This window comes from Salmo trutta, chromosome 18, assembly GCF_901001165.1.
Source record: "Salmo trutta chromosome 18, fSalTru1.1, whole genome shotgun sequence".
In the NCBI taxonomy this organism is placed as follows: Eukaryota; Metazoa; Chordata; class Actinopteri; order Salmoniformes; family Salmonidae; genus Salmo; species Salmo trutta.
In genome coordinates, this window is record NC_042974.1 from 17241938 (window position 1) to 17294022 (window position 52085).

Here is a 52085-nt window from a genome sequence, read left to right on the forward strand (position 1 = left end):
GGACCTGCAGATGGAAGATCTGGAGGAGGAGCCATGGTATGCGGAGTTGCGCGCTGTGTCGCCAGTGCGCCCGCACAGCCCGGTGCGTTCGGTGGACATGCCCAGCACATGCCGTGCTAGGATGGGCATCCAGCCAGGACGAGTGGCTAAACCGGCTCCACGCTTCAGGTCACCAGTGCGTGTTCACAGTCCTGTCTGGCCCGTTCCTGTTCCCTGCACCAAGCCCACGGTGCGTGTCCACAGTCCTGCCCAGCCCGTTCCTGCTCCCCGCACCAAGCCATGGGAAGCGGAGTTGCGTGCTGTGTCGCCAGTGCGCCCGCACAGCCGGTGCGTCCGGTGGACATGCCCAGCACATGCCGTGCTAGGATGGGCATCCAGCCAGGACAAGTGGCTAAACCGGCTCCACGCTTCAGGTCACCAGTACATGTTCACAGTCCTGTCTGGCCCGTCCCTGCTCCCCGCACCAGGTTATTGGTAAGTGTCCCCAGTCCTGTCCGGCCCGTCCCTGCTCCCCGCACCAGGTTAGTGGTGCGTGTCCCCAGTCCTGTCCGGCCCGTCCCTGCTCCCTGCACCAGGTTAGTGGTGCGTGTCCCCAGTCCTGTCCGGCCCGTCCCTGCTCCCCGCACCAGGTTAGTGGTGCGTGTCCCCAGTCCTGTCCGGCCCGTCCCTGCTCCCCGCACCAGGTTAGTGGTGCGTGTCCCCAGTCCTGTCCGGCCCGTCCCTGCTCCCCGCACCAGGTTAGTGGTGTGTGTCCACAGTCCTGTCCGGCCCGTCCCTGCTCCCCGCACCAGGTTAGTGGTGCGTGTCCACAGTCCTGTCCGGCCCGTCCCTGCTCCCCGCACCAGGTTAGTGGTGCGTGTCCCCAGTCCTGTCCGGCCCGTCCCTGCTCCCCGCACCAGGTTAGTGGTGCGTGTCCACAGTCCTGTCCGGCCCGTTCCTGTTCCCCGCACCAAGCACACGGTGCGTGTCCACAGTCCGGCACGGCCCGGTTCCGGTCCACCGGTGCCCAATCCTGTTCCGGTCGACGGCTCCGCTCCGGAGCCTGAGCATGCCGCTCCACAGTGGTCCAGTCCGGGCCAGAGGGGTAGGGTTAAGGTGAAGGCGGGGGAAAGAACACGCCCGGGGCCAGAGCCTCCACCGAGGGTGAGGCGCCCACCCGGGTCCCCCCCCTAATAGACTTAAGTTTGGTGCGCCGGGAGTACGCACCGTTGGGGGGGGGGGGGTTCTGTCACGCCCTGACCAGGTGAACTCGGGTAGATTGGGTCAGGGTGTGTCATGTTAGGTATTTTTCCTTGGTTTGTGTTTTGTTTACGTTTTAGCCTTGTGTAGGCTCTAGGTGGGAAATTCTATGTTGGGTTCTGTCGATTCCCAATCAGAGACAGCTGTCGCTAATTGTCTCTGATTGGGATCACATTTAAGTGCTGTTTTCCCCACGCTGTTGGTGGGTTGTTGTCTCTTTGTTTTGAGCACGTAACGTATCGACATTTTTTCTTGATTTTGTGTACATGTTTATTCCAGTGTGTTCAATAAACATGTGTTCGCTCCCAGCTGCGTTTTGGTCCGCTTCCTCGTCACCAGGCGACGATCGTTACATGTAATATGTATTTTATACACATTTATATACACATTTTTAAATACATTACCTGATATATGTTGGAATGTATTTTAAATGTATACAAAAAATGTTTTAAATACATTATATGGGCCAAATTTAAAATACATGTATAAAATGTATTTTTTTTCTCGTATGGGCCCCCTCCTAAAAAGACCTACTGGTAGTATGGGCTCCAGTGTTCAAACATCAAGCTTTGAACGAGATATAGAGAACACAATATATAATGTACAATCGACACACACATACTGTACATACCACCCCACACACCAAACCATGTTGCATGGTCTCAGTGGGGTAGTTAATGGCAAAGTGACCTGGGACCTGGGTTCTCTGCCATGGCTTTAGCTTAATGGCTCAGTAATCTGTTACTGAGACATTAGTGGTTTATCATTAGCCAGAGCCTGTCCCTTTGTTTGACTTACACTCTCAGACAGAAACCTGTACACACCTCCACTCTTTGAGTAACATTTAGGACCTTATGCACCTCCTGATCTTGGATCTCTTTAGCCTGGTTGAGATTTCTAAGACTTCCACATGTAAAGCTTTATGGATCGGTAGGCTACCGACTGAGAGGCTTCTTTCCCTCTTCCTTCAAATCATTTACTTCTGGAGGATTACTTGTCTTGACACCCTGGTGCCCATGCAGATTGTGGATAGTCTCGTCTCCTTGGTCCTCCACTGAGGATGTGTTGACTTTCTCTCCGGGGGCTAACTCCTGTGATGGATGATGTATTGATCTGTGGAGCTGAGCATTCCACCCTGTCTGAAAAGAAGCAGCTTTGTTTGACCTGAAATTGGGTTTGTCTCGAAAGACAAAGGGAGAGAGAGAGACAAAGACTCTTATTTAAACCTAGAGGAGGGGAGAGAGTTATCAGATTGGGCTTAGGCTGTTGTGAGGTCAGTTTGTGTTTCAGCATCCTTCACTCTCTGACACATAAACAGAGGAACTTGGGCCCGAAGGTTTTGAGGGGCCCATCTGAGGCAAAGTCCAGAGGGAAGATCTAAAGCTATGAGTGAGGTTGTTTTTAAAGCTTGGTTCAGAGTGAAAATTCACTCTGTTTAGCAACACACAATAGACTTAGCGCTAGAGTAGTTTGATAGACAGACAAAAAGGTTAGGTGTGTAGGAATGGGTACCCTAAGAGGTATCAGTGATCCATGGGAGGTCTACGAGAGAGAAACCTCCAGCAGCAGCTCTTGGTGAGTTTGTATTTTAAGAACAATATAAAGGATATAACTCAAGATTTTAAATAAAGTCTATATTCATATTTTATGTTTAGAGTAAGTAGAAATTGACACATGTCAGCTTTTGTATTCTGGCTTAAATTTGGCTGAATCCTGTTATTTCAATTCTACAGATAATAATGTTATCAAACTATCATTATCATCAACAGAACCATTTTTTTTTACAATTTCTATATGAAAATATCTCTCTGAGTAGAGCTAATTAAAGTCTTATTTCCAAACACTTTTGGAGTAAAAAATTTCTCATTGACTGCATATCAATGATTACCTGGCTGTGCGGTGAGTTGATCATGAGAACTACCCTGATCTAAAAGGAGCACTCATGCGTGCCTTGATGAACCAGGAAGAGAGAGGAGAATGTGGAGACATGACTGATTGTCCTGTGGTTTCCCATGGCAACAGGGCCACACAAGGCTTGTCCTCATCAAGGTTGGCGACATACAATATGGGGGTTTTGGTCCTAGCAGTCTCCCTCACCCCCTCAAATCTCTCTTCAAGAACCTCTTAAATCCATACAATACAAAGAAAGCAAGCCTACCACAGCAAATCAAGCGCTTGGTTAGTTCACTATAAAACCCAAGGCATTTTTAAATCAAATACTTTTAGTAAGTTGAACTCAGTGTCAATGAAAAGTCATTATTACTTAATATTTATGTGGCAATGACTCAACTCTAAATGAGAAGTTGCATCAACTCTATTATTTTAAGTTATAATAACAAATTAATAACATCAAAATGTTGGCTGGCTAAATTCCCAAGCTGTCCTCATACCATCATGGTCACCTAATCATCCCCAGCTTACAATTGGCTCATTCATCCGCCTCCTCTCCCCTGTAACTATTCCTCAGGTCGTTACTGTAAATGAGAAAGTGTTCTCAGTCAACTTACCTGGTAAAATAACGGTAAAATAAATCAATAAAAAGTATTGTAGTCTGAAATTGGTCACAAAGCATGCAGTCTCACTGCTGCCACAGGGGTGTGCTATATGTTCATATTCTGTAAGACTTTTATATTACGCAGTAATACTCTCAATAATGACCAGTATATGAATCTACACCACAGTTCAAAAGTTTGGGGTCACTTGGAAATGTCCTTGTTTTTGAAAGAAAATCAAATTTTTTTGTCCATTAAAATAACATCAAATTGTTCGGAAATACAGTGTAGACATTGTTAATGTTGTAAATGACTATTGTAGCTGGAAACGGCAGATTTTTTAATGGAATATCTACATACTACTCCACTCCACAGTGATGCAGGCCAGAATGCCTGTGCTCAGGAGGAACTCAAACTTAAACACCTGCTGTTGCTGAGGGATGCATTTACCCGTCGCACAACCTCGGATAGGGGGTCCCGGCAGAATTGGAGAGGTGCACGGAAAAAGAGAGGAGGAGAAAGAGGGATGAGTCTGGAGGAGTTCCAGAATGCTCTGAGTGCTGTGATTGGTCCAGACAGCCAGAGCGGATGGCTGGAGAGGGTCTTCAATGAGGTGACTTTGACCCTTTGTTACATACAGTTGAACTGTTTTTTGTAAGTTTACCCTTAGGAAATAAGAACATGTTCTCATTTCCAATAGATTGACGTGTCATGTGATGGCTATGTGGAGTGGGAGGACCTGTGTAGCTACCTGCTGCAGCAGTGCAGAGAGAGAGACCACACCTCCAGGCCCAGAGGCGCTCTACTAGACACTGAACCACTCATCAAACACTGCTCACACAACAAGGTGAGGGACGCCTGTCTAGTCATTGCTTATAGAGTGTGTTAATAACTATGTAATGACTATGTAATAACTATGTAATAAGTAGTTTATTGCTCGTACAGTATGTTAATTCATAAGTATGCAGCAGTCTCCATTGACCTCTATTTCTCTTTCTCTCATCAGCCACTCTTTCACTTCGCCTCTAAACTTTTCTCTTCTCCCCCTTACAGCAGCAGCCCACTATCTGTGTAGTGGCTGTTCCCCATCCTCCCCCCCTCCGCTACATCAGTGTCAGTAAGGGGGGGCTGCTCACTGTGTGGAACAACCGACTACAAGTCCTCCAGACTCTGGAGGTGCGTGAGCTGATAAGCCACACACACACACTCACACACACACACACACACACACACACACACACACACACACACACACACACACACACACACACACACACACACACACACACACACTCGCTCACAAAGACAGACACACACACACTTTCTCTCTCTCTTTCTTCGATGTATCTCCTCAGCTGGCTGGAGACCCTGCAGAGCAAGGGGTTATCAGAAGGAGGTTCAGGGGCTGGACCACTGATGCTGTCTACCTGCCCAAAGTCCACAAGGTTGCCATAGCAACCAGCAGCAGGGACCTCCACTTTGTTGACGTGTCCACGGCCAGCTGCTTTGAGGACATCCACTTGTTTGGTATCTAACCAACTGTTAGAAAGACTCAAAGTAGAACTTTTGCTTTTGATTTGATCAATCAGTTCAATTTCTGACTGTATGTCCCTGTCGTTCTCTCGTTCTTTCACCTCTGAACAGTGTTCTGACTTTATGTCTCTGTTATTCTCTCATCTCTGAACAGTGTTCTGACTTTATGTCTCTGTTGTTCTCTCATCTCTGAACAGGGTTCTGACTTTATGTCTCTGTTATTCTCTCATCTATGAACAGTGTTCTGACTTTATGTCTCTGTTATTCTCTCATCTCTGAACAGTGTTCTGACTTTATGTCTCTGTTGTTCTCTCATCTCTGAACAGGGTTCTGACTTTATGTCTCTGTTATTCTCTCATCTCTGAACAGGGTTCTGACTTTATGTCTCTGTTATTCTCTCATCTATGAACAGGGTTCTGACTTTATGTCTCTGTTGTTCTCTCATCTCTGAACAGGGTTCTGACTTTATGTCTCTGTTGTTCTCTCATCTCTGAACAGGGTTCTGACTTTATGTCTCTGTTGTTCTCTCATCTCTGAACAGGGTTCTGACTTTATGTCTCTGTTATTCTCTCATCTCTGAACAGGGTTCTGACTTTATGTCTCTGTTGTTCTCTCATCTCTGAACAGGGTTCTGACTTTATGTCTCTGTTATTCTCTCATCTCTGAACAGGGTTCTGACTTTATGTCTCTGTTATTCTCTCATCACTGAACAGGGTTCTGACTTTATGTCTCTGTTGTTCTCTCATCTCTGAACAGTGTTCTGACTTTATGTCTCTGTTATTCTCTCATCTATGAACAGTGTTCTGACTTTATGTCTCTGTTATTCTCTCATCTCTGAACAGGGTTCTGACTTTATGTCTCTGTTATTCTCTCATCTATGAACAGTGTTCTGACTTTATGTCTCTGTTATTCTCTCATCTCTGAACAGGGTTCTGACTTTATGTCTATGTTGTTCTCTCATCACTGAACAGGGTTCTGACTTTATGTCCCTGTTATTCTCTCATCTATGAACAGGGTTCTGACTTTATGTCTCTGTTGTTCTCTCATCTCTGAACAGGGTTCTGACTTTATGTCTCTGTTATTCTCTCATCTCTGAACAGGGTTCTGACTTTATGTCTCTGTTGTTCTCTCATCACTGAACAGGGTTCTGACTTTATGTCTCTGTTATTCTCTCATCTCTGAACAGGGTTCTGACTTTATGTCTCTGTTGTTCTCTCATCTATGAACAGTGTTCTGACTTTATGTCTCTGTTGTTCTCTCATCACTGAACAGGGTTCTGACTTTATGTCTCTGTTATTCTCTCATCTCTGAACAGGGTTCTGACTTTATGTCTCTGTTATTCTCTCATCTCTGAACAGGGTTCTGACTTTATGTCTCTGTTATTCTCTCATCTATGAACAGGGTTCTGACTTTATGTCTCTGTTATTCTCTCATCTCTGAACAGGGTTCTGACTTTATGTCTCTGTTATTCTCTCATCACTGAACAGTGTTCTGACTTTATGTCTCTGTTATTCTCTCATCTATGAACAGGGTTCTGACTTTATGTCTCTGTTGTTCTCTCATCTCTGAACAGGGTTCTGACTTTATGTCTCTGTTATTCTCTCATCTCTGAACAGGGTTCTGACTTTATGTCTCTGTTATTCTCTCATCTCTGAACAGTGTTCTGACTTTATGTCTCTGTTATTCTCTCATCTCTGAACAGGGTTCTGACTTTATGTCTCTGTTATTCTCTCATCTCTGAACAGGGTTCTGACTTTATGTCTCTGTTATTCTCTCATCTCTGAACAGGGTTCTGACTTTATGTCTCTGTTATTCTCTCATCTCTGAACAGTGTTCTGACTTTATGTCTCTGTTATTCTCTCATCTCTGAACAGGGTTCTGACTTTATGTCTCTGTTATTCTCTCATCTCTGAACAGGGTTCTGACTTTATGTCTCTGTTATTCTCTCATCTCTGAACAGTGTTCTGACTTTATGTCTCTGTTATTCTCTCATCACTGAACAGGGTTCTGACTTTATGTCTCTGTTATTCTCTCATCTATGAACAGGGTTCTGACTGTATGTCCCTGTCGTTCTCTCGTTCTTTCACCTCTGAACAGTGTTCTGACTTTATGTCTCTGTTATTCTCTCATCTCTGAACAGGGTTCTGACTTTATGTCTCTGTTGTTCTCTCATCTCTGAACAGGGTTCTGACTTTATGTCCCTGTTGTTCTCTCATCTCTGAACAGGGTTCTGACTTTATGTCTCTGTTGTTCTCTCATCTCTGAACAGGGTTCTGACTTTATGTCTCTGTTATTCTCTCATCTCTGAACAGGGTTCTGACTTTATGTCTCTGTTGTTCTCTCATCTCTGAACAGGGTTCTGACTTTATGTCTCTGTTGTTCTCTCATCACTGAACAGTGTTCTGACTTTATGTCTCTGTTGTTCTCTCATCACTGAACAGGGTTCTGACTTTATGTCCCTGTTGTTCTCTCATCTCTGAACAGGGTTCTGACTTTATGTCTCTGTTGTTCTCTCATCTCTGAACAGGGTTCTGACTTTATGTCTCTGTTATTCTCTCATCTCTGAACAGGGTTCTGACTTTATGTCTCTGTTATTCTCTCATCTATGAACAGGGTTCTGACTTTATGTCCCTGTTATTCTCTCATCTCTGAACAGTGTTCTGACTTTATGTCTCTGTTGTTCTCTCATCTATGAACAGGGTTCTGACTTTATGTCTCTGTTATTCTCTCATCTCTGAACAGGGTTCTGACTTTATGTCTCTGTTGTTCTCTCATCTCTGAACAGGGTTCTGACTTTATGTCTCTGTTGTTCTCTCATCTCTGAACAGTGTTCTGACTTTATGTCTCTGTTATTCTCTCATCTCTGAACAGGGTTCTGACTTTATGTCTCTGTTGTTCTCTCATCTATGAACAGGGTTCTGACTTTATGTCTCTGTTATTCTCTCATCTATGAACAGGGTTCTGACTTTATGTCTCTGTTGTTCTCTCATCTCTGAACAGGGTTCTGACTTTATGTCTCTGTTATTCTCTCATCTCTGAACAGTGTTCTGACTTTATGTCTCTGTTATTCTCTCATCTCTGAACAGGGTTCTGACTTTATGTCTCTGTTGTTCTCTCATCTATGAACAGGGTTCTGACTTTATGTCTCTGTTATTCTCTCATCTATGAACAGTGTTCTGACTTTATGTCTCTGTTATTCTCTCATCTCTGAACAGGGTTCTGACTTTATGTCTCTGTTGTTCTCTCATCTATGAACAGGGTTCTGACTTTATGTCTCTGTTGTTCTCTCATCACTGAACAGGGTTCTGACTTTATGTCTCTGTTATTCTCTCATCTCTGAACAGTGTTCTGACTTTATGTCTCTGTTATTCTCTCATCTCTGAACAGGGTTCTGACTTTATGTCTCTGTTATTCTCTCATCTCTGAACAGGGTTCTGACTTTATGTCTATGTTGTTCTCTCATCACTGAACAGGGTTCTGACTTTATGTCTCTGTTGTTCTCTCATCTCTGAACAGTGTTCTGACTTTATGTCTCTGTTATTCTCTCATCTCTGAACAGGGTTCTGACTTTATGTCTCTGTTATTCTCTCATCTCTGAACAGGGTTCTGACTTTATGTCTCTGTTATTCTCTCATCTCTGAACAGTGTTCTGACTTTATGTCTCTGTTGTTCTCTCATCTCTGAACAGTGTTCTGACTTTATGTCTCTGTTATTCTCTCATCTCTGAACAGTGTTCTGACTTTATGTCTCTGTTATTCTCTCATCTCTGAACAGGGTTCTGACTTTATGTCTCTGTTGTTCTCTCATCTATGAACAGGGTTCTGACTTTATGTCTCTGTTATTCTCTCATCTCTGAACAGGGTTCTGACTTTATGTCTCTGTTGTTCTCTCATCTCTGAACAGGGTTCTGACTTTATGTCTCTGTTATTCTCTCATCTCTGAACAGGGTTCTGACTTTATGTCTCTGTTATTCTCTCATCTCTGAACAGTGTTCTGACTTTATGTCTCTGTTATTCTCTCATCTCTTAACAGGGTTCCCCAATGTTCCAACCTCTCTCTGCTACTGGCATGACATAAAGGTACGACTTCAGTACTCTGTCATAAACTAATGTACATTTGACCCATTCTAAACGTTCAATTACTTGTCTTTTCATGGACCATGATTAATGTTTTTATAGTTATGGTAGTTCTATTCACATTGTCTTCCCCTGAGATCTGTTGAAATCCCTCCCAGTCTCCAGGGGGGCGCTCTTTGCTGCTGTGGGGAGATGAAAAGGGAGGGATCCATCTGTTGTGGTTCCTCCAACTCCACAATGGACTGTTTGAGAGCCCCTTCACTGAGGACAATGTCCCTCAGAGGATTTACATGCAGGTAGGCCTCATTCACTCTCCATTCACTCTGTGCTGGACTGAAACAAAAACTGGCACACAGTTATAATGCCAATAGCCTAGAGGTTAGAGAGACAGACCAGCAGCCTGAAGTTAGGGTGTTCAAGCCCCGGACTGGCTGGCTGAACTGGCAACCCACGTTCCATGTCCTGCTGTTGTGTCCTTGAGCAAGTCACTTCATCAAATATCAAATCAAATTGTATTTGTCATATGCGCCGAATACAACAGGTGTAGACTTCACATTGCAATGCTTACTTACAAGCCCTTAACCAACAATGCCGTTTTAAGAAAAATAGGTGTGAAGTTAAAAATAACAAATAATTAAACAGCAGCAGTAAAATAACAGTAGTGAGGCTCTATGCAGGGGGTACCGGTACAGAGTCAATGTGCGGGGGCACAGGTTAGTCGAGGTAATTTAGGTAATATGTACATGTAGGTAGAGTTAAAGTGACTATGCATAGATAATAAACAGAGAGTAGCAGCATCGTAAAAGAGGGGGGCAATGCAAATAGTCTGGGTAGCCATTTGATAAACTGTTCTGGCGTGGGTGTTCAAGAAGCCTTTTGGACCTGGACTTGGCGCTCCGATACCGCTTGCCGTGCGACAGCAGAGAGAACCGTCTATGAATAGGGTGGCTGGAGTCTTTGACAATTTGTAGGCCATTCCTTTGACAATGCACTTATTGATGAAGCCAGTGACTGATGTGGTGTACTCCTCAATGCCATCGGAAGAATCCCGGAACATATTCCAGTCTGTGCTAGCAAAATAGTCCTGTAGCTTAGCATCTGCGTCATCTGACCACTTCTTTATTGAGCGAGTCACTGGTACTTCCTGCTTTAATTTTTGCTTGTAAGCAGGAATCAGGAGGATATAATTATCCCCCCATTGCTCTCCATCCAGGGGATCTGCACTGACCTGTGCCTCTTAATGTGTGTCTGGGGGATGTTGGGAAAGGCAAAAGTCAAAATTACGTTCCAACCAATGGACAGTAAAGTACAGTATCTATTCTGTAACCTTGCTACATGTGTTACGGGCACTTCTAGGGTAGTTATTTGTCTTGGCACTGTGGTTAGCATGTGTTCCTTGGGACCAAAAGTTAATGTGTGTTCTTCAGGTTTCTGCTGGACCAGGGTTGGTTTACTGGTATTTTATTTAACCTTTATTTAACTAGGCAAGTCAGTTAAGAACAAATTATTATTTACAACGACGGCCTACCCTGGCCAAACCCGGACGACGTGGGCCAATTGTACGCCACCCTATTGGACTCCCAATCACGGCCAGGTGTGATGCAGCCTGGATTCGAACCAGATACTGTAGTGATGCCTCTTGTACTGAGATGCAGTGCCTTAGACCGCTGCGCCACTCAGGAGCCCCAATTATGGTGAGAACATGTCTCCTAACAGGATATTGGTGACCACAGCCGCCTAGTCTCCTACCAACACATCCCCACAGTCCACCAGGAACCAATCAACAGGATCATTTTCGAGCCCCACACTGACCTAATCATGACATCATCAGGAAGCGACGCCTCCTCAGTGGTCATCATGCACATGTCTCTCAGGAGAAAACCCTATGTTTGGAGAATCAATAAGGTAATAACATAACACAGTATCTACACTATTATGAGTATTTCATGTGTTGTTACTATGGAGTACACAATGAAGCCACCATTTATATGGGATTCTACAAAGCCCCTCGGAGGGTGTGGTATATGGCCAATATACCACGGCTAAGGACTGTTCTTCGGTACGACGCAAAGCGGAGTACCTGGATACAGCCCTTAGCCGTGGTATATTGGCCGTATACCACAAACCCCCAAGGTGCCTTATTGCAATTATAAACTGGTTACCAATGTCATTAGAGCAGTAAAATAACTGTTTTGCCATACTCGTGGTATACGGTCTGATATACCACTGCTGTCAGACAATCAGTATTCAGGGCTCGAACCACCCAGTTTGTAATGTATCATACAGCCTCATTCTTTATCAGATTTGGACTCAAGGTTGGGTTGGATAGTAGACAGAGAATGGCTGAGTGACCTTGACGCAGGTTAAATTGAAATGTCGGCTCCGACCCATTCAGTTTATGTCATGGGAGCTATCTCCACAAAATAGTAATGGAGGATAATGAATAACCTCAGAGGTCAACAGTCACACCGCAGAGTGATGAAACTCAACTTGTCTGAATTATTTTGAGTCATAACTATGTTTTATCTTGCTTACTGTCGCCGAGTCCCACCCTATAACCAATATAAACACACACACACACACACACACACACACACACACACACACACACACACACACACACACACACACACACACACACACACACACACACACACACACACACACACACACACACACACACACACACACACACACACACACACACAAAGGATATAATGTATGTTTACTGGAGAGAAAACATGTAATGTGACTCGCCCTGCTGAGGAAGTGATTAAAGTAGGTGGGGTGTTTTGTATTGGTTGTTATGGCTTCTGAGCAGTGCTCCTATAAAACTGTCTAGCTTTGGTCAGTTGAACAATTAAGCTGTCCTCAACGGTTCCCCATTATAAACTAATAGGAAAGGCTGTATTTTAGAATATTTAGTCACGCTACCTTTTATTTTAGAGACCCACAAATCCTAACTTCCCTGTCTGTCTGTCTGTCTGTCTGTCTGTCTGTCTGTCTGTCTGTCTGTCTGTCTGTCTGTCTGTCTGTCTGTCTGTCTGTCTGTCTGTCTGTCTGTCTGTCTGTCTGTCTGTCTGTCTGTCTGTCTGTCTGTCTGTCTGTCTGTCTCTCTTCTTCTGTTCTCTCTCTCCTTCGCCCACCCACCCTCTCTCTCTCTTCTCTCTCTTCTCCCTCCTCCACAGGGTGTGACGTGTTTTGATTTCAGCAGGTCTCTCAACCTGTTGGTGACGGGTGGTCTGGACCCTGCGGTCAAACTGTGGAACTGCTTCATGACCGCTCGGCCAGTCGCGGTCCTGCACGGTCACGGCACCACAGTACTGGACGTGGTCATCTACCAACCACTGGGACAGGTCCTCAGCTACTCCAAAGATGCTGTAAGTCAATAACCACCAGATAGCTTTGCTAGAGACACAACACTGGCCGCAGCTTCACGGGTAAGCTGTAAGCCCTCACCTAAGACAGGTAGAGAGAGGCAAACGTATCCCTAGACTGAAGTACCAGTACTACACCACAAGGTATTCTGTCCTGGCTGTGGCCCAGGTGGTTTTTGTTTTCCACTTTTTGATTTCTTTCAGAAGGGGTTTGTTTACCCACCTGGTTGTCCCTGTGCAGGAGCTTTCAGAAGGGGTTTGTTTACCCACCTGATTGTCCCTGTGCAGGAGCTTTCAGAAGGGGTTTGTTTACCCACCTGGTTGTCTCTCTGCAGGAGCTTTCAGAAGGGGTTTGTTTACCCACCTGGTTGTCTCTCTGCAGGAGCTTTCAGAAGGGGTTTGTTTACCCACCTGGTTGTCCCTGTGCAGGAGCTTTCAGAAGGGGTTTGTTTACCCACCTGATTGTCTCTGTGCAGGAGCTTTCAGAAGGGGTTTGTTTACCCACCTGGTTATCTCGCTGCAGGAGCTTTCAGAAGGGGTTTGTTTACCCACCTGGTTATCTCTCTGCAGGAGCTTTCAGAAGGGGTTTGTTTACCCACCTGGTTATCTCTCTGCAGGAGCTTTCAGAAGGGGTTTGTTTACCCACCTGGTTGTCTCTCTGCAGGAGCTTTCAGAAGGGGTTTGTTTACCCACCTGGTTGTCCCTGTGCAGGAGCTTTCAGAAGGGGTTTGTTTACCCACCTGATTGTCTCTGTGCAGGAGCTTTCAGAAGGGGTTTGTTTACCCACCTGGTTATCTCTCTGCAGGAGCTTTCAGAAGGGGTTTGTTTACCCACCTGGTTATCTCTCTGCAGGAGCTTTCAGAAGGGGTTTGTTTACCCACCTGGTTATCTCTCTGCAGGAGCTTTCAGAAGGGGTTTGTTTACCCACCTGGTTGTCTCTCTGCAGGAGCTTTCAGAAGGGGTTTGTTTACCCACCTGGTTGTCTCTCTGCAGGAGCTTTCAGAAGGGGTTTGTTTACCCACCTGGTTATCTCTGTCCAGGAGCTTTCAGAAGGGGTTTGTTTACCCACCTGGTTATCTCTGTCCAGGAGCTTTCAGAAGGGGTTTGTTTACCCACCTGGTTGTCTCTTTGTAGGAGCTTTCAGAAGGGGTTTGTTTACCCACCTGGTTATCTCTCTGCAGGAGCTGAGGGTGTGGGACATCTCCTCCAATCGCTGTCTGCGGACTGTCCACCTGCAGTTCCCCTGTCTGCAGCCAGGGCGTGCCCCAGAGCACGGCAACTTCCCTTTCCTATTGGTGGCCCCGCCCTTCCTGACGCAGACTCCGCCCCATATCCTGGTGTCCTGTCGAGACTACCTGGCCAGGCTGAGGCTGGAGGAAGGGGAGAGGGGGGAGGAGCAGGGAGAAGGGAGAAGAGGAGGGGGAAGACAATGCCATGGTGCCCCCCTCTCCTGTGCCCTCTACAACCCCACACTGAAACAGGTAGGTATGGAATCTTATACACTGTCACAGCCATGAGGGTGTGCATACTGTATGTGTGTTTACATCCATATGTGTGTAAATGTTTACGTGTGTGTGTGCGTGTGTGTGCGTGTGCGTGTGCATGTGTGTGTGTGTATCGTGGGTGTTTATATGTGTGTGTAGGTCATCACCGGATGTGATGACTCGTCTGTATCAGTGTGGGACGTAGAAACAGGGAGGCTGCGTCTGAAGATCACCAGCGCTCATGGAGAGGAGGAGATTACCTGCATGGCGCTAGACTCCTCCCACAGACGACTCATCACTGGCGCACGCAACGGAACCATCAAGGTACCCTGTGGTAAAAGCTAGTGCAGCCTATGCAGTGGAGCCTGTGCTTTCACCTATCCAATCATGTTACTGATGTCTGATAACTGAAGAAAAGGGGAAAAGCAGGAGACTTCTCCAAGTCTCTGTAAAGACCTCCTCCTTCACTATGGTTCAGTTAGAACAGCTTTAGATGAACACAGATGTGGTTTACTATGATGTGCTGTTTCTGTCTGTTAAAAGGTGTGGAACCTACTGAATGGCCTCAACCTCCACAAGCTAGAGCCTGTCACCCTCTCAGAGGTCACAGGGGTCATCTGTCTCCATGACAGCCAGTTGCTGGCCGTGGGGTGGAGCCAGCAGGTCGCTCAGTATGACATCAAAGGGGCTAAGGTGAGAAAACACCTACACAAACACACACTTTCCTATTCAATAAAAATGTATTATGTGCCAACCAGGATAAACACATTGCACCCTCAGGTGAAGAACCACCACAACTCAACCCCAATGGTATCTGTCACTATCGTGTCTGTTCCATGTGGTTACACTCAGAGCTACCAGCCTTCCTTACAAGAGAACTTTCAGGAATGATATCTATTTATAGTTGAAGTCAGAAGTTTACGTACACTTAGGTTGGGGTCATCAAAACTCGTTTTTCAACCACTACACAAATTTCTTGTTAATAAAGTATAGTTTTGGCAAGTCGGTTAAGACATCTACTTTGTGCATGACACAAGTAATTTTTCCAACAATTGTTTACAGACAGACTATTTCACTTATAATTCACTGTATACACAATTCCAGTGGGTCAGAAGTTTACATACACTAAGTTGACTGTGCCTTTAAACTGCTTGGAAAATTCCAGAAAATGATGTCATGGCTTTAGAAGATTCTGATAGGCTAATTGACATCATTTGAATCAATTGGAGGTGTACCTGTGGATGTATTTCAAGGCCTACCTTCAAACTCAGTGCCTCTTTGCTTGACATCATGGGAAAATCCAAAGAAATCAGCCAAGACCTCAGATTTTTTTTTAGACCTCCACAACTCTGTTTCGTCCATGGGAGCAATTTCCAAATGCCTGAACGTACCACGATCATCTGTACAAACAACAGTACGCAAGTATAAACACCATGGGACCACGCAGCCGTCATACTGCTCAGGAAGGAGATGCGTTCTGTCTCCTAGAGATTAACATACTTTGGTACGAAATGTACAAATCAATCCCAGAACAACAGCAAAGGACCTTGTGAAGATGCTGGAGGAAACAGGTACAAAAGTATCTATATCCACAGTTAAACGAGTCCTATATCGACATAACCTGAAAGGCCGCTCAGCCAGGAAGAAGCCACTGCTCCAAAACCGCCATAAAATAGCCAGACTACGGTCTGCAACTGCACATGGGGACAAAGATTGTACTTTTTGGAGAAATGTCCTCTGGTCTGATGAAACAAAAACAGAACTGTTGGGCCATAATGACCATCGTTATGTTTGGAGGAAAAAGGAGGAGGCTTGCAAGCCGAAGAACACCATCCGAACTGTGAAGCACAGGGGTGTGGCAGCATCATGTTGTGGGGATGCTTTGCTGCAGGAGGGACTGGTGCACTTCACAAAATAGATGGCATCATGAGGTAGGAAAATGATGTGAATATATTAAAGCAACATCTCAAGACATCAGTCAGGAAGTTAAAGCTTGGTCGTAAATTAGTCTTCCAAATGGACAATGACCCCAAGCATACTTCCAAAGTTGTGGCAAAATGGCTTAAGGACAACACAGTCAAGGTATTGGAGTGGCCATCACAAAGCCCTGACTTCAATCCTATAGAAAAGTTGTGGGCAGAACTGAAAAAGCGTGTGCGAGCAAGAAGGCCTATAAACCTGATTCAGTTACACCAGCTCTGTCAGGAAGAATATGCCAAAATTCACCCAACTTATTGTAGGAAGCTTGTGGAAGGCTACCTGAAACGTTTGACCCAAGTTAAACAATTTAAAGGCAACGCTACCAAATACTAATTGAGTGTATGTAAACTTCTGACCCACTGGGAATGTGATGAATGAAATAAAAGCTGAAATAAATCATTCTCTCTACTGTTATTCTGACATTTCACATTCTTAAAATTAAGTGGTGATCCTAACTGACCTAAGACAGGGAATTTTTACTAGGATTAAATGTCAGGAATTGGGAAACTGAGTTTAAATGTATCTGGCTAAGGTGTATGTAAACTTCCGACTTCAACTGTGTATATATACAGATCTGCTCTGAGGTTTCTTATTGTCTGACGTCAGCAGAACCCGGTGGGGTTTTTAAGAACACTAATATAACAACTTGGCTAAGAGGGGGTGTATGTAAATGATGTCAGTGAATGATGCAGAGTATGACCTCTGGGTCTAATTATACATACAGTATCAGTCACTACAATTTGGAACTAGAATTTTGCACGTGGATGCTCAGATGGGTAGATATGAAGCCATAGATATACAGTGGAAAACTTAGTTTGTTTTCACATGATGCAAATGAGAATATTATTCTGGTGATTATCTGGTTCCAATATGGCGCCCTGTTTGTGGTGGTGAAGGATGTGTTTGTGAGGGCAGACATGTCGTGGAAGTCAGGTCAGCAACACAGAGCTGACATCCTGGTGGTTGACCACTGCCCTACCCTGGGGGTCATTGCTACGGGCAGCCATGATGGAGAGGTCATCGTCTGGACCGTGGACACACAGAGACCCCTGGTTCGCCTGCGGAGGGCCACACACTCACTGTGAGTCTTCTGTGTTGTGTTATTTTTTAACATCAATGCTTTATTGCAAATTGAAATAAAGTATTCAACATATGTTTACTGAGTGTGTATGTGATGCATGTGTGTAGGACAACGCCCCCTGTGGACACGTTGCTGTTCCTGCAGCGGAGGGGTGGGGACAAACACTGGAGGAGCACACCTATCCTCCTCTCCTCACAGGCTGGAGGGATCTACTGGTGGAGCATCACTGGACACACACACACTCACGGTAACCAGGACACACACGCTCATGGTAACCAGGACACGCACACTCACGGTAACCAGGACACACACACTCACGGTAACCAGGACACACACGCTCACGGTAACCAGGACACGCACACTCACGGTAACCAGGACACGCACACTCACGGTAACCAGGACACGCACACTCACGGTAACCAGGACACGCACACTCACGGTAACCAGGACACGCACACTCACGGTAACCAGGACACGCACACTCACGGTAACCAGGACACGCACACTCACGGTAACCAGGACACACACGCACGCTCACGGTAACCAGGACACACACGCACGCTCACGGTAACCAGGACACACACGCACGCTCACGGTAACCAGGACACACACGCACGCTCACGGTAACCAGGACACACACTCACGGTAACCAGGACACACACGCACGCTCACGGTAACCAGGACACACACTCACGGTAACCAGGACACACACTCACGTAACCAGGACACACACGCTCACGGTAACCAGGACACACACACTCACGGTAACCAGGACACACACACTCACGGTAACCAGGACACACACACTCACGTTAACCAGGACACACACACTCACGTTAACCAGGACACACACACTCACGTTAACCAGGACACACACACTCACGGTAACCAGGACACACACACTCACGTTAACCAGGACACACACACTCACGTTAACCAGGACACACACACTCACGGTAACCAGGACACACACACTCACGGTAACCAGGACACGCACGCACGCTCACGGTAACCAGGACACACACTCACGGTAACCAGGACACACACTCACGTAACCAGGACACACACGCTCACGGTAACCAGGACACACACACTCACGGTAACCAGGACACACACACTCACGGTAACCAGGACACACACACTCACGTTAACCAGGACACACACACTCACGTTAACCAGGACACACACACTCACGTTAACCAGGACACACACACTCACGGTAACCAGGACACACACACTCACGTTAACCAGGACACACACACTCACGTTAACCAGGACACACACACTCACGGTAACCAGGACACACACACTCACGGTAACCAGGACACGCACGCTCACGGTAACCAGGACACGCACGCTCACGGTAACCAGGACACGCACACTCACGGTAACCAGGACACGCACGCTCACGTTAACCAGGACACGCACACTCACGATAACCAGGACACGCACACTCACGGTAACCAGGACACGCACGCTCACGGTAACCAGGACACGCACGCTCACGGTAACCAGGACACGCACGCTCACGTTAACCAGGACACACACGCTCACGTTAACCAGGACACACACGCTCACGCTAACCAGGACACACACACTCACTGTAACCAGGACACGCACGCTCACGGTAACCAGGACACACACACTCACGGTAACCAGGACACACACACTCACGGTAACCAGGACACACACACTCACGGTAACCAGGACACACACACTCACGGTAACCAGGACACACACACTCACGGTAACCAGGACACACACACTCACGGTAACCAGGACACGCACACTCACGGTAACCAGGACACGCACACTCACGGTAACCAGGACACGCACACTCACGGTAACCAGGACACGCACACTCACGGTAACCAGGACACACACACTCACGGTAACCAGGACACACACACTCACGGTAACCAGGACACACACACTCACGTTAACCAGGACACGCACACTCACGTTAACCAGGACACGCACACTCACGGTAACCAGGACACGCACACTCACGGTAACCAGGACACGCACACTCACGGTAACCAATACACACACGCACGCTCACGGTAACCAGGACACACACGCACGCTCACGGTAACCAGGACACACACGCACGCTCACGGTAACCAGGACACACACGCACGCTCACGGTAACCAGGACACACACGCACGCTCACGGTAACCAGGACACACACTCACGGTAACCAGGACACACACGCACGCTCACGGTAACCAGGACACACACTCACGGTAACCAGGACACGCACGCTTACGGTAACCAGGACACGCACGCTCACGGTAACCAGGACATGCACGCTCACGGTAACCAGGACACGCACGCTCACGTTAACCAGGACACGCACACTCACGATAACCAGGACACGCACACTCACGGTAACCAGGACACGCACGCTCACGGTAACCAGGACACGCACGCTCACGGTAACCAGGACACGCACGCTCACGTTAACCAGGACACGCACGCTCACGTTAACCAGGACACACACGCTCACGCTAACCAGGACACACACACTCACTGTAACCAGGACACGCACGCTCACGGTAACCAGGACACACACACTCACGGTAACCAGGACACACACACTCACGGTAACCAGGACACACACACTCACGGTAACCAGGACACACACACTCACGGTAACCAGGACACACACACTCACGGTAACCAGGACACGCACACTCACGGTAACCAGGACACGCACACTCACGGTAACCAGGACACGCACACTCACGGTAACCAGGACACGCACACTCACGGTAACCAGGACACGCACACTCACGGTAACCAGGACACGCACACTCACGGTAACCAGGACACACACACTCACGGTAACCAGGACACACACACTCACGGTAACCAGGACACACACACTCACGTTAACCAGGACACGCACACTCACGTTAACCAGGACACGCACACTCACGGTAACCAGGACACGCACACTCACGGTAACCAGGACACACACACTCACGTTAACCAGGACACACACACTCACGGTAACCAGGACACACACACTCATGGTAACCAGGACACACACACACGTTGTAGCTAAGGAAGGAGGGAGAATGAAAGCAGGAGAGGGAGCCTATGTGGTGGACTGTAGTAAATCTGAGTGTGACTTTATGATGACAGATTGAACTTTCAAAAACTACATTATACGTGACATCAATCAACCTATTTATGTACTCTCTGTCCTCTCTGTCCTAGTGTAGGTATATGTACTGTACAGTACGTCTCTCTCTGTCTAGAGTATACAGTATTATCTCTCTGTCTGGAGTATACAGTATTATGATCTCTCTCTGTCTGGAGTATACAGTATTATCATCTCTCTCTGTCTGGAGTATACAGTATTATTATCTCTCTCTCTTGCTCTCCTTCTCAGGTCAGTTCTATGCCCCTGGTGGAGAGAAGGAGTGTGTGTTGGGGCTGACTTCAGACCAGGAGAACAACATCCTGGTCACTGGAGACACAGCAGGGTGTGTTCAGGTCTGGGACATCTCTCAGTACGCGCTCTGCATCACACAGGAGGTCAGGGTTGGTGTGTGTGTGCATGTATGTGAATGTGTGAGAGAGCTTTTGAGTATAGTAAATGCAAATGTAGGATACACCTCTGTTTTATGTGTTTTACACTGTACTCTACCTTCACATGTTTCACCTCCCCAGCCCTCCTCATGCCACCCTCCTGTCCTGCAGTCCTGGAGGGCCCATGAGGGGGCGATAGTGAGTGTTGAGGTGCTGGTGTACACAGAGAGACTCTTCTTCCTCTCTGGCTCTGTGGATGGGACCAGCAGAGTGTGGACGGGGGAGGGAGGGCATGTCGGTTCCTTTGGACAGGAACCACAGTGGAGCCTCACTGACCCAGGCCCTCACCACACCTCCAGGTACTGAAGTGGTCTTTCCTGTCAGTAATCCACAAGTAGTCCGCTTGGATCAACATCACTAAGTTCTAAACGTCTTCTGTTTTATGGGTCTCCATTCTTTTTGTTGTCCTCATGTAACTTCTAGGCCTACCGCAGGCTTTCTCAATCTACTCCTTTGTAGTCTTTTATATATATATATATAACTCTAAAATGGCTCCCATTATAGATCTGAAAGTACCACAGAATTAAGCAGCCTGGCCTGGTGTGTCGATGTGGGCTGGAGAATATTTCTGTAAGAACCGGGTGTATTTCTAGACACAGTAAAAAACACACAAAATGAGAGATTTGCATCAAATGAACAATGTTGAATGATGTTAAAATGTTGAAGAGGATTTGTAGGAGGCATAGAAGAGGGCTAGGCTGAACTGTAAAGAGTGTGTGTGTGTGTGTGTGTGTGTGTGTGTGTGTGTGTGTGTGTGTGTGTGTGTGTGTGTGTGTGTGTGTGTGTGTGTGTGTGTGTGTGTGTGTGTGTGTGTGTGAATTCTGATGGGAAGCCAGGAATTGGCTAACTTTTTCGACAACCACATTGGTTGGCTCCTGTTGGAAGTTTACTGTAAACATAGCTAAATTAAACCATCTGGAGTTTGGTTCGGTATGGACGGTTTTCAGTAGAGTGAGTGAGTGGATAGAGAGAGTCACCCATAGTGACCACTTGCTGTTGTGGGGATGTGGTGAACAGAACATCATCAATCTTCCCAGGGGAAAGAGGCACACACACTAATCAATATGTTATCTGAGGGCATGATAACTACCATCTCTGAGAGCAGGTCTGATGTGACAGTGTGTGTGGTATGGTTTTAGTGGTCATGAGGTAAAAACATAAAGGTAGGTAAAAACATGTCATTAGATGTTTACTGGACAATTAAGCTCCCTGAAAACATAGGTTCTCAAAAAACATTAGTCAAATATTTTCTACAAAGTCTCTCTTGAAAGTGATTTATATCAATGATAAGTCAAGGTTAGATGTAAGTTTTATCAAACTCTGTTTCTATACAGAGACCAGGTAAACAACCTGGCTGTTTTCTATACAGAGACCAGGTAAACAACCTGGCTGTTTTCTATACAGAGACCAGGTAAAAAACCTGGCTGTTTTCTATACAGAGACCAGGTAAACAACCTGGCTGTTTTCTATACAGAGACCAGGTTAACAACGTGGCTGTTTTCTATACAGAGACCAGGTAAACAACCTGGCTGTTTTCTATACAGAGACCAGGTTAACAACCTGTCTGTTTTCTATACAGAGACCAGGTTAACAACCTGGCTGTTTTCTATACAGAGACCAGGTAAACAACCTGGCTGTTTTCTATACAGAGACCAGGTTAACAACCTGGCTGTTTTCTATACAGAGACCAGGTTAACAACCTGGCTGTTTTCTATACAGAGACCAGGTTTACAACCTGGCTGTTTTCTATACAGAGACCAGGTAAACAACCTGGCTGTTTTCTATACAGAGACCAGGTTTACAACCTGGCTGTTTTCTATACAGAGACCAGGTAAACAACCTGGCTGTTTTCTATACAGAGACCAGGTAAACAACCTGGCTGTTTTCTATACAGAGACCAGGTAAACAACCTGGCTGTTTTCTATACAGAGACCAGGTTAACAACCTGGCTGTTTTCTATACAGAGACCAGGTTAACAACCTGGCGGTTTTCTATACAGAGACCAGGTAAACAACCTGGCGGTTTTCTATACAGAGACCAGGTAAACAACCTGGCTGTTTTCTATACAGAGACCAGGTAAACAACCTGGCTGTTTTCTATACAGAGACCAGGTAAACAACCTGGCTGTTTTCTATACAGAGACCAGGTTAACAACCTGGCTGTTTTCTATACAGAGACCAGGTAAACAACCTGGCTGTTTTCTATACAGAGACCAGGTAAACAACCTGGCTGTTTTCTATACAGAGACCAGGTAAACAACCTGGCTGTTTTCTATACAGAGACCAGGTTAACAACCTGGCTGTTTTCTATACAGAGACCAGGTTAACAACCTGGCTGTTTTCTATACAGAGACCAGGTTTACAACCTGGCTGTTTTCTATACAGAGACCAGGTAAACAACCTGGCTGTTTTCTATACAGAGACCAGGTTTACAACCTGGCTGTTTTCTATACAGAGACCAGGTTAACAACCTGGCTGTTTTCTATACAGAGACCAGGTAAACAACCTGGCTGTTTTCTATACAGAGACCAGGTTAACAACCTGGCTGTTTTCTATACAGAGACCAGGTTAACAACCTGGCGGTTTTCTATACAGAGACCAGGTAAACAACCTGGCGGTTTTCTATACAGAGACCAGGTAAACAACCTGGCTGTTTTCTATACAGAGACCAGGTAAACAACCTGGCTGTTTTCTATACAGAGACCAGGTAAACAACCTGGCTGTTTTCTATACAGAGACCAGGTAAACAACCTGCCGGTTTTCTATACAGAGACCAGGTAAACAACCTGCCGGTTTTCTATACAGAGACCAGGTTAACAACCTGGCTGTTTTCTATACAGAGACCAGGTAAACAACCTGGCTGTTTTCTATACAGAGACCAGGTTAACAACCTGGCGGTTTTCTATACAGAGACCAGATAAACAACCTGGCTGTTTTCTATACAGAGACCAGGTAAACAACCTGGCTGTTTTCTATACAGAGACCAGGTTAACAACCTGGCTGTTTTCTATACAGAGACCAGGTTAACAACCTGGCTGAGGAGGAGAAGGAAGAAAGGGAGGAGAAGATTGAGAGTGAAAGTGACCAATCACAGAGCAGCGAGGTCACAGGTCAAACATCTGACATTTTCAGCGGGGGTCAGGGTTCACCGGAGGAATGGATTTATGAAGGTAACTATTAGCAACAAACAGGTGTGTTCATACACACAGTCCCCCACGCATGGACAGAAACACACACACATACAAACAAGAACTACACACACAGTGGCCCTACGACAGGGGTCTGACACACAGTGGCCCTACTACAGGGGTCTGACACACAGTGGCCCTACGACAGGAGTCTGACACACAGAAACACACACACATACAAACAAGAACTACACACACAGTGGCCCTACGACAGGGGTCTGACACACAGTGGCCCTACGACAGGGGTCTGACACACAGTGGCCCTACAACAGGAGTCTGACACACAGTGGCCCTACGACAGGAGTCTGACACACAGTGGCCCTACGACAGGAGTCTGACACACAGTGGCCCTACGACAGGAGTCTGACACACAGTGGCCCTACGACAGGGGTCTGACACACAGTGGCCCTACGACAGGGGTCTGACACACAGTGGCCCTACGACAGGAGTCTGACACACAGTGGCCCTATGACAGGAGTCTGACGCACAGTGGCCCTACGACAGGAGTCTGACGCACAGTGGCCCTACGACAGGAGTCTGACGCACAGTGGCCCTACGACAGGGGTCTGACACACAGTGGCCCTACGACAGGGGTCTGACACACAGTGGCCCTACGACAGGGGTCTGACACACAGTGGCCCTACGACAGGGGTCTGACACACAGTGGCCCTACGACAGGAGTCTGACGCACAGTGGCCCTACGACAGGAGTCTGACGCACAGTGGCCCTACGACAGGGGTCTGACACACAGTGGCCCTACGACAGGGGTCTGACACACAGTGGCCCTACGACAGGAGTCTGACACACAGTGGCCCTACGACAGGAGTCTGACACACAGTGGCCCTACGACAGGAGTCTGACACACAGTGGCCCTACGACAGGAGTCTGACACACAGTGGCCCTACGACAGGAGTCTGACACACAGTGGCCCTACGACAGGAGTCTGACACACAGCGGCAGTATTGAGGAAGGAGAAAGGTCACTGTAAAGCCAGAGAGGTCATAGCCAGACCCAATAAAACCTGATACTATAATTCAATTTAACTGCGTTATAAAGCATGGACTGTGGACATTCTTGACATTCTCGAACAGTAGAATTGGAGCAGTAGTTTAGTATGTTTGGCAAACGTTTCAGTGAGGACCCAGAGGCTAGAATTGAGGTGTGTGTGTGTGTGTGTGTGTGTGTGTGTGTGTGTGTGTGTGTGTGTGTACACGTTCCTCTCCCAGTCTGCCTATGTCCCTGTCAAAATAATTGATTAACTGTGCTCCTCTTTCAAGCCACACACACACACACACACACACACACACACACACACATGGTTATACACACATTAAACAGTTTCCTCCCTGCAGGGCCTGTAGAGGAAGCCCCAACACCAGAGAACCAGACAGGGCCTGTCGGCACAGAGGAGAGTCCTGCTCCAAGTCACACTCAAAACATCAGGGTAAGACTGACTCCAGCACACTATCCAGCACGCGCTCCAACACGCGCTCCAACTCGCGCTCCAACATGTGCTCCAACACGCGCTCCAACATGTGCTCCAACACGCGCTCCAACATGTGCTCCAACTCGCGCTCCAACACGCGCTCCAACTCGCGCTCCAACTCGCGCTCCAACACGCGCTCCAACACGCGCTCCAACTCGCGCTCCAGCACGCGCTCCAACACGCGCTCCAACACGCGCTCCAACACGCGCTCCAACTCGCGCTCCAAATCGCGCTCCAACTCGCGCTCCAACTCGCGCTCCAACTCGCGCTCCAACTCGCGCTCCAACTCGCGCTCCAGCACGCACGCTCCAGCACGCGCTCCAACTCGCGCTCCAACTCGCGCTCCAACTCGCGCTCCAACACGCACGCTCCAGCACGCGCTCCAACTCGCACTCCAACTCGCGCTCCAACACGCACGCTCCAACTCGCGCTCCAACACGCACGCTCCAGCACGCGCTCCAACTCGCGCTCCAACTCGCGCTCCAACTCGCGCTCCAACACGCACGCTCCAACTCGCGCTCCAACTCGCGCTCCAACACGCACGTTCCAGCTCGTGCTCCAGCACGCGCTCCAACTCGCGCTCCAGCACGCGCTCCAACACGCTTTCCAACTCGCTTTCCAACTCGCGCTCCAACTCGCGCTCCAGCACGCGCTCCAACACGCCTCCAACACGCGCTCCAACTCGCGCTCCAACTCGCGCTCCAACTCGCGCTCCAGCACGCGCTCCAACTCGCGCTCCAACACGCGCTCCAGCACGCGCTCCAACTCGCACACCAGCTCACGCTCCAACTCGCGCTCCAACACGCGCTCCAACTCGCGCACGCTCCAACTCGCACTCCAGCACGCGCTCCAACTCGCGCTCCAACTCGCACTCCAGCACACGCTCCAACTCGCGCTAGTGTTCGGACTGTTCGGAATGTTCAGACTGTTCAGACTGGAGGGAGATGATCACTGACAACCAGAGATAGTCAGACGTCTGACACTGATGCTAGTCTCAAACAACAACAAACAATAACAGTGACTTGTTATGACCGTAATATGTGGTTGTCTGACCTACTGTAGCTATCTTAAGATGAATGCAATAACTGTAAGTCTCTCTCCCTCTCTCTCCCTCACTCCCTCTCTCTCCCTCTCTATTCCTCTCTAATTCTCTCTCCCTCACTCCCTCTCTCTCCCTCTCTCACTCTCTCTCCCTCTCTCACTCTCTCTCCCTCTCTCACACACACACAGACACTAGACCTGGTGGCACAATTGTTTCCCATTTACAACCAGAACCTAATCTCCCTCCCCCTCCCCCAGGTGTCTCAGTGTCACCAGCTGTATGGGGGCATCCAGAGGAAGATGGCAGTTAGGAGAGAGAGGAGGCAGGTGTTTGGTGACATCAATGTCAATAAGCTCTTCCCCATCGGGGGCTTGTGCACGCCCTTCCAGGCCCTGGCCGTGCAGGTGAGTGTAGGTCAAACGTCATCAAATCTGGGTCCATCAGAGCGTGTACAGGCTTTTGTTGCAGCCCAACACTAACACACCTAATTCAACTACTGTTGATGCATGCACTGTTTTGCATTGTATTGTTACTGGGTTTATACACATTTGGTTGCTAATGAACTTGACTTTCAAATCTGTGCTTCTTACACCAGTATTATAATAGTAATTGCCAGTAAATAGAACTGAAAAACACCAGTGATCAATGCAGAATAAATTTTACAGCGTAACTCCACATCCTTCAGGCAAAGACAGTGTGGCTGCAACATTCCACGGTCGGAAGGACTGGAGTAGTCCAAGAAAATGCATGATGGATAGGGAAGAGTAATTAAAAACAGAGCAGAAGGAATATTTGCTGTTCTATTTCAGAGGTTTTTGGGGAGAAACGTATTTGTCTGCACGGTTGCATTGCAACAGACTCTGGATACAGTTTATTTTCTTCTCTTTCACAAGCTCTCTTTATTCTCTTCCTCTATTTCCCTCTCTTCCTCTATTTCCCTCTCTCTTCCTCTATTTCCCTCTTCTTCCTCTATTTCCCTCTCTCTTCCTCTATTTCCCTCTCTCTTCCTCTATTTCCCTCTCTCTTCCTCTATTTCCCTCTCTCTTCCTCTATTTCCCTCTTCTTCCTCTATTTCCCTCTCTCTTCCTCTATTTCCCTCTCTCTTCCTCTATTTCCCTCTCTTCCTCTATTTCCCTCTCTCTTCCTCTATTTCCCTCTCTCTTCCTCTATTTCCCTCTTCTTCCTCTATTTCCCTCTCTCTTCCTCTATTTCCCTCTCTTCCTCTATTTCCCTCTCTCTTCCTCTATTTCCCTCTCTCTTCCTCTATTTCCCTCTCTCTTCCTCTATTTCCCTCTCTCTTCCTCTATTTCCCTCTTCTTCCTCTATTTCCCTCTTCTTCCTCTATTTCCCTCTCTCTTCCTCTATTTCCCTCTTCTTCCTCTATTTCCCTCTATTTCTCTCTCTTCCTCTATTTCCCCTCTCTTCCTCTATTTCCTTCTCTCTTCCTCTATTTCCCCTCTTCCTCTATTTCCCTCTATTTCTCTCTCTTCATCTATTTCCCTCTCTCTTCCTCTTTTCCCTCTCTCTTCCACTAAAATCCCTCTCTCTGTCTGTCTTCCTGTGTTTGTTGTGAGTTTGTTGCCATGCTCTGCCTGAAGTGAGGGATTTTGGCCTGCCGACTCAATGATTGTTGGTGAGGGAGAGAGGAAGGGATGGAAAGAGAAAGATAAAGATAAAGATAAAGAATGACGTTTAAAAGAGTCTCAGGCCTTGAGGGAATATATGTTTTGTTGTTGGAACATCAGTCGTAAGCCTGTATGAGAAATGTATTCTCAACCTAAACTTTGAACCTCAAACTCTTCCTTTAACTCTTCCATTCCCTCTCATCCCCACATCACTATTCACCTACTTTACCCTCCTCTCCTCCGGTCTCCTTTTCTCCCTCTCCACCTCTCCCAGGACTGTCAGCATGTGTCCCTGCCGGAGGATTTACCCATGAGCCCTTGGATGCAGCGTCAGACTCTGAGTTGTGTGAGTGAAGATGGGCTTAGCTCCCTACAGCTGTCAATCAACAGCTCAGAGCAAGAACAGGAAGCCACCTGACCAGCCTCATCCTTCTCCTATTCTCCTCCTCCTCCTCTTCCTCTTCTTCCTCCTCCCCTCCTTTCCTTCTCCTTCTCTTCCTCCTCCTCTTCCTCCTTATCCTTCACCTCCTTCTCCTCTTCTTCTCCTCCTCCACTTCCTTCTCCTCTTCCTCTCCACCTCTCCTCCTCCTCCTCTTCTCCTATCAGATTATAGTGTAATAATATGTAACATGCATGATATTATATATACCTCACATGCGACTCATAATAATAATAAATAATAAAACGAAATAATTAGCACATTAAATGAATTATCAGCATATCTCAATTTCCTCTGACAAAATAACACACTGCTGAACTCAGCTCAGACAAACAGTAGACGATGTAGCATCCACAGTTACAACCAATAGGAGGCACTAACAGACCAATTTCCAGAGACATTATAGGTGGTACTAGACCAATATATGGAGACATTATACACTACCAGTCAAAGGTGTTAGAACACCTACTCATTCAAGGGTTTCTCCTTATTTTACTATTTTCTACATTGCAGAATAATAGTGAAGACATCTGTAACGCCCTGGCCATAGAGAGGGGTTTTTTGTTCTTTATTTTGGTTAGGCCAGGGTGTTACATTGGGTGGGCGTTCTATGTTCCTTTTTCTAGGTTTTGGTATTTCTTTGTTTTGGGCCGTGTGTGTGGCTCCCAATCAGGCACAGCTGAAGCTCGTTGCTGCTGATTGGGAGTCACACATAAGGAGCATGTTTTTCCTTTGGGTTTTGTGGGTAATTGTTTCTGTCAGTGTTTTGTACCAGACAGGACTGTTTGCTGTCGGTTTACTCGTTTCTTGTTTTGTATAGTGTTCATGTTGTTTATATTAAATTCTAATAATGAACACTAACTCCGCTGCACCTTGGTCCACTTCTTCAGACGACAGCTGTTACAGAATTACCCACCAACAACGGACCAAGCAGCGGAGGAGGGCTGGCAAGGACAAGGAGCAGCACAGGGAGAGGCACCAGGAGAAAGGCTATCTGGAGTCATGGACTTGGGAGGAAATCCTGGATGGGAAAGGACCATGGGCTCAAACTGGGGATTATCGCAGTGGGAGATCGAGGCGGCGAGAGCTGAGAGGCACTGGTATGAGGAGAGGGAGCGCAACGGACACGGGAGGCAGCCCCACAATTTTTTTGGGGGGGGGCACACGGGGAGATTGGCGGAGTCAGGTGGTAGACCTAAGCTAACTCCCCGTGCTTACCGGAAGCAGCGTGGCTCTGGTAAGACACCGTGTTATGCTGTGGAGCGCACGGTGTCCCCAGTGCGCGTTCAAAGCCCGGTGCGCTACATACCAGCCCCCCGCAAGTGATATGCGAGTGCAGGCATCGAGCCAGGGCGGATGGTGCCAGCTCAGCGCGTCTGGTCTCCGGTGCGCCTCCTCGGTCCAGGTTATCCTGCGCCGGCGTTGCGCACTGTCTCTCCAGAGCGCTGGGAGGGTCCAGTTCGCCCAATGCCTGCTCTCCGCCCGTGCCGGGCCAAAGTGGGCATTCAGCCTGGAGTGTGGGTAAGGAGTGTCCGTACCAGAACTCCAGTGCTCCCCCACAGCCCGGTTTATCCTGTGCCTCCTCCTCGGACCAGGCCTCCAGTGGGTCTTCCCATCCTGGTCCGTCCTGTGCCACCTCCCAGGACTAGGCCTCCGGTGGGTCTCGCCAGTCAACAGTCGTCGGAGCTGCCCGACAGTCAACACTCGTCGGAGCTGCCCGCCAGTCAACAGTCGTCGGAGCTGCCCGCCAGTCAACAGTCGTCGGAGCTGCCCGCCAGTCAACAGTCGTCGGAGCTGCCCGCCAGTCAACAGTCGTCGGAGCTGCCCGCCAGTCAACAGTCGTCGGAGCTGCCCGTCAGTCAACAGTCGCCGGAGTGGTCAGACTGCGCTGAACTGCCGGAGTGGCCAGACTGCCCCGAACTGCCGGAGTGGCCAGACTGCCCCGAACTGCCGGAGTGGCCAGACTGCCCCGAACTGCCGGAGTGGCCAGACTGCCCCGAACTGCCGGAGTGGCCAGACTGCCCCGAACTGCCGGAGTGGCCAGACTGCCCCGAACTACAGGAGTGGCCAGGGACGCCCGCCAGCCCCGTGAGTCCTGTGCCTACGCCTAGGGCCAGGCCTCTGTCATGTCTCCCCAGCCTGGTGAATCCTGGGTCAGTGCCGTCGGAGCAGCCAGGGTCGCCCGCCAGCCGGGCACAACCATCGCCGCCCGCCAGCCGGGCGCAGCCAGGGTTGCCCGCCAGCCGGGCGCAACCATCGCCGGCCGCCAGCCGGGCGCAACAAGGGTCGCCCGCCAGCCGGGCGCAACCATCGCCGCCCGCCAGCCGGGCGCAGCCAGGGTCGCCCGCCAGCCGGGCGCAACCATCGCCGGCCGCCAGCCGGGCGCAACAAGGGTCGCCCGCCAGCCGGGCGCAACCATCGCCGCCCGCCAGCCGGGCGCAGTCAGCGTCGCCCACCAGACCTTCGGCGCGGCCAGGTGCGCCACCTAAGAGGGCGACGTCAAGGGTGGAGCAGAGGCCACGTCCCGCACCTGAGCCGCCGCCGTAAGAAGGCCCACCCGGACCCTCCCCTTCAGAGTCAGGTTTTGCGGCCGGAGTCCGCACCTTTGGGGGGGGGTACTGTAACGCCCTGGCCATAGAGAGGGGTTTTTTGTTCTTTATTTTGGTTAGGCCAGGGTGTTACATTGGGTGGGCGTTCTATGTTCCTTTTTCTAGGTTTTGGTATTTCTTTGTTTTGGGCCGTGTGTGTGGCTCCCAATCAGGCACAGCTGAAGCTCGTTGCTGCTGATTGGGAGTCACACATAAGGAGCATGTTTTTCCTTTGGGTTTTGTGGGTAATTGTTTCTGTCAGTGTTTTGTACCAGACAGGACTGTTTGCTGTCGGTTTACTCGTTTCTTGTTTTGTATAGTGTTCATGTTGTTTATATTCAATTCTAATAATGAACACTAACTCCGCTGCACCTTGGTCCACTTCTTCAGACGACAGCTGTTACAACATCAAAACAATGAAATAACAAATATGGAATCATGTAGTAACCAAATAAGTGTTAAACAAATATTTTTTATATTTGAGATTCTTCAAATAGCCACCCTTGCCTTGATGACAACTTTGCACACTCTTGGAATTCTCTCAACCAGCTTCACCTGGAATACTTTTCCAACAGTCTTGAAGGATTTCCCACATATGCTGAGCACTTGTTGGCTCCTTTTCCTTCACTCTGCGGTCTGACTCATCCCAAACCATCTCAATTTGGTTGAGGTCGGGGGATTGTGGAGGCCAGGTCATCTGATGCAGCACCCCATCACTCTTCTTCTTGGTCAAACAGCCCTTACATAGCCTGGAGGTGTGTTTGGTCATAGTCCTGTTGAAAAACAAATGATAGTCCCACAAAGCCCAAACCAGATGGGATGGCGTATCGCTGCAGAATGCTGTGGTAGCCATGCTGGTTAAGTGTGCCTTGAATTCTAAATAAATCACAGTGTCACCAGCAAAGCTCCCCCACACCATAACACCTCCTCCATGCTTTACAGTTGGAAATACACATGTGGAGATCATACGTTCACCTACACTGCGTCTGTCACGACTTCCGCCAAAGTCGGTCCCTGTCCTTGCTCGGGCGACGTTTGGCGGTCGACGTCACCGGCCTTCTAGCCATTGCCGATTCACTTTTCATTTTTGTTTTACACACCTGATTTCAATTCCCCAATTACAATTACGTTCATTATTTAACCCTCTGTTTCCCATGGTTTTTGTGCGTGTTTGTTCTTTGTTAAGTGGTCTAGATTTCTTTGAGCTAGTGTGTTTCCCAGCGTGGAATGTATTATTGGTTTATTTTCAAGTAAAGTTACGTATTTACTCAGTTCTGTGTCCTGCGCCTGACTTCGTCCGACCTGCTACACACTGACACTTGACAGCGTCTCACAAAGACACGGAGGTTGGAACCAAAAATCTCCAATTTGGACTCCAGACCAAAAGACAAATTTCCACTGGTCTAATGTCCATTGCTTGTGTTTCTTGGCCCAAGCATGTCTCTTCTTCTTATTGGTGTCCTTTAGTAGGGGTTTCTTTGCAGCAATTCAACCATGAAGGCCTGATTCACGCAGTCTCCTCTGAACAGTTGATGTTGAGATGTGTCAATTACTTGAACTCTGTGAAGCATTTATTTGGCCTACAATTTCTGAGGCTGGTAACTCTAATGAACTTATCCTCTGCAGCAGAGGTAACTCTGGGTCTTCCATTTCTGTGGTGGTCCTCATGAGAGCCAGTTTCATCATAGCTGTCACAGATCCCTCCGGAACTTTCATCACGCACACTTGTCCCCTATTCCCACTGATTAGTATTTGTATATATGTGCCCTTTGGTTTCCATGGTCTTTTTGATTATTGTTCACATGTCCGTTTGGCGTGTGAGTACCTGTGCTGTGTGCTTTGGGCTTTTGTGCCCCTGTGGATTGTGTAGATGATTACGGGTCTCGTCCCATGTGTTAATCATCGTGCGCTTGTGTTATTGAGGTACTCTTTTGTTTGGGTTTCAACCCTGTGTTTTTGTTACATGTTTGTTTGGTCTTCGTCCCCGTGCCTTTACACAGCACGCTGCAATTTGGGCTAAATAAAAACCCTATTACGCATTCCTGCGTCTGTCTCCTGAATCTTATATACCAGCGTGACAATAGCGCTTGATGTTTTTTGCGACTGTGCTTGAAGAAACCTTCAAAGTTCTTGAAATGTTCCGTATTGACTGACCTTCATGTGTTAAAGTAATGATGGACTGTTGTTTTTCTTTGCTTAGTTGAGCTGTTCTTGTCCTAATATGGACTTGGTCTTTTACCAAATAGGGCTATCTTCTGTATACCCTCCCTACCTTATCACATCACAACTGATTGACTAAAACGCATTAAGAAGGAAAGAAATTCCACAAACTTCAACAAGACACAGCTCATGAAGCTGGTTGAGAGAATGCCAAGAATGTGCAAAGCTGTCATCAAGGTAAAATGTGGCTACTTGAAGAATCTCAAATATAAAATATATTTTGATTTGTTTAGCACTTTTTTTGGTTACTACAATGTAGAAAATAGTACAAATAAAGAAAAAACATTGAATGACTAGGTGTTCTAAAAGGTTTTACCAGTAGTGTAAGTGGTAGTAACAGACCAATATATGGAGACATTATAGGTGGCGCTAACAGACCAATTGTCACGACCTGACCAGTAAAAGTGGTTATTTGTCATTGTAGTTTGGTCAGGGCGTGGCAAGGGGTGTTTGTTTCGGTTCTATGTTATCTATTTCTATGTTTATGTCTAGTTTTCTATTTCTATGTTGGGGTTTTTGGCAATGACTTCCAATTAGAGGCAGCTGGTTGTCATTGTCTCTAATTGGAGGCCATATTTAGTTGTTTGTTTCATTTGTCTTTTGTGGGTGGTTGTTTTCCTGTATAGCCTGTGTTGCCTTACGGAACTGTTTCGTCGTTTTGTTTATTTTGTTCAAGTGTTATCTTTAAATAAATTAAGAAGATGAGCACTTTACCCGCTGCGCCTTGGTCCAATCCTTACGACGCCTATGACAGAACCACCCACCAAACAAGGACCAAGCAGCGGGGATTGGAGCACCGAGGAGAAGGATGGACGTGGGAGGCAGAACGACGTTTCTGGGAGAGAAAATTAAGGGAGCTACATGAGGCCGAGAGGCACCCCCCCCCCCCAAAACATATTGGGGGGGCACACGGGGAGTTTGGCAGAGTCAGAGTGGAGACCTGAGCCAACTCCCCGTGCTTATTATGGGGCGCGACGGATCAAGAAAGCACCTTGTTACGCAGAAATGCGCACGGTGTCGCCTATACGCATGCACAGTCCGGTGCGGCCAATAAGGGCTCCGCAGCGTTGCCGGGGGCGAGAGTTGGCCGGCAGCCAGAAAGAAGTGTGCCGGCACAACGGATCTGGTCTCCAGTGCATCTCCTCGGCCCAGTTTACCTTGCGCCTGCTCCGCGCACTCTACCTCCAGTGCGCCACCATAGCCCGGTAAGGCCGGTGCCTGCTGTGAGCACGCGGTCCGAAGTACGTCTCCCCAGTCCGGTGAGACCAGTTCCAGCGCCCCGAAGGAAGCCTCTAATGATGGTAAATGGTCCGACGTCTCCAGCGATAATCCATGGCATGAAGCCTCCAGTGATGATCCATGGCCCGGAGCCTGTAGTGTTAATCCATGGCACGAAGCCTCCAGTGATGATCCATGGCCCAGAGCTTGTAGGGATGATCCATGGCACGAAGCCTCCAGTCATAACCCATGGCCCGGAGCCTCCAGTGACGATCCACGGCACAAAGCCTCCAGTGATTATCCATGAATCGGAACCAGTAGGGATGACCCATGGCACAGAGCCTGCAGCGAAGGTCCCCAGGCCGGAACCTACAGAGACGCTCTTCAGCCCAGAGCCTCCAGCAACGCTCCTCAGCCCGGAGCCTCCAGCGACGCTCCTCAGCCCTGAGCCTCCAGCGACGCTCCTCAGCCCTGAGCCTCCAGCGATGCTCCTGAGCCTCCAGCGATGCTCCTCAGCCCTGAGCCTCCAGCGACGCTCCTCAGCCCGGAGCCTCCAGCGACGCTCCTCAGCCCGGAGCCTCCAGCGACGCTCCTTAGCCCGGAGCCTCCAGCGACACTCCACAGCCAGGAGCCTCCAGTGATGCTCCTCAGCCAGGAGCCTCCAGCGATGCCGCGCAGCCCGGAGTCTCCAGCGATGCCACGCAGCCCAGAGTCTTCTAAAGGGGAGCTACGCCCAGAGCCAGAGCCACCTCCGTAGTGGGAGGATTGGGAAGGGGGGGGGGGCGTAGCACAGGGACTGTCGTTGACGATAGCCACACTACCTTCCCTCCCTTTAAGTTTGGGGTTGTTTTGTGGGGTTTTTGTTTTTGAGGTGCATTCGGAGTCTGCACCTTTTGGGGGGGGGGGGGGGTACTGTCACGTCCTGACCAGTAAAAGGGGTTATTTGTCATTGTAGTTTGGTCAGGGCAAATTTAGAAGATAAGCACTTTACCCGCTGCGCCTTAGTCCAATCCTTACGACACCTATAACACCAATATATAGAGACATTATAAATTCAGCAAAAAAAGAAACATCCCTTTTTCAGGACCCTGTCTTTCAAAGATAATTTGTAAAAATCCAAATAACTTCACAGACCTACATTGTAAAGGGTTTAAACACTGTTTCCCATGCTTATTCAATGAACCATAAACAATTAATGAACATGCACCTGTGGAACGGTCGTTAAGATACTAACAGCTTACAGACGGTAGGCAATTAAGGTCACAGTTATGGAAAACTTAGGACAGTAAATAGGCCTTTCTACTGACTCTGAAATACACCAAAAGAAAGATGCCCAGGGTCCCTGCTCATCTGCGTGAACGTGCCTTAGGTATGCTGCAAGGAGACATGAGGACTGCAGATGTGGCCAGGGCAATAAATTGCAATGTCTGTAGTGTGAGACGCCTAAGACAGCGCTACAGGGAGACAGGACGGACAGCTGATCATCCTCGCAGTGGCAGACCACGTGTAACAACACCTGCACAGGATTGGTACATCCGAACATAACCCCTGCGGGACAGGTACAGGATGTCAACAACAACTGCCCGAGTTACACCAGGAACGCACAATACCTCCATCAGTGCTCAGACTGTCCGTAATAGGCTGAGAGAGGCTGGACTGAAGGCTTGTAAGGCCTGTTGTAAGGCAGGTCCACACCAGACATCACATCCAACAACGTCGCCTATGGGCACATACTCACCGTCGCTGGACCAGACAGGACTTTACACCGAGGCCTGTACTCTGGAGCGGGATCGATTTGGAGGTGGAGGGTCCATCATGGTCTGGGGCGGTGTGTCACAGCATCATCGGACTGAGCTTGTTGTCATTGTAGGCAATATCAACGCTGTGTGTTACAGGGAAGACATCCTCCTCCCTCATGTGGTACCCTTCCTGCAGGCTCATCCTGACATGACCCTCCAGCATGACAATGTCACCAGCCATACTGCTCGTCCTGTGCGTGATTTCCTGCAAGACAGGAATGTCAGTGTTCTGCCATGGCCAGCGAAGAGCCCAGATCTCAATCCCATTGAGCACGTCTGGGATCGGAGGGTGAGGCCTAGGGCCATTCCCCCCAGTAATGTCCAGGAACTTGCAGGTGCCTTGGTGGAAGAGTGGGGTAACATCTCACAGCAAGAATTGGCAAATCCGGTGCAGTCCATGAGGCGGTGATGCACTGCAGATACTGACTGTTACTTTTGATTTTGACGTCCCCCTTTGTTCAGGGACGCATTATTCAATTTCTGTTGGTCTGTGGAACTTGTTCAGTTTATGTCTCAGTTGTTGAATCTTGTTATGTTCATACAAATATTTACACGTTAAGTTTGCTGAAAATAAACGCAGTTGACAGTGAGAGGACATTTCTTTTTTTGCTGAGTTTATAATGTCTCCATATATTGGTCTGTTAGTACCATCTATAATGCCTCCATATATTGGCCTGTTTTGGTGCTGTTATTGTGAAGTGGAAATGTCTAGGAGCAACAACAGCTCAGCCACAAAGTGGTAGGCCACACAAGCTCACAGAACAGGACCGGCGAGTGCTGAAGTGCGTAGCACATAATAATCGTCTGCCCTTGGTTGCAACACTCACCACTAAGTTCCAAACTGATTCCGAAAGCAACAATAACTGTTCGTCGGGAGCTTCATGAAATGGGCAAAGATCACCATGCGCCATGCCAAGCGTCGGCTGGAGTAGTGTAAAGCTCGCCGCCATTGGACTCTGGAGCAGCGGAAACGTGATCTCTGGAGTGATGAATCACGCTTCACCATCTGGCAGTCCGACGGCCGAAACTGGGTTTGGCAGGTGCCGGGAGAATGCTACTTGCCCGAATACATAGTGCCGACTGTAAAGTTTGGTGGAGGAGGATGAATGGTCTGGGGCTGTTTTTCATGGTTCAAGCTAGGCCCCTTAGTTCCAGTGAAGGGAATTCTTAACGTTACAGCATACAATGACATTCTAGATGATTCTGTGCTTCCAACTTTGTTGCAGTAGTTTGGGGAAGGCCTTTCCCTGTTTCAGTATGACAATAACTCCGTGCACAAAGCGAGGTCCATAGAGAAATGGTTTGTCGAGATTGGTGTGGAAGAACGACTGGTCTGCATAGAGCCCTGACCTCAACCCCATCGAAACCTTTGGGATGCATTGGAACGCCGACTGTGAGCCAGGCCCAATAGCCCAACATCAGTGCCCAACCTCACTAAAGCTCTTGTGGCTGAATGGAAGCAAGTCCCCGCAGTAATGTTCCAACATCTAGTGGAAAGCCTCCCCAGAAGAGTGGAGGCTGTTATAGCAGCAAAGGGGGGGACCAATTCCATATTAACGCCCATTAGTTTGGATACACAAATATAGACTGGAGTCAGATAAAGCCGCACGATTCAAGGATTTTAATGGCTTTGAATGGATGGAATGAAAGGCATGAATACCCTGCTGCCTTTCCTGAGGTTTTGATGCACTTTTAGCCAATTTTTGGATTTTATGTATAAAACCAACCAGAATCAATAAGAAAAAAGATTAAATAACAAAGAATGACTTTTTTTATATATAATGACAAATTGCATTTGGCTTTTCATAACAGCTTTTTTATTAGATTATCACAGGGTTAGTACTGCCTACCCTGATGGCACGTAACTGGGTGCTATGCTATGGCATGGCTTGCGTCCTGCCAGGGTAATGACGAAACTACTGGCTGGAACTCCCCTCTAGAGCATCAAAGGTTTTTTTCCTCTCTCGTCCTTTATCTATTCATCTATTCATTTTATCACCTCTCCCCCTCTCCCCCTCTTTCTCTCTCGCTCTCTCTCTCCTCCTCCTCGTCCTCCTCCAATCTTTCCCATCTATCTGTCCAACCTGTTTGGAACTATCATCTCCCACAACATGTTCTGGTGACATCATTGTAAAGACTCAAACACACCAGGCTTGACTGTGTGTGAAGGAACGAGTAGAGACACATTTATGACTGATTGAATGAATACATGGACACATCATCAGTAATGTAACCTGGGGTCATAGGGTGTTTTGGGTCTTTCAACATCATACACCCTCACCCAGGCGATCCAGTCGAGGTTGATCAGACCCAGACTCCTCTCTTGATCCAGAGCCATCTTGAGGCTTTTTCAGCTGCCTCGATGGTGTTGCTGATGGCTCTCCTCCTCTTCGCTCCATTGATGCCAAGTGTGTTGTAGGCTCTGTAGAGGGATTGGCCAGCAAAACCCCTGCATCCTACCTCGATAGGCATGCACCTAGCCTTCCAAACCTGCTACTGACAGTCGATGACCAGTCCCTCGTACTTGGCCCTCTTCCTCTCGTATGCCTCCTCAAGATGATCTTCCCAAGAGACTGTCAACTCCAGAATAATGATGGTCTTCGTGGACTCTGAGACCAGGGCTATGTCTGATCTCAGGGTTGTCTTGACAATGTGCTGCAAGAACTTGAGCTGGTCCCCAGACCAGCTCTTCCCCAGGTCACTGCTCCCACCAGGACACTAAACCTTTATCAGCACAATTCATTTTTGTACAATATTATCTATCCCATCCTTATCTCTGCACATTTGAATTATAGAAATAAAACCGTACAACCTGGGGTTGTTTGGTTGTGGTCTTTTCTTATTCAATTCCCCCCAATGTATTTCCTGTATGTGTCTTCCTTGTGTTTTTCCCCAAAACCAGGGTTAGGCTATTTTAAGCTTGGTTATGGCTTTCTGGGGAGAGAGGGAAAACAACGTTGTTAGTAGGAACAGAGCAGTGTTTGGGATAAAACAGTCAGACAGGGTTAGCTCACAGCAAGTAAACAACTCATGGTTCATAACACAGACATTAGATGATAATCTGAAGGACGTATGGATTGAATTCGTATTATAATTTTTAAAAATGATTTCTCTCTATCACCGTTAGCCTACCAAGGTTTATTTCGGGGGGGACCTTTCAGAATGGGCCGACTTTGTCTTCGCTAAATAAACACTGTGACAACGGCATTTTAAAGAACCACATACAAACAACAGTTTGATTCAATGGAAAGCTCAGTCATTTGTGAAAAAGTGTGGTCGTCGCCTATCTAAATAACGTGTATTTTTACATCAAGCATTTATGTTTGTTAGAACAATAGCTAATCGTATTTAACTTATTTTTGTGTCATTTAGCAGATGCTCTTATCCAGAGCCACTTAGAGGAGGAATTAGGGTTAAGTCCTTTACTCAAGGGCACATAGACCAATTTTTCACCTACTTGGCTTGGGGATTTGAACCAGCAACCTTTCGGTTACTGGCCCAATGTGTAAGGTTCTGTATTTATTTTCTTAGTCAACCTTGTGTTCTGTTTTTTTGGGTTCTTGAACGTAGCCCTGTCTTTCATTTTTGTTCATTGATTTCACCTGTGTTAGTTACTAACCTGGTCTCATTAGGTCCTTATTTAGTTCAGTTCATTCTGTTTGTGCCTTTGTGAGGTATTGTTCGTTTTGACTCTACAAAGCCTTTTCCTAGCTCGTTTGTGAGAACCAGTTATAGCCTTCAGTCCTAGTTTTGATTCACCTGCCTGTTTTCCTACATGTGTATGACCATTGCCTGCCTGTGACCACGATTCCTGCCTTCAGTGAAGGCGAAATTAACAACTGCCGCGCTCTGCTCGTGAATCTACACCTTTTCTCCCTGAGCGTTCATTACACAACGCTCTTAACTGACATAGTTGTGGTATTCCTAGCTATTCTACGGTGTGTTCACTCACTGTTGAGTGTGTTCACACAGAAGCACTTTAACAGATAAAATGTCAGGTTACGGACGCCTATCGCTCATTTCCAACATCAATCAAGGAGTGTCTGAGTACATTTGTTTCTTCTTAGAAAGAGAGACAGAGGCAAATACAAATCTTAGAATCAACTATTCAAGACTACCAGATCCCACTGGATTCTCCAATTACATTGAATGAACTACAGCACAAAATACAAACCTTCCAACCTCAATGAAATTATAAAATATACAGACCACAAATTCCAATTGGCTATACTTAAATTCTTTAACATCATCCTTAGCTCTGGCATCTTCCCCAATATTTGGAACCAAGGACTGATCACCCCAATCCACAAAAGTGGAGACAAATTTGACCCCAATAACTACAGTGGGATATGCGTCAACAGCAACGTTGGGAAAATCCTCTGTGTTATCATTAACAGCAGACTAGTTCATTTCCTCAGTGAAAACAATGTAATGAGCAAATGTCCAATTGGCTTTTTACCACAGGTAACTTCTCATGCTTTGTTGATTTCAAAAAAGCTTTTGACTCAATTCGGCATGAGGGTCTGCTATACAATTGATGGAAAGTGGTGTTGGGGGAAAAACATACGACATTCTAAAATCCTTGTACACATTTGGCCAAAAACACATTTCTTTCCACAGGGCCGTGGGGTGAGACAGGGATGCAGCTTAAGCCCCACTCTCTTCAACAAATATATCAACGAATTGGCAAGGGCACTGGAACAGTCTGCAGCACCCGGCCTCACTCTACTAGAATCTGAAGTCAAATGTCTACTGTTTGCTGATGATCTGGTGCTTCTGTCACCAACCAAGGAGGGCTTACAGCAGCACTTAGATCTTCTGCACAGATTCTATCAGACCTGGGCCCTGACAGTAAATCTCAGGAAGACAAAAATAATGGTGTTCCAAAAAAGGTCCAGTTGCCAGGACCACAAATACAAACTGCATCTAGACATCATTGCCCTAGAGCACACAAAAAACTATACATACCTCGGCCTAAACATCAGCGCCACAGGTAACTTCCACAAAGCTGTGAACGAGCTGAGAGACAAGGCATGGAGGGCCTTCTATGCCATCAAAAGGAACATAAAATTCAACATACCAATTAGGATCTGGCAAAAAAATACTTGAATCAGTTACAGAACCCATTACCCATAATGGTTGTGCACTCTGGGCTCCGCTCACCAACCAAGAATTCACAAAATAGGACAAACACCAAACATGCAGAATTCTGCAAAAAAATCCTTAGTGTACAACGTGAAACACCAATAATGCATGCAAAATCCAGAAAAGACCCATTCAATTCTACAACCACCTAAAAGGAAGTGATTCCCAAACCTTCCATAACAAAGCCATCACCAACAGAGAGATGAACCTGGAGACGAGTCCCCTAAGCAAGCTGGTCCTGGGGCTCTGTTCACAAACACAAACACACCACCACAAACACACCACATTAGACCCAACCAAATCACAAGAAAACTAAAAAAGAATTACTTGTCACATTGGAAAGAATTAACAAAAAAACATAGCAAACTAGAATGCTATTTGGCCCTAAACAGATAGTACACAGTTGCAGAATACCTGACCACTGTGACTGACCCAAACTTAAGGAAAACTTTGACTATTTACAGACTCAGTGAGCATAGCCTTGCTATTGAGAAAGGCCGCCGTAGGCAGACCTGGCTCTCAAGAGAAGATGGGCTATGTGCACACTGCCCACAAAAAGAGGTGGAAACTGAGCTGCACTTCCTAACCTCCTGCCAAATGTATGACAATATTAGAGACACATATTTCCTTCAGATTGCACAGATCCACAAAGAATTTGAAAACAAACCCAATTTTGATAAACTCCCATATCTACTGGGTGGAATACCAGTGTGCCATCACAGCAGCAATATTTGTGACCTGTTGCCACAAGAAAAGGGCAACCAGTGAAGAACAAACACCATTGTGAATACAACCTATATTTACGTGTATTTATTTTCCCTTTTGTACTTTAACTATTTGCACATCGTTACAACACTGTATATAGACATAATATGACATTTGAAATGTCTTTATTCTTTTGGAAATTTGTGAGTGTAATGTTTACTGCTAATTTTTGTTTATTATCTACTTCACTTGCTTTGGCAATGTTAACATATGTTTCCCATGCCAATAAAGCCCTTGAATTGATATTGGAGAGAGAGAGAGAGAGAGTTTTTTTTGAGTTTTTATAAAACCTTTATTTTATACTCAAGTATTAACATCAATAATGACACACTGCCTTTTCAGAAATGAAACACCAAATGTAATTCTTAAAATAAAAGAAAAAAATACAAAACACTAAAATAACAAAAAATGTAAAAAAGAAAATAAAAAAATGCTAACAAACATATACATTCAGCTTATTTCATCAACAAAAAATAATTTCCCCTCCTCTACAAAACAAAGCGCTCCTTCGTATGCCCACTTCTCCTCAAACAATGGGAGATCTTTTACAGCTGAGAAGAACTCAAAATCTACTTTTATTCTTATTTTCACTAATCCTTTAAAAACACATCTTACATCCTGCCCATATCCCGTTTCTATCTTATGTTTCCTACTCAAAAAAATGGACATCTTAGCTTGTCCCAAAATAAAATTTAACAGTTGACATTTTCTTTTCTGTTGCTTTCTATATTGAAACCCCAAAATAAAAACAGTGTTATTGAAAATCTCCCCTACAGCTTTAAACAAAGACTCCAGCATTTCCAAGAGAGGTTTAATCCTCTCACACTCCACAAAACAGTGAAAAATGGTTTCTCTTATATTACAAAAAGGACATCCATCTCCAACATCTGAGTTAATAACAGATACAAAAGCATTAACTGCAATGATGCCATGCAAAACCCTCCATTGCATATCACCAGTACCCTTTTGTAACGGTGGCTTGTACAGTGCTCTCCATGCTGGCTTTACCTTGTCATCAATGCCCAGTTTTACCCTCCATGGAGTGTCTTTTCTATTTTTTAATTTATCTTTATTCAACACCTTGACACACCCCCTATATAATTCTTTCCCATTCACCTCATCCAAACCCACCTCTTCCAACCCTCTCAAATCCAGTAATATCGCCTTTCTTTCTGACTCTGGGATATTTGGTGTAATCCCTAGTCTTGGAAATGAGACGTCTTCATCTTGTTCCTTCTTGTGGCTATGAAGCATACCCCACTCTTCTGCTGACAGAGCCTTCCTGCATCTTCCCAGCATTTGTCCTACAATCCTTTCCGACCTCACCCCCAAATGTTCAGCCACCCGTCTACCATCCATTAAGGCGGGCCCAGCCACGGCCATTAACTGTTTTAAGGTGATGATTTTGCCCTTCACCAGAATCTTGGAAAAATGTGGAACATCTGCAGTTGTGCAATCCAGTCTTGCCCCATACACCAGAGGTTCCTCCAACAGCCAATGCACTGACTCCGCTGAAGTTCGTCTGGACACCTTCATTATGCTCCACACCCTAAGAAGGCCTCTGTAAAACGGAGGTATTCCCTCCCTGGAAATCTGGCTACTATCAACCAAAAATAAAGCTTTCTTTAAACCTAATCCTCCAACCTGCTGTAATACAAGACCTGCCACCCCTCTCCAAACCACATTTTCCGGTCCATAAAGCAACCTTTGAATAAACTGCAACCGGAAAGCAGCAGCCCTACTAGCAAGATGTACAAGACCTTGTCCCCCCTCCTCTTTTGACAAATACAAAACACTTTGTGGAACCCAGTGATATTTATCCCAAAAGAAATCCACAATTATTGCCTGTATCTTAGCCAGAAGGCCAGATGGTGGTTCTAAAACTGACAACCGATGCCACAGTGCAGAGGCAATCACATTGTTAACTATAATAGTGCGCCCTCTATATGACATACGAGATAGCAACCAACGCCATCTCCTTATCCTCCCTTCCACCATTTCAACCACCCCAATCCAATTTTTTTCCATAGTCCCCTCATCTCCTAGGTACACTCCAAGATACTTAAAACCTCCCTTACACCATTCCAGCCCCCCTGGCAAAGCCATGATCCCTCCAGCCCATTCTCCAATCTGTAAAGCACAACTCTTTTCCCAATTTACCTTTGCAGAGGATATTCCCCTAAAACGATCAACCATTAGACTCAAACTATCCACCTCCGCTTGATTTTTCACTAAAACAACTACATCATCAGCATAGGCTGAGAGACGAATAGGAGGAATATCCCTTGAAAGGTACACCCCTTCAATGCGACTTCTTATGCTATTTAGTAGTGGCTCTATAGCAATGGCATATAACATTCCCGACAAAGAACATCCCTGCCTAATACCTCTACACACTTTAAAAGGAGCACTCAAACCACCGTTAACTTTCAATACACTTTCAATGTCACCATATATCACCTCTATCATGGCAATAAAACCAGAGCTGAACCCAAACGCCTCCAAAGTGTGCCATAAATATTGATGTTCAACTCGGTCAAATGCCTTTTCCTGATCAATTGAAATTAGACCAGCATCCAACCCAATAGCCCTAGAGACGTCCAAAAAATCACGAATCAGAGAAATGTTATCCCCTATCTGCCTGCCAGGAACACAGTAGGACTGGTCCGTATGTATGATTTGCCCCATCACCTCCCTCAACCTGTTGGACAAAGCTTTTGACAGGATCTTATAATCAGTGCACAATAAAGTCACCGGCCTCCAGTTCTTCACCTCCCTAGGGTCACCCTTTTTGGGCAGTAGGGTGAGGACAGCCCTTCTGCAGCTTATTGGTAGTAACCCTCCGGTTAAACTATCATTAACTACTGCTAGCCAATCCTCTCCCAACATAGCCCAAAAAGACTTAAAAAAGTCAACGGGAAGCCCATCAATGCCTGGTGCCCTTCCATTTTCCATGCCTTTTAATGCAGTGTATAACTCCTGCAAAGACAATGGTTGCTCAAGCTCAATCTGAGCTTCTGCATCCACCTGTGGGAGCCCATCAAGGAACTGCTGTGTCACTGTTTTATCCTCTTGATACTCACACTTGTAGAGCTCAGCATAGAACTCTACTGCCCTCTTTCTAATTTCACTAGGTCTAGTGAGCTCTTGTCCAACAGCTGATTTGAGACAATGAATAATTTTTCTTTGTCCAGTTCTTTTTCTCTAAACCAAAGAAAAATTTGGATGAGGCATCCATTTCAGAGATTCCCTGAAACTTACTTCTCACCAATGCCCCCTGTGCTCTGATACCCAGCAGGTCTGCCAATGCAGCTTTTTTTCCTCTTGAGGGCCTGAGTGTGGCCTCGATCTCCTGTGGTCTCAACCAACGTCATGAGTTCCACTATTTCAGTCTCTAGGGCTTTCATTGATCTGGTGATATCCTTGGTGACATTCCTCGTGTATTGCTTACAGAATTGTTGAATGTGGATTTTCCCTATATCCCACCACTGTTGAAGGGATACAAAACTGGCCTTTTGAGACCTCCACCTCTCCCAGAAAAAACTAAAACATTTCCTGAAGTGAGCATCACTCAATAAAGTTATGTTAAAATGCCAGTATGCGCTTTTAGGTTTTACATCGTTAATGAACACCACCTCTGTTATTAAACAATGATCAGAAAATCCCACTGGGGTTATCACACTTGATTTACAGACCTGAGATTGATGCTCAAAACAATAAAACCTATCTAACCTGGCCATAGAGATGGTGTTCTCTCTCACATGCACCCAGGTATACTGCCTTGTGCCTCCATGTTGACTCCGCCAAATGTCACACAGTTCATTTGTTACAATGAGACGTTTTAAAAAAGTCCTTGAGGCTATATGAGGTTCTTTGTGGTTTCTATCTAAATCACTGACTGTGCAGTTAAAATCCCCAGCAATAAATAAATAATCTTCCTTGTTACATTTCTCAATGGTATTTGATAATGTCTCTAAAAAGCATACCCTCTCAACTGCCACCACTGGGGCATATACATTTATCAGACACATAGTGATGTTTTCATACCTTACTCTAACTTTTAGTAACCTCCCCTCAACTACCTCTTCAACCTCATATGACAAAGGCAAAAACCCTTTTGAGAACAATATGGCCACACCCCCACTTTTTGTGTTTTTATGACTACACACCACTGTCCCCCCCCACTCCTGTTTCCACATAACTTCATTTTCCAAATTACTATGCGTTTCTTGTAGAAAAATGATGTCACTTCCCTTTCCCCTAATTAACTCATACACTATGGCTCTTTTTTTAACGTCTCTTGCCCCATTTACATTTAAAGAAGAAATCTTAAAACTGCTCATGGTTGAAGAAAAAATACAGAGGAAGACCCAGAAACCACATCTCTTTACAGAGTTAAAGCTGCGACTGAACTCTTTCATTTCTTTAGAATTTACATCACTTATCACTCTCGTTACCACTTTCTTGAGTCTAGCAATTTCAGGGCTTGTCAAACCTCCCCCTGTTATTTTTGACATCAGAAACTTTGCTGATTCAATAAACAATTCACTTTCAGGGAAAAAATCTGTTATATTATAATCCTGCATATATTTCTTCCCTTTTGTCAACTTCAGAAATTGACGTACCTTCCCAATCCCATACCTCCCTTCCTCCCCATTTATCTCACTATTTTGTTGTGACGCATCAGATGACTCACTCTCGCTATCCTCCCCAGAAGAAAACTCCACCATCTCTACAACCTGTTTATCTTCAAGTGAATTATCCATCTCTACCTTCCTCTTGGAATTAGACCCTTCCCCACCCCTTACATTCTTCCTCTTACTCCTCGGTATTTTGAAAACAGCTGCTTCCTTTCCCATTATTTCAATCTCCTCTTGACCTCCAATTTCGTTTTCCAGCACCACCTCAGCGACGGCAGTCGCAATCTCACCGACTGTTTCCCCTCCCTCTTTGTTCTGATCTACAACAATTGCCCCCGTTTCCACACTGCCTTCCTCTCCTACTTTTCCTACCACATCTGCCCACCTTCTCCCTTCCCCTGCACCCTTAGCATGTTCATCCCTTCGCGGTGGTGCGTTAGCTGCACCAGCACTAGAGCTGCTACCGGGCTCTGCGTGCTCATTCTCGGGACAATTACGCACCAAATGCCCCTCTCTTCCACAGCCAAAGCATTTCATTGATTCAGTAGAAGCGTAGAAGACATAATCAAATCCATCAATCTTAAAACTGAATGCTAAATTCAGTTCATCAGTGTCCTTTTTTAAAATCATATGCACTTGTCTCCTATGAGACACGACATGCTTCAGCAACGGAGATTTGCATCCAAAAAGAACCTTCTTTATTGTTGATACAATTTGACCATGACGAGATAACTCTCGCTCCAACACTTCATCTCTAACAAATGGTGGCACGTTAGAAAGTATAACTTTCTTTGCCGGATTCATAAGCGGAAATACCGGTGTCTGTGTCTCCCGCAACACAACACCACTCTCAACTATCGTATTCACCTTTTCAATGGAATCTAAGAATATCACTACAGCGCTATTCATCCTTGAGGCTGATTTGATACTATCATACCCAATGATAGCACCCACTGCCAAGCTACATTCTTCCACTGAACACCCGGCCGCAGCAGGAATCTTTACTCCATGTCGCCGACTAAGTTTTTCAAACTCCAAACTTCCGCGAGTGGCCATTGCAACCAGCCCCACCCGCTGGTTGTGCCCTCGCGAAAACCAACCTCAACGATCCCACCACCCCTATACGTGCTTAGTGATATTTAGACAAGATACCCTTAAAACAACTAAACTAATCAACATATATATATATACACACCAAAACCCAATAGGGTGAAAGATAATTCCAGTCGCTCTCACAATCACTCCTGCTTCACGACTCACTCCCAGCATGCACTCCAACGAGAGAGAGAGAGAGAGAGAGAGAGAGAGAGAGAGAGAGAGAACACTCCAGAGAATGAGTTGGAGACGTCATAGCGTAGCTTTGCCAGAGTTCCTCACACACACCCAAACACACGACTGATGTTTCTAAAATACCACGGTAACAACAGTCTGGGAAGTACCCTCTGAGTTTTTTGCTGCTCAAAGTATTAGAATAACAAATGCAGTCTACTGACTTTTAGTAGTGCCATTGAAGGACCTTCTCAGTGAAACAGTAGAAGAAAGGCAGAGTTGCTGTCTGTAGACACTGTCTGACTCTGTGCATGTGTTACTTGTTCTAGCTCTCTTTACCATTCCCTCTCTCCCTCCCTCCCTCCCTCCCTCTCTCCCTCTCTCCCTCTGGCAAGTGTGACGGAGCAGGGGAGGTGTGTGTGCGTGTGCGTGTGTGTGTGCGCGTGTGTGTGCATGTGTCTGCATGGGAAGTGGGACGGGAAGGAAAGTGCTGTTGGAACAGTGCCTTGGAGCTGAACAGAGCGGAGCGGAGACAAAAGTAAGGAGCAGTGTAGAGGAGAGGAAGATATAGAGTAAAGAGGAGATGAGAGAGTAAATCTGATTGAGGAACAGGTGAGAGATTGCAGGAGATGGGTGGAGAATAATAAAATGGAGGAGGTGGGAAGGAAGTGGAAAGGGGGAGGAGGGGAGAAAGAAGTGGAGAGGAGATAATGGAGGAGAGCAGAGAGGTGGAGAGGAGAATGCAGGAGAGACGTGGAGAGGAGAGAGAAATTGGAGGAGAGGAGAGAGGTAGAGAGAAGAGAGAATGGAGGAAAGGAAAGAGAGATGAGAGGAGAGAGATGGAGGAGAAGAAAGAAAAAGAGAGGGTGTTGAGAGGATGTGAGAGGATGTTTAGAGGTTGTTGAGAGGTTGTTGAGGGGGTGTGAAGAAGTTGTTGAGGGGTTGTTGAGGGGGTTTTGAGTGGTTGTTGAAAGGATGTTTAGAGGTTGTTGAGAGGTTGTTGAGGGGGTGTGAAGAGGTTGTTGAGATGTTGTTCAGGGGGTGTGACGAGGTTGTTGAGGGGTGTTGAGGGGGTATGAAGAGGTTGTTGAGAGGTTGTTCAGGGGGGTTGAGAGGGTGTTGAGGGGGTGTTGAGAGGTTGTTGAAAGGATGTTTAGAGGTTGTTGAGGGGGTGTGAAGCGGTTGTTGAGGGGGTGTTGAGAGGTTGTCGAAGGGTGTTGAGGGGCTGTTGAGAGGGTGTTGAGGGGGTGTGAGAGGGTGTTGGGGGGGTGTTGGGGGGTGTTGGGAGGGTGTTGAGAGGTTGTTGGGGGGGTGTTGAGAGGTTGTTGAGGGGGTGTTGAGAGGTTATTGGGGGGGTGTTGGGGAGGGTGTTGAGAGGTTGTTGAGGGGGTGTTGAGAGGTTGTTGAGGGGGTGTTGAGAGGGTGTTGAGGGATGTTGAGAGGTTGTTGAGAGGTTGTTGAGGGGGTGTTGAGAGGTTGTTGAGGGTGTTGAGACGATGTTGAGAGGTTGTTGAGGGGGTGTTGAGAGGGTGTTGAGAGGGTGTTGAGGGGCTATTGAGGGGCTGTTGAGAGGCTGTTGAGAGGTTGTTGAGGGGGTGTTGAGAGGTTGTTGAGGGGGTGTTGAGAGGGTGTTGAGGGTGTTGAGGGGGTGTTGAGGGGGTGTTGAGAGGTTGTTGAGGGGTGTTGAGAGGTTGTTGAGGGGGTGTTGGGAGGGTGTTGAGAGGTGTTGGGGGATGTTGAGAGGTTGTTGGGGGGGTTGTGACGAGGTTGTTGAGGGGTGTTGAGGGGGTATGAAGAGGTTGTTGAGATGTTGTTCAGGGGGTGTGACGAGGTTGTTGAGGGGTGTTGAGGGGGTATGAAGAGGTTGTTGAGAGGTTGTTCAGGGGGTGTTGAGAGGGTGTTGAGGGGGTGTTGAGAGGTTGTTGAAAGGATGTTTAGAGGTTGTTGAGGGGGTGTGAAGCGGTGTTGAGGGGGTGTTGAGAGGTTGTCGAAGGGTGTTGAGGGGCTGTTGAGAGGGTGTTGAGGGGGTGTTGAGAGGGTGTTGGGGGGGTGTTGGGGGGTGTTGGGAGGGTGTTGAGAGGTTGTTGGGGGGGTGTTGAGAGGTTGTTGAGGGGGTGTTGAGAGGTTGTTGGGGGGGTGTTGGGAGGGTGTTGAGAGGTTGTTGAGGGGGTGTTGAGAGGTTGTTGAGGGGGTGTTGAGAGGGTGTTGAGGGATGTTGAGAGGTTGTTGAGAGGTTGTTGAGGGGGTGTTGAGAGGTTGTTGAGGGTGTTGAGACGATGTTGAGAGGTTGTTGAGGGGTGTTGAGAGGGTGTTGAGAGGGTGTTGAGGGGCTATTGAGGGGCTGTTGAGAGGCTGGTTGAGAGGTTGTTGAGGGGGTGTTGAGAGGTTTGTTGAGGGGGTGTTGAGAGGGTGTTGAGGTGTTGAGGGGTGTTGAGGGGTGTTGAGAGGTTGTTGAGGGGGTGTTGAGAGGTTGTTGAGGGGGTGTTGGAGGGTGTTGAGAGGTGTTGGGGGGATGTTGAGAGGTTGTTGGGGGGATGTTGAGAGGGTTGTTGAGGGGGTTGTTGAAGGGGTGTTGAGAGGGTGTTGAGGGTGTTGAGGGAGTGTTGAGGGGGTGTTGAGAGGTTGTTGAGGGGGTGTTGAGAGGTTGTTGAGGGGTGTTGAGAGGTTGTTGGGGGGATGTTGAGAGGTTTTGAGGGGGTGTTGAGAGGGTATTGGGGGGTGTTGAGAGGTTGTTGAGGGGGTGTTGAGGTGGTGTTGAGAGGGTGTTGAGACAGTGTTGAGAGGTTGTTGAGGGGGGTGTTGAAAGGTTGTTTGGGGGGTGTTGAGAGGTTGTTGAGAGGGTGTTGAGGGGGTATGGGGGGTGTTGAGAGGTTGTTGAGGGGGTGTTGAGGTGGTGTTGAGAGGGTGTTGAGACAGTGTTGAGAGGGTGTTGAGAGGTTGTTGAGAGGGTGTTGAGAGGTTGTTGGGGGGGTGTTGAGGGGGTGTTGAGAGGTTGTTGAGGGGGTGTTGAGAGGGTGTTGGGGGGAGGTTGGGAGGGTATTGAGGGGGTGTTGAAAGGTTGTTGGGAGGTTGTTGAGGGGGTGTTGAGAGGGTGTTGAGAAGGTGTTGAAGGGAGGTTGGGGGGTGTTGAGAGGTTTTGAGGGGGTGTTGAGAGGTGTTGAGGGGGTGTTGAGAGGGTGTTGGGGGGTGTTGAGGGGAGGTTGGGAGGGTGTTGAGGGGGTGTTGAGGGTGGTGTTGATAGGGTGTTTGAGTACAGTGTTGAGAGGGTGTTGAGAGGTTGTTGAGGGGGTGTTGAAAGGTTGTTGGGGGGGTGTTGAGAGGTTGTTGAGGGGGTGTTGAGAGGGTGTTGGGGGGAGGTTGGGAGGGTATTGAGGGGGTGTTGAAAGGTTGTTGGGGGTGTTGAGAGGTGTTGAGGGGGTGTTGAGAGGTGTTGAGGGGGTGTTGAGAAGGTGTTGAGGGGTGTTGAAGGGAGGTTGGGGGGTGTTGAGAGGTTGTTGAGGGGTGTTGAGAGGTGTTGAGGGGGTGTTGAGAAGGTGTTGAGGGGGTGTTGAAGGGAGGGTTGGGGGGTGTTGAGAGGTTGTTGAGGGGGTGTTGAGAGGTTGTTGAGGGGGTGTTGAGAGGGTGTTGGGGGGGTGTTGAGGGGAGGTTGGGAGGGTGTTGAGGGGGGTGTTGAAAGGTTGTTGGGGGTGTTGGGGGGTGTTGAGAGGTTGTTGAGGGGGTGTTGAGAGGGTGTTGAAGGGGTGTTGAAGGGAGGTTGGGAGGGTGGTTGAGGGGTGTAAGAGGTTGTTGAAAGGGTTTG

At 47.3% G+C, this 52085-nt stretch overlaps 1 protein-coding gene across 1 annotated transcript; it reads left to right on the forward strand.

The window, feature by feature from the left end:
* The first annotated feature begins 2464 nt into the window (after window positions 1-2464).
* Window positions 2465-28913, forward strand: LOC115152895 (WD repeat-containing protein on Y chromosome). Its single transcript, XM_029697807.1, has 20 exons — window positions 2465-2814; window positions 4107-4344; window positions 4432-4578; window positions 4785-4907; window positions 5087-5258; window positions 9297-9343; window positions 9499-9636; window positions 11057-11245; window positions 12529-12720; window positions 13899-14198; window positions 14361-14525; window positions 14745-14894; window positions 17078-17262; window positions 17370-17509; window positions 20664-20809; window positions 20945-21162; window positions 23878-24032; window positions 25403-25494; window positions 26836-26982; window positions 28478-28913. The coding sequence occupies exons 1-20, from the start codon at window positions 2744-2746 to the stop codon at window positions 28619-28621; spliced, it is 3159 nt and encodes a 1052-aa protein (XP_029553667.1). The 5' UTR covers window positions 2465-2743; the 3' UTR covers window positions 28622-28913.
* Window positions 28914-52085: the final 23172 nt, after the last annotated feature.

Coding starts and splice junctions, on each gene's coding strand:
- LOC115152895 (XM_029697807.1), top strand. CDS start 2,744: ATGGGTACCCTAAGAGGTATCAGTGATCCATGGGAGGTCTACGAGAGA. Junction 2,815..4,106: donor ACCTCCAGCAGCAGCTCTTG/GTGAGTTTGTAT, acceptor TCCACTCCACAG/TGATGCAGGCCAGAATGCCT. Junction 20,810..20,944: donor CGCTCTGCATCACACAGGAG/GTCAGGGTTGGT, acceptor TCACCTCCCCAG/CCCTCCTCATGCCACCCTCC.